At 34.5% G+C, this 72,089-nt stretch overlaps 5 protein-coding genes across 10 annotated transcripts; 2 read left to right on the forward strand and 3 right to left on the reverse strand.

The window, feature by feature from the left end:
• Nucleotides 1–3,054: 3,054 nt before the first annotated feature.
• LOC107891107 (interactor of constitutive active ROPs 2, chloroplastic) lies at nucleotides 3,055–7,828 on the forward strand. Of its 6 annotated transcripts, none has more exons than XM_016815760.2 (4): nucleotides 3,055–3,501; nucleotides 4,944–5,097; nucleotides 5,622–5,805; nucleotides 5,983–7,828. In XM_016815760.2, exons 2-4 carry the CDS (start codon nucleotides 5,078–5,080, stop codon nucleotides 7,639–7,641), a joined length of 1,863 nt encoding a protein of 620 aa, XP_016671249.1. In that variant the 5' UTR covers nucleotides 3,055–3,501; nucleotides 4,944–5,077; the 3' UTR covers nucleotides 7,642–7,828. The 6 variants fall into 6 exon arrangements, with proteins under 6 accessions (XP_016671249.1, XP_016671247.1, XP_040956847.1 ...); XM_016815758.2 differs by having other exon boundaries at nucleotides 3,097–3,501; nucleotides 4,917–5,097; XM_041100913.1 differs by having other exon boundaries at nucleotides 3,185–3,501; nucleotides 4,917–5,097; nucleotides 5,625–5,805.
• A 3,465-nt stretch (nucleotides 7,829–11,293) lies between these two features.
• LOC107891106 (40S ribosomal protein S23) lies at nucleotides 11,294–12,771 on the forward strand. The gene is made up of 4 exons (XM_016815757.2): nucleotides 11,294–11,479; nucleotides 12,001–12,156; nucleotides 12,255–12,381; nucleotides 12,466–12,771. Exons 1-4 carry the CDS (start codon nucleotides 11,475–11,477, stop codon nucleotides 12,604–12,606), a joined length of 429 nt encoding a protein of 142 aa, XP_016671246.1. The 5' UTR covers nucleotides 11,294–11,474; the 3' UTR covers nucleotides 12,607–12,771.
• A 1,304-nt stretch (nucleotides 12,772–14,075) lies between these two features.
• On the reverse strand, nucleotides 14,076–18,987 carry LOC107892505 (uncharacterized). Its single transcript, XM_041100915.1, has 8 exons — nucleotides 18,305–18,987; nucleotides 17,630–17,824; nucleotides 17,276–17,542; nucleotides 16,923–16,957; nucleotides 16,768–16,836; nucleotides 16,304–16,454; nucleotides 15,529–16,202; nucleotides 14,076–15,337 (listed from the first exon to the last, which is right to left on the reverse strand). Exons 1-7 carry the CDS (start codon nucleotides 18,384–18,386, stop codon nucleotides 16,042–16,044), a joined length of 960 nt encoding a protein of 319 aa, XP_040956849.1. The 5' UTR covers nucleotides 18,387–18,987; the 3' UTR covers nucleotides 14,076–15,337; nucleotides 15,529–16,041.
• A 350-nt stretch (nucleotides 18,988–19,337) lies between these two features.
• Nucleotides 19,338–21,832, reverse strand: LOC107891105 (pentatricopeptide repeat-containing protein At3g09650, chloroplastic). The gene is given in 2 exon segments (XM_016815756.2): nucleotides 19,338–20,755; nucleotides 20,758–21,832. Coding segments are annotated over 2 exon segments (2,256 nt in total). The 3' UTR covers nucleotides 19,338–19,574.
• On the reverse strand, nucleotides 19,338–30,229 carry LOC107891103 (probable LRR receptor-like serine/threonine-protein kinase At1g67720). The gene is made up of 15 exons (XM_016815755.2): nucleotides 29,669–30,229; nucleotides 27,922–28,453; nucleotides 27,245–27,750; nucleotides 26,930–27,062; nucleotides 26,744–26,815; nucleotides 26,569–26,637; nucleotides 26,421–26,492; nucleotides 26,157–26,225; nucleotides 25,438–25,592; nucleotides 25,102–25,349; nucleotides 24,280–24,406; nucleotides 24,142–24,210; nucleotides 23,857–24,043; nucleotides 23,552–23,687; nucleotides 19,338–23,332 (listed from the first exon to the last, which is right to left on the reverse strand). The coding sequence occupies exons 1-15, from the start codon at nucleotides 29,751–29,753 to the stop codon at nucleotides 22,997–22,999; spliced, it is 2,796 nt and encodes a 931-aa protein (XP_016671244.1). The 5' UTR covers nucleotides 29,754–30,229; the 3' UTR covers nucleotides 19,338–22,996.
• Nucleotides 30,230–72,089: the final 41,860 nt, after the last annotated feature.

Here is a 72,089-nt window from a genome sequence, read left to right on the forward strand (position 1 = left end):
CAATCATTAAATTTTCCTTATAACACATTATGTGAATCTAAATTATTAATTAACTTTTTTGTTTTATCTTTTTTATTAGGATCATCTTTAAAAAGTTACTTTTAGGACCCTCTTCCAATAAGAATATTATGCTGCTTCACATTCTTTTGAAAATTTCTTAATTAATATAATTTTGTAACTTAATTATTTTTATTTTTTATGTAATGTAATTAAATAATTAATTATAAAGCAAAAGTTAAAAATTTGAGATTTAGAATTATATAGCTTACAGGTGTGATACATTATTCCAAATAACATGATTTGAGGTCTACGAAATTAGTGCCAAGCATACCATGTATAAGAGATTGAATTATGGTTCCAGTATTAGGAGAGGAGAAAACACTAGATTCACCCTGGTTAATAGATATAGCCTGTTAGAATTACTAAGCACATTGAGGAAACCTTTGCAATTTATTCTCACTTGCAATGAGAAGTCAACCATCTATGAATATTACGTGACTGATCATGGGGCATAGCAGACTAAGTTTAAAACCTCGAATATTTCCTTTTCAATTAAAATTGAAAGGACATTAACTTCTTGGACAGATAGAAAAGAATAGAGAATTTCCTTGTTGAAGGCTATACTTAGTGGATTAAAGGAGCCAATGTCACCCGACAATACAGAACCTTGGTAAAGATACATATCCCATGATCCAAGAGATCCATTGTCGGTAAAAATCCATTTTCAACACAAGTTTCTCCAAAAATATTCACTCAACCTTAATCGAGTTTGTAGAAACAAGGAGATCCTTGCTTTAGCAAACATAAATTGTGGCTAAAATAGCGCTTGGAACTGTGGCCATAGTTTCAACTACGAAATCAAAAGTGCATAAATGTAAAGATGAACACCGAGATTGTTTACCCAGTTCAACCTCAGTCTACGCTTGTAGGGCCTTACCCAGAGCAATGATCCACTATCCTTCTCACAGTACAACCAATGATTTAAGTCCTAACAATGGGCTAACTCTCACCAATTTAGCGACCTCACCGTTTTACAAAGACTAGATCACTCTCCCACTAAGCTTCCTCATCGAAAGCTTAGTTTTGCAACACAAGAGACTCTCTTGATTACTTACAAAATAATGCACACATAAAACATTCCTAACTTGAACAAATTTGTGCTCTTTCTATCTCTCGGTCAATCTTTAACCTAGACAAAACTTAAGTTTATATACTACTTAAGTTTTACTTACATAAGAGTCATAGAGAAATCACTTTTCTAAAAATAAAGTTAAAAATCAGTATAGAATAATCTTGACATAATTTCATAAGAACCTCGGTGTAGCCCAATGTCTTCAAATGTAGATAGTGACTTTACTTAATCCACAAGTAACCAAACTTCAAGTCTTCAACTTTAACTCAATTGGCCTTCATGGTTTAGGTTCTAACTTGTCCAAATATCTCCAAAACAAACAACATAATACTTTTGTTCTAAAATATGCCAACTCTGAAAAATAAGCAAATACGACAATGAAACAATACCTCAAGTTGTGGCCACTGTTTCAACCACAGCCTTCAAATATGTCAACAAAGTTTGATAGCCTTGGTACCTTTGGAGCCTTATTTTTGCTTCTTTTATCACATGAAAGGCTTCATGTGTGATAAGGATATTAATTATCTTGAATTTGACAATCCACTAAGAAAGCTTATTGTGCTTGAAGGATGATACTTGGAAGGAAGGCTTTCATTCGTGAAGTTAGGATCTTGAATATTATATTGTAAGATTAGTTGCAATATACAATGGGTTTGTTGTGAGAGATTTCATACGTTATTTCCCCATGAATGAGAACAATACTTGTATGATTAATTTGATGCAGGACCTTTTCACCGTACTACAAACATCAGTGTTCCAAAAGTGTTGATTAAAAATGCTCAAAAAGCCATTTGATTCGAAAGATTTAGAGGATCTCGTCCCAAATACCGCTGTTTATTTGATTTGATCATCTATCACCTTATTATATAAATTTTTTTGCTAAGTAGGGGTGTAACAGAAGAAAATTCCAGAGAATCACCCATCCTGATATTACTTATAGTATAGTTGAGGTGTTTTAAACTCATGAGAACCACGTGAATCCCTCTCTGTTATTTGCTTTCATCTCAACAAAATAAACCCCTAAACATATGAAAACATGCTTGTATTTATCATTTTCTTTTAAAAAAGAAAGGTTTTATTACAATGCAAGACAAGGCAATCTAATAATTGGAACCCCACAAAGAATATTTATTGCTCCTTGTTAATGAAGGAATTAATTAGGCACAAATCCAAGTCATTGATTTTATATTTATGATATTTATTAAATTGTCCCCAAAGCCTGGAGAAAAGTATAATTATTGGCTGTGGCTTTCAACTCCTTAATGCCAGAACAACTTGATTTATAGTTCATACGACTAACAAAATGTTAGTGGCCAGTTTTGCTTCAATTTTGACAGGAAAATAACGAAATGAAATAAGGGGAATTAAAACATAAATAGAAAATGGTCCACAAATGGGTATTATTTCGAGGGACCCATCAAACCCAAAAATACCCTAAATTATAAGCCTTTGCACATGTCAAGGTATGACCTAAACCAGCAACGACACCCACACTTTAATTTCCAAGTTTTAATATACAGCAGTTGAATTGGCTTATTAGGAAGTCGCACCACTGTCAATGCAAAGGAAAGTTCCGAAGGAAAATTTGGGATTTTCCAGGAAAAGGTGCAAGTAAACTAATATGATCCCTTTGCATGAAATACCTCAGTTATTGCAAAATTTATGGCAACACACTTTTTTTTTTCTTTCTTTCTTTCTTATGGTTAATGAAGAAGAAACAATGAGAAAAAGAAAATAGCTAGAAAAAGTAACGCAAATGTAATCAAGTGTTTATAAATAATATCAAAATAATAATAATTTAATTTAAGTATTTTTTAAGTGATTGTAAATAACTATTCAATTTAGCATTTTCTTTTAATTAATGAAAACATTGCATTTTAAGCTATTTTAAAAAACTCCCTAAAATTTTATAATTTTATCACAAACTCCCTAAAAATTTAAAGTGACTAGTTTTGAGAAGAAGAAACAAGAAGCAGATGGTGAAATGCACACTGACATGGAGGAAACTAAAAAAAATTTAAAAAGCTTAGGTGAGGAGAGTGAAAGAGCGCGTGAGAAATGAGCGTGGTACTTTTAATCAATCATAATCTCTCCTGCATAGTAAATCGTCCCAAGAAGGCAGCGCCTTTTGCTTACTCTCTCCACTGACATTTAACAAAAACAGCGAAAGAAAGAAAGAATACATACATAGAAGAAAGAGAAACACTCGGCTTTGGCCTTAGGGAACTGAGCATTGAGATAGCAGCTGCTGCATTATCCTTGGCTCATAAAAGAAGCTTGGGAATTTTAGGGTTCTTTGTTTGCAACCTTTTTTTTCTTATCTAACCATTAAAAATATCAACCAAAGCTAGCTAGTTAGTCTCTTTCAGGTAAAACCCCATTTCTATGTTTTTTTCTCCTTACTGCTAGACATTTGTGTTTTCAGCTTCATTTTTCACCAATGTAGTTTTTTCTTCTCTTTTACTCTTTCTTTTTATTTCAATGTGTGTAAGAGTGGGTGAGGAGTTGTCAATTTGTTTCTGGGTTTTGCTTACTTTTATGTTAGTAATAATGTCTCCTTTTGTGCTTTTCTTTCATTATTATTTTTAAGAAAAATCCCATTTTCTCTGTTGATTTTCTTCTGGGAAAAGAAAATGTGACTTCATCCTTGAACTCCAAAAGCTTGTTTATAACTATCTCTCACTTCCTTTCCACCTTTTACTCAGTAAATGAAGAAGAATCGAGTTTCCATCCCTTCTTTCTCAAATTTTTAGCTGCTCATGTTCTTGGGACTTAACTTGGAACACTGTTTTCAACTCTGTGTTTTAAGCTTACTTCTCTTTTATAACTTGCTTTTCATTTGAACAGCTTTTTTCCATCTCAGCTTAGATTACACAAGGGTGAACAATGCCTACCCAGTTTTTAGTTTTCTCTAAGAAAACATTATATATGTGTGTGTATGTAAATACATATTAAGTGAGATATTTCCTTGAAACCGTGCATGTCTTCTAGTTCATTTGACTCCCTATATTCCTAGTTTTGCCTTGTTAAGTTAAGTTTGCTTTCCATTTTTACTTTCTAAGTTCACAAGCATATTTGAAGTAAAAATACTAGATTTTTTATGGAGTCAAAAAGGGCCTTGGTCATAAATTTGTTGTAAAATAAGGAAAATGTTGGAAAAATTGTTTCTTTGATTGGAAGGAGAGTTAAAACACTATTCCATGCGCATACTGGCGCAAATTTTCATTAAGACAGAATGATTCAGTTTTTCATCCAAAAATATTGCAGAACATGGGCTATATTTTATATACATTAACTTCATTTTTTTCAAAAAAAAAAAAACTTCATTCATTTCTAGCAGGTTCCTTGTGGTTTCAATGATGTGTGTTCTGTTTTTTTTTTTTTTTGGGGGGGGGTGGGGGTGGAGTGGGGAGGGGTTATAGTATATTTTTCAGTACTGGGGTGAAAAAGGAAGGATCTCCCCCCCCCCCCCAAAGAAAAAAGGAGAGAGAGAGTAAAAAACATGAGAAAAAAAAGAGTTGGAAAAAATGGGTTTGTTTGTAATGATATTTAATGAATTAATTTGATGGCAACCTTATTTATTTTAGTCTTCCTCCTTTTTTTTATCTTTCCTTTTAAATCTTGTCATTTGGTTATGGTTGGTGATAGTGGAAGTAGTTTCTATGGAGTTTCTTTTAAGGCATTGTGATTGTATTGTTTGTTTGTTAGGTCCTTTGCATACTGATAAGATATTGAAAGCAGCTTTCATGAACTATTTGTTATTTTCTCTATATTTATGTATCAGATTCACCCTTTCAACTTCGCTTCTCAGCCCGCAGTTTTAAACTAGTTGGAGGTGGTGTGGGTCAGACGGTCAGTGATTGGGTGTTTGAACGTTGAACTTTGAAGCAGAGTACAAATATTTTGCCCTTTCATCTCTTCAACTCAAGGGAAAATATCGAAATCATGCAGACACCTAAAGGAAGGTAAGCTCTTCGTTAGTCAATAATGTGTTTATAGCATTCTAATAATTCTTTTGTCCCCTTAAAGTAGACTATGTCCTTGGAATCCTTCATTGCTCTTCTTAATGTTTCCTTGAAAGGAAAAAAAAAGGGTCCATTTCTTGAGGATTGTCTACTAATTTTAGATGTTAAATTACCTTTTATGAGGCTGGATTCCGCCAAATTTTCATGTGAACCTATCCTATATTGGTTCCAGATGAGGTGTGTATATTGGGTTGTTTTACTTGTGCTTGTGAAAATGGTGGGACATCAGCTTCATGGTGGTGGTTGGCTGCAGAATTTTGAAGTTGTTGGTAGTCAATCAAGGGTTGTCCCACCAGGTTTGAAATATATGATTTAGCCGATGGACAAGTTCCGAGATTAGTTCGGTCATCTTGGAATAACTGATCAGATGGTACATGGTTTTGTTTAGCCGTAGCTATTGGTTGTTGACTATAAGCTTCAATTGATGTTCTTGATATTTACTGCTATTATTTTCCATTTGACAGTAGAACAAGCTCTGCAGAAGTGCCTCAGAGAAAATCTCCAGCAACACCTCGGACTGCTCGTCAACTGAAGATACCTGGATCTGATTCTGAGGCTGTGTCTTCTCCAAATCCTGCAAGTAAGACACCCAAAGACAGAAGTCCAAAGGTTACTGAGCGAAAAGTGTTGAGAAGCCCAGTAGCTGAGGTATTCTTCTGTCAATTACACCTAAACTAGGTTGTTTTTAAGTGTCGGATGATACAACTGCAATGAAGATATTTCGACATGCTGTTAATTTGGTCATTACGGGACATTTGTGTGTTTGCTTATGTACTTTGTTATTCATACTTACATTAATGTCCACTCTTGTCTTGTGAGCTTCAGAAGAAGCGTCCGAGCAGAGTGACTGAACTGGAATCACAGCTCACTCAACTTCAAGATGATCTAAAAAAGACGAAAGACCAACTGACTGCATCAGAGTCCTGGAAGAGGCGAGCAATGCAAGAGGCTGAGGAGGCCAAGAAGCAGCTATCAGCAATGTCAGCTAAGCTTGAAGAATCCGAACAGCAATTGATGGAAATTTCTGCCTCCGAGGATGACCGTGTGCAAGAACTTCGTAAGCTTTCTCAAGACCGAGATCGAGCATGGCAGTCTGAACTTGAGGCAGTCCAGAAACAGCACTCAATGGATTCTGCAGCCTTGGCATCTGCCATGAATGAAATTCAAAAGCTTAAAGTTCAGCTGGAAAAAGCACATGAATCTGAGGCCCTTCAAACTAAGCACGCTGAATCCGCGCATACTGAGATTCAGAACTTGAGAATTGAACTAACCGAAACTCTCTCCTTGGTTCAAAAACTTAAGTCTGAGCTCACTGATTGCAGAGAATCTGAATCGCAGGCTCTTGAAGTTGTTCACAAAACCCAAACACAACTGGAAGCAGCAAATAAAACCATAGAAATGCTGGGTTCTGATGCGACCAAAGAAACCAAAGCTTACAAAACATTGACGTTGGAATTGGAGCAATCAAAAGCTAGAGTTAAGTCACTGGAGGGACTTGTGAGCAAGCTCCAGGCTGAACTGATTGGTAATAGCAGCAAAACTGTCGAGCATCTCAAAGACAATAAACTACCCCAACAGGATGGAGAAAACGAGGGCATACAGCAGCTTAACGTGGAGCTTAATTTTGCAAAACTTGAAGTGAGTCAATTGAGATCAGCACTGGATGCAGCTGAGGTCAGGTACCAAGAAGAATATATTCGGAGTACGCTGCAAATTAGAGGTGCGTATGAACAAGTGGAGCGCATAAAAGCACAGTCATGCCAGAGGGAAGCTGAACTGGAGGAAGAATTAAAGAAAACAAAAGCTGATGCTGACGAATTGAGAGCAAATTTGATGGATAAGGAGACTGAAAAGCAGAGTATTTCCAAGGAAATTGAGGCACTGAATTTGAAGATTGAGAAAAAAGGGTCTAACGAAAGAGAATCTGAACTTTCAATAGAGTTGAAGAAGTTAGAGGCAGATTTGACAGAGTTGAAAGCAAATTTGACAGCAAAGGAAACGGAATTGCAGAGCATAAGAGAGCAAAACGAAATGCTCAAAACAGAAATTAAGAACATGGAAACGGGTAGCAACAAAGTTGGTGAAGAATCGGTTGCATTGTTGGAAGCAGCAAGGGCTGCAGAGCGTGAGGCGCTGATGAAAGTTGGTTATTTAACGGAAGAAGCAGATAAGAGTAGCCGAAGAGCAGCACGAGCAACCGAGCAGCTGGATGCAGCACAAGAAGCAAACACCGAAATGGAGGCAGAGTTGCGGAGACTGAAGGTGCAGCTGGATCAGTGGAGAAAGGCAGCTGAGGCAGCTACTGCCATGCTTTCATCCGGGAACAAAGGGAAACATTCAGACAAGACAAAATCTGTTGACAACAACTATAACCCTGGAAATGGCTCGCCGAACTCGGAAGACATGGATGATGATTCACCAAAGAAGAAGAATGGAAACATGTTAAAAAAGATTAGTGTGTTATGGAAGAAAGGTCAGAAGTAGCAGCAAATGCATCAGAGGTTGCAATGCATATATAATATAATATATATTTCTGCTCTAAAAGTAAAACTTGAAATGGCTGTGGATGGTTTCAGTTTATGAAAAGTTACCTTCCTTTTGTCTGGTCAGAGGATCCGAGTTTCAGTTTGTTAAAATCCTAATTCCTTTAAGAAGACAAATATTTATTCCACCATTTCTTAAATTTATGCTTCAACTAACATCTCTCATCCAGTTTTATCAAAATTGCTTACAGGTAGAATAGATTCCAAGTATTAAAATGTTATTCATATCAAGTTGGACCCCGTTTAGAATATTGACTGTTTGTTCCATTTTCATGTTAGAACAACAATCGGGATAGTCAAAGCTTGTGACATTTGACTGTGTTTAATTTTATTGTAGCAAATGAGTAGGTGATTCATGGTAAGGGAAACCAAATTCGTGTGAAAACTTTTAGTTCATTTGAATGGTTTTCCTAAAAGGAGAAGAGTTTGTGTTTTTTAAGTATTCTATCCTTATTCTAATCAAAGTATTTGAAGCCGTTTTTATCGGAGATAATTCAGGTGATAAATCTAACTTTTAAATCAGAGTTTAAAGTCTATTAAAGCATCGTGAAGGGACTTTTGAGGGAATTTATAAATAGGTAGCATTGTTGACATGCAAAACATAGTCTTTGGATTGTCTATTTCGACTACTACCTTGTGTTTTTATTGATAATTTTGTTTGACACTCTATAAGTTTTATTTGAGAGAATTTTTTTGACTTTTATGTTAGGATATGTTGAGGTGAGTAATTGTAACAACTAGATTTATTATTGGATTATACTTTAGACTTAAGTCAATAAGTGATACAGAACAATTGTAATATTTTTCATTATTAAACGAAGTTAGGAGAACAAATTAATTGTGGAAATGTTGGACATAAAAAATGTGTTTAGCATTACTTGTAAATGTCTAAAAACACTTTTTAACCATAAAAACAAGGTTAAACAAAAAGACTTTTGCAGTTCAAATTTGAAATCACTAAAAAAACCTAATTGTGCTATTAAATTGAAACAATAGTAACTAGTCAAACTCTTAAACAAATTAAGCAGGGACTACTCCATCAAAATAATAATAAATAAAGTTAACTAAAACTTATTGAGGGTTCTTTGAATTTGTACGTCTGTTGTACGTTTAGTCGCAATAGAAATAACAACCGGGAGAATAAAAATAGATATGAATATGGAAATTGATTGCGTATTTTGGACTCGGTACAAGATATAATTTAAGTTCAATTCACTCACTAAATTATAACCTCACTCTTATATATTAACTAGATCACTCCTTCTTATACGTCTTTCTCATTTAAATGTTAGAGGCTTGTAAAACTTCAATCAGTGTGAATTCCATTCTCGTTGAAACTGCGCTTGAGTAGGTCTTAAAGGAAATCAAATATCCAAAGATTTTCTAGGAATAGACCTCTTCTAGAAACATAATCTTTTTATTTAAGGAAATCCAATCACACCAAAAATCTTCAAAGAAGTCCTTGCTTGACCGATTATTTTGATGATAAAAGTCATTAATATTTGCTTAAAATTGTGAAGGTGATGTAAGGAGAAGTCCAAGATATTTTAGTAAGAAAGATACCCTTAAAATATGACAAGCTGAATGACAAACTAGTTGCAAGAGGAGTAGCAACCGGCATTGCATTTGGGACGTGCAACCGACACTAATAATTCCCCTCGAGTATTTTGACCAAAAACATAACAACAAACTTAAGAAAGGGTAAAAACAATCTTTTACACAATGCTCCCCCTTAATCAATCCACTATGAAGTCAATAATTAATGTAATAAGAAACATAGCATTGATAAAATAAAATTCATATAAATCATCCGTACTTAAGTACATGACTCAAAACAATAATTTCGTCAAGAAAATATATCTCTACTCCTGACTCCATACTCCATTCTCGCCCTATTTTGTTCAAGAATGCAAAAGCTTGATCAAGTGTCATGAGCAAGAAGATTAGCCTTGTTTTGCAGGACTCGAGCCTTTTGTTTGTTAAGGAGCTTTATTTGGCTCTCCAAATGATGTAGTTGCTTATCTGCATCGGTTAAACAATCTTGCCATATCTGCATTGGTTGGTTTGCCAGATGTAGATGCAGTTGCAACTAGGGCATCATCTTGCACTGAATCCTCATCAGCTTCATCAGCTCCAACATCAGAATCAACAACTCTATGTTTCCCTTTATTCTACTAGTAAGAATATTCCAATTTAGGCGGTGGAGGCTCAGTAACTTCATCCTCTTGCACCAAGTCTTTCTTTTTGTTGTAGCATGATCTAATAGATGAGTGAGGGAAAAGATAACATCTGCCTAGTGTTCTTGGTTTTTGTGTGTTTGGTAACCTCATTAAATAATAGTTTGCCAAGAAGAACAGGAATAAATGAAACTACCTTATATGGTTATATTGCCATCTTTTAATTGACAACCATGTTTTGCTTGGAGGGCAGCCAATTTCTTATAGCAATGGCATATAATGCAGCATAGGTAGGCTCATGCTCTGAAGTTATGAAATCTTGGCCTTTTGACCAAGTGGAACAGATTTTGTTTGAGTTGGGAGGCAAGTTGATCGCGGTCAGTAATGAAATTATCATCATCTTCACTACGACTTGTTGATCACTGCAAGACTGAATGTAAAGAAGTATCGTTGCAAATTAGCCTGCCTGTAGTGCACATCATCCTTATTTGTAATAGTCTTCTGAAGATTGACATAAAATTCAAGCACCAAGTTCTTTACACAGGGCTTGACATAGGACACAAAAAACAAGATTTCATTTTCCTCTAAAAAGATGTCAATGTCATGCTCTACAAAACCCATCTTCTTGAATATTTCATTCATTGATGAAGCCTTTCTCAACCATAAACTTCATCCTCTTTGCACAGAATGGGGTAAGGAATCGAGATTTTCTCTGTTCAGGCAAATGGCCTAGCAGCATCAGCAGTTTCCTCAAGGATGTTTGGAACGTCAACATCTTTCAATTTCTTGTTTCTTTTCTTGGTTGAAGAGGGGGCACTAACTCTCTTGAAGTAGTGTTTTGTAACTTGTGGTGCCAAATTAGCCAACGGCACATGTTTTCATCGTTAGTATCTTTAGTAGCAACGATTTTTCTGATTCTTTCTGCTCTATTTTTCTTTGTAACCGGAGGGATAAAAGGTTCCTTCCATTTTCCAACAACCTTCATCTTTCTATACTTAGTTTTGATCTCCTTGGTTATAAATGCCCTGGTATGTCTTTGAGTTGCAAGACCAGTTGCAACTGAGGAACATCTGATTGCTGTCGTTGAACATTTTGCTCCTGATATGACAAATGGATATATATATCCGAATATGACAAGGTCTTCCAATGCTTTTTTTAATGGAACTCTAACATTGTAAACAAAATCTATGATTTTGGAAGAAAATCCCTTCTACTTATTGAAAATCAACAAAGTTGCTACAGTTCCAGTTGCTGTTACTGTTACTGTTAGTTTTTAAGGAATGTTATTAGTAGATTAAAATTAGAGATTAAAAATAGTTCTTCTTTGTGATAAATAAATAATTCACTAGATTATTGTGATTGTTATTATTATTGGACTAGTTTTAAAAGATATATGAAATGGCGTAGATATGAGGCCCAATTTGTAAGGCGAATACCATAGCCCACTTTATTTGCCGCATTGTTTCCTAGGGTTAGGATCGTTTGGGTTTAAAATTCGCTCAGTGCGATAGCTGTTGTTTCCCTCTTGTCTACGCCTCCAAATCTCTCAAAACCTTCATTACATTCCACTCACTCCGAACAACCTCCCTCCACCAACATGGGGTATGTGTTCTTCTTCTCCTTACTTCTTTTAGCTCTAATCGACATCTTCTCGCAACTTGTTTATTTTCCTTTTTTTTTTGAAGTGTTTAAGCTACTCTTGTTTATTCAGTGAAAGGGATGACTTTTCATGAAAACTGTTGGTTTTTAAAATCTGGGTATTGGATCTTGAAGTCTTTTGTTGATTCCATTCTTTGTTTAAGGCGAGTGTTGAATAAGTTGGGAGAAGAACAAAGAAAGGAAATTTTTTTACAGCCCCGGGTTCTGGTTTTAGATACTCCGAAAGTTTGAATTTTGGTTGCTGTTTTAGATTTCTAGAACTAATTCTGGACTACTGAATTCGAATATGAATTTGGGTTAATGATTTCTTGTTTGACTAGTAGTAACAAAATGTCTGTTTCGTTTTGGGTTTTAAGATTTAGGAGGAATTACTCTTGAACGAAGCTTGTTTGAAACCATATCTTAAATGACAATTAGAATATAGAAATATTAAGTAATGGCTTAAAAATATAAAAATGTTATAGGAAAACACGTGGTATGGGAGCTGGGCGCAAGCTGAGGACCCACCGCAGGAGGCAGAGGTGGGCTGATAAGGCATACAAGAAGTCTAACCTTGGAAATGAATGGAAGAAGCCATTTGCCGGTTCTTCCCATGCTAAAGGAATTGTCCTTGAGAAGATGTAACTCTCATTTCCTTTTCTTTTTAAATTTGTTTGGTTCTAATGTTTTCATTCAACTCTTATTTCAAACAAGTTCACTGAGGCATTGGTACATGCAGAGGTATCGAGGCTAAGCAGCCAAACTCTGCCATCCGAAAGTGTGCTAGAGTTCAATTGATCAAAAACGGCAAGAAGATTGCTGCTTTTGTTCCAAATGATGGTTGCTTAAACTACATTGAAGAGAATGTGAGTGTTACTGAACTGAAAATAGTTAAAGCCTAAGGTATGGTTTTTGCTGCTACACTTCTGATGATTAATATGTTAATGTAGGATGAGGTGTTGATTGCTGGATTTGGACGAAAGGGTCATGCGGTTGGTGATATTCCTGGTGTTAGATTCAAGGTTGTGAAGGTGTCTGGTGTTTCACTCTTGGCACTCTTCAAAGAGAAAAAAGAGAAGCCTAGATCTTAAGTTTGCAATGAGGAAAAGATGGCTTTCATGATCTTTCTATAGTTTTTCTTAAAACTGAGAGCGTTCTGTTGCCTGGTAGCTTTTCTGGACTTTTGTTTATTTTCTGGCTATTATTGTATTGAATTTTTGGTGTCATCGTTTGATCAAAAAGATTTTGGTGCTTTAGATCTGTTCCAAAATATTCATTCTTCCGCTTGCTATGATTTTGATGCGTTGACTTATGCAACTGCGTAAATAAAATGACTTCATCAAAACATTTGAGTTATAATTAATTGCTTAATTATCGATAAAAGGAAGAACAATATAAAACAAAATAACAGTTGGTAATTTTAGTTATTCAGGATTACTTGTCCTCTAACCATTAGGGTTGAGTTATAATGAATGTTAAATAAAATGCTAAAAACAATTTTGGTTGTTGATTTAATCAAATTAGTGCATAAGAGGTAGGACTGAATTATAAATAATAAAAGAACAAAACAGATTAAATAGGTTCTTGGTAATTCTAAGTCTATTGCGAAAATTCAGGTCGAATGGTTGACTAACTGAAAAAGAAATTTAGTAATTCTAGTGCTTCTAAACCACATTTCGCAATGTATCGTATAATAGTAAGAAGGGGCAATTAATTTCATAATGCCATGTATTTCAATAATGAGATTCTTAGTTTTTAGTTATGCAAAGAATTAGAGGTGAGAATTGGGTTGATTCTTAGTTTTTAATGATGATCAAATATGGATTGAATTGGGTCATACTAATTTTTGGTTTTAAAACTTTAGCTTTATTTTGACAAAATGAGATTTGTTTTATGGCTTTTAAATATTATTTGATAAATTTTTAATTTTTTTTATAAATATTTCTAAAAAAACAATTTTTCAACAACTTTTAAATTGTTTTTACTATTATTGTATAATAAAAACTAAAAAAATTACTATATATTAAATAAAAAATAGAATTCTATTTGGTTTCGAGTATTGCAGTTTTTAAAATTACCCTTGCTCAACCCTAGTTCACACGTACCAATAGTAGACCTCCATCCTGTCAATTTGTTTGTCTTCTGTTCAATGTGAGTACAAACTTGGAGCCTGAGATGATTTATGAATGAAGATTGTCAATATACATGAAAGCTGTTTATTGGATTTAAGGGTTTTAAAGTATGCAAATGCATCGGAAAAGATAAAATTGTATTTATGGGATTGAAAATTCATACATTGTTTAATAGTCCTATAGCTGCTAAGAATTTGCCCCGACTTGCTGGGTCTGTCTACTTCTTGGTACTAAAAACAATCCACAGATTCTATAAGTAAATATCTTCTTGTTGGTATGACACTGACAGTTTAAAAAAACTAAGAACAAGTAATCTCGTAAAAATCCCATCCCAAGAACAAGTACTGCAACTTTCAATTACAAGCCTGGCAGAAACTTGCATAGTCAAGAAGGCAGATTTGTTTGGCACAGAACTATATAAAATCATGTCATGCAAACTGGGCATAAAATTATACTATGAAATAAAGAGTTGTTTGTAAGTACATTTTCATGATGTGGGCACAATCTATTTGAGACAACCTTCTCTTTCTTCTTCCTTAATAAAGCTTGTTCTCATTGCATAATAAATATGTCTGGACACAAATGGTAATATGATGGCAAATCCAATCCATGACTTCATCTTTAAGTTCTTACTTCATAACTGAAAACCTATAAAACGCGCTCCATAAGACACTATCTACTCAAGATCAGGATCAGATCCCAACTTTGGTGGTATTCGAATCTGGAACCCTCATTGCTGGAAAAGAGTACAAAATGCTACCAGAGTGCATTATATACTCTACAAGGCTTTTTACCTAGATCCACACCAAGGTACCTTGAGAAAACCGAACAAGATTTTTCCACTTATCTTAGCTGTTCTTTGGTAAGATGCTCTCTGGAATCGATAATATGGTCCTCTTGTCTACTGCCACTGCTGTTCCTGGTGAACTTTTTAGTGGTGCATCAATATTGTAAAATGAATCCTTGACCGAGAAAGGTTTCCTTGACCCAGAAGTAATTTCAGAAGTCACTGAGGAATGAGTGGGGTTTGACAAAATGTTTACAAACTCCTTTCAGCCATGAGCCAAATGATAATCAGAAATGGCTTCTTTACGAGTGCCTGAACTTATATCCACTTCCACTGGGCCTCCGTTTGCAACAAAACCAGTAATTTGGTCTTCAAGAGGAGCATCTTCCTTGGTGGTGTTATAAAGGGAAAGTGTATTAGTCTTAAAGTATGGTTGACTGTATGTCTCTTTTTCAGCAGCTTCTTTCAATGTGACAATGTGTTGGACATCAGACTCGGAAGTTAAATTATCAGCAGTTTGGGGTACTCCATCAAGAGGAACAATCTTGGCATCCTTTGTGCGAGCACCATCCTTGCCTCCCACACCCACTATTTGGCTTACTACTGTTTCAACAGAACCAATTCCCTGAGCCTTTGAGTAACTTTCTCTACCAGTTCTAGGAGAGGATTTATTCTGAAGTTTTGGAGATGTGCCAGGGCTGCTTTTGAGGTTTCTTGAAGCACTTGGTACCTTTGTTGCAGCATTTGAAGGTTTTTGAATTGACGAGGAAGATCTAGATCTTACAAGGGAGGAGTTTGCTTAACATCAACTTTGGGGCCCTTGACTGCAGTCAGGATTCTAACAGGTTGAAACTTTCCAATCATTGCACTGTTTGAGCTTCCACTACGACCTGATGATCTTACCTGCGTTCATGATCAAAACAGAATTGAGCTAAAAAGAATACAAGCAGGCAATTTGTCCATTTGGATTTCGTCAAAGAATAAACACAGACAGGTTCTATCTCCTTTCCTGCTGAAGATTCTGATATGAAAATCTCTGTTTGCTTATTCTTAACCACAGTTAAAGATGGAAATTTTAAGAAATAAGAACTAACCCCATCAAAGAAGCCAATTTTTGGTGATGGCAATCGAAGGCTGGAGGGTTTCACTGAAGCAGGATGAAGAAGCCCACTAGTTTCTTCTGAAACTTTATTTACTCTTTCATCAAGTGCACCAGTAACCTCAGCACCAGCTTCCAGTAAGCACTGACCAGTAGGATGGTTCGGAGAATCCAGATCTTGGTGGACATCCCAATTTGTAGTGAGTCCCTTGTGGTAGCCAATACCAAGCCTATCTCTTACAATGTTAGGCCTTTGATTAGCAGCAGAGGTTGATGATAGTGACTCTGAGGACTGTACACTGATAGAGCTAGCAGGAGATATACTGGAAGAGAGCTTGGTTGAAGACTTCAAAAAAGTGGAAAGCTTCGAATTTCCTGCTTGATTTTTACCTTTTGCTACAATTTTGGATGGGTTACTGATAGTATAACCAGAGGAAGAACGGATAACTTTTCTGGAGTCGTTTTTTTGTTTAGTCAAATTCAAGGAAGACTTTTCCATTCCCTCAGATTAAACACTGGCACTACTTTCAAGCAAGGTACAATAGTTTATCAGCTCTGCTTTGCTAGAGGCTGGGAAGCAGGAAGAAGATTTGGTAGATAGGGTAGACTGAGGCACAATATGTCTTGAACCACCCAAACCACGAGTCTTTAATACAGTGGTGCCTCTACCTAACCATTAAAACAAATCGAGAGTGAACTAAATAGAATACATGAGCAAGAACACTTCTAATTTGATGAAGCTAATCTCAAGAGATAGTATTTTAATTTACCAGCCACACTTTTTGGATTCTTTTCCATTTTAACAATCTTAGCATCCAAGGAGAGCCTTCTGGTTGACGTTGTGGAAATGGGAGCAAACTGGCTTAGTCCCATTGGCAGGTTATGAAGAGAAGAAGTTGATTCTCCACTTTTAGAAAGAGGCTGTACAGGCCAGTTAGACAAAAAACAAATAAGAGTTACAGTGGTAGTAAATAGCCGTTATGCAGGTCTATAATCAGCAGTCACAATAATTAACTTACCACAGCTTTATAGTATTGTTTTCTATGAATCTCTAGAACAAGAAAATCCAATTAATTTCACCTAACCTCTTAGATTTGGAAGTTTAAAACTTACTTAGAACACATTGTTCAATAAAATTATTTCTATCTCAACAAAAGAAGATACAAGTTGCAGTTTCAGTCATTTGCATGACACAGCTAATAAATGCATGAGATATGTGCGATCAGAAAGAAACCTGCTTCATTGTTTTCCCAGTATCTTTCACACCAATGTTTGGCCTCTTTGGAGCTGCTTTCTGCTTCATCTGAAATAGCAGAAAAATAAATGTTAGCGGGGACACACAAGAAAGTTACAAATAATGAAATTTTGCATTGGCAGATCTTGATGTACCTTATCTTGAGTGATAAATGCTACCTTCTTTGAAGCTGGAAGTAAAAGGAAAACAGGTATTGTCAGTTTGAGAATATTTGTGCAAAGAATAAGCATGCCTAGAATGCTATTTTAAGCCCTATATCTGATGTGATATTATTTAAAATAAGACAGCAAACAACCTCAGCATACGAATAAAGGATCATAAGGTAAGTACAAACCGTAAGAATACAGGTTATGTTGGCCTAATTATTACATTTCCCTCAATGGATGAAAGGAAATCCTTTGAAGTTGTATTTGTGGCATCGAAGAAAAACTATTGGGTGCAACAGCAGAAAAAGATGCAGATTCAGAAAGAAACAAACTATACGTACATGATACACTTTCAGAATCTGTTGTTTCCAATTCCTTTTTGGCAATGGAATTTGCTGTGTTGGAAATTTTGTTAAATTTCTGGATTGAAGCTCTTATATCCTCAAACAAATCAGCATCAGAATTTTCCAAAGTCAAAATTTCAGTATCCAACATCGTTAATGAATCAAAAGATCTGTTTACATCCTCTTGGATCCCGGGAAATATACTTATTTCACCTTTCTCACTGACTCCCAACATGCTAGACAACTCCTCCGGTTCGAGAAAACCTAAAATAATATTACAAATATATCAAAACAAGTAATTTAAAACCATAACTTGCTAAGTGTATATAAAAAAAAAAGATCAAATTGTACCTGCACTAGCAAAGAAAGCATTATCCCATGTTAAACTTTTGCGTAAATTATATTTTCCATTTTTTCTCAACTCGTCTTGTTCCAAAGAACCTGGTGGTTGCTCTAACTCTCCAGCTTCTTCAAGAAAGCCTGATGAGATTTCTACATTGTCGAGATCCAAAGAAAACCAAACAGTTCTGGTTTTAATCCCTTTCTCTGCACAACACACAATTTCCAATTTGTCAGGAGAGATATATAGTTTTGCAACATTAAAATGAGATTTAAGTTTCAAATTTAATAAGAAAAAAGAAACGAGGATCAGTGGATCATCATCTTATATTTTTCGAAAAAGCATCCCCAAATTACCTAATGTTAACAAGAAATTGCTTTCAAAAGGCCAAACTGAATCCGTTATAGTGAAAAAACAGCAAATGCCGATAGAACTGCTTTCAGGGAAAAAAATCAATCAGTTTCATTTGAAGGTTTAGTCAAACATAAAAAATCAATAAAACATAAAAAATCAGCTTAACATCAATGATTTTCTGGAGCTAATTATTCGTAATAAACAGATTAAGAAATTGGAAAAAGGAACATTTCACCGTAAGTCTAAAACATGATTATCAGAAAAATGAAAAATAAAGTTATGTTTCGATGAAATGTAGATGAGGAAATCATATGATTATAATAAAGAAAGACCTGAGGATTGAGAGAGGAGGCAATCGTCTTCGGACGAAACATCGATGAGGCTTAGCCCTTCGATATCAAAATCGGTTTGCATCCCGGAATCACCCCAATGAGGCCAAATGCGTTAATTATTTAAATATTGAATTGAGATAAAAAAAAAAAAAGAATTGAAGAAAAGGTAAAGATTTTGAAATATGTGGAAATAACAAATGCTTTACTAAGAAAGCAAATGCGTTAATTATTTAGTGAATGTTCTTTTTTGAATTTGGGAAGCGGTTCAAAACACAAATAAATTTGAAGCCGAAAAAAAGTGAGGAGCGGTTGATGATGTATATAAACACTTGCACCGAGGTTGAGGTAGGAAGCCCTTCACAGAGGATGTGGGAGCGACAAGTATAGTGCGGTGATCAGGTGATTTATGACGTTGGATCTTCCATTTTTGTTTTCATGTATTTTTTTAGGATTTCAGTTTGTTACCCGGACTATTAACTTTCCCACCACATCCAACGCTTCTACAGATTTGATTTGCCGTGACAACCTTGTATGGAGGTTCAGATCGTTTTACGTTGTGCGTTATAGATTCTGCTATTACTCTCTATACTTTGTAAAAGTTATAGATGTGTCCTTGAACTTTAATTTGATCAATTAAAGTCTTTGGTGCTTTTCATTTTTTTTATATTTTAGTCATGACTCAAGAAATAGTAGTTAAATTCATTTGTTTAATTTAATTACTAGTGTTGTACTATGCGTACAATTGTAGAGTTAATCCATATTCTCCAACTGAATTATTCTCGGTTTTACGGTTTTCGAATTTTAAAATTTCAATCTTAACACAAATGGTAACCATTAATCTATTAATTAGATTTTTAGTAAGTAATAGTGAAAATAACAAGCTAACATAACATTATATTTACACATGATAATATATTTGCATATCAGATTTTAAAAATAGCAAAACTTAATAAATTTTCTAGAATAGGAACTAAAAAAACCAAACTAAAATACATGGATTAAGCTATCTTTTTGAAAGGGTGACGTATACACATTGAAGAAAGTATTCAATTCATTACATGAAACATCAATGGACTGATTATGTTGCATTTGCAATATATAGTAGCATTAAACTTGTTACAAAGCATTCAATTCATTACATGAAGCACCACGAGACTCTATTTTGCTTTTGCAATTTATAGTTACACTAACCTTGTTACAATTTGCTATATAAGTATAGATCAATGTTGGTGTTGTTTTTATAGACCCTGAGCCAGAGGCATAAATATAATCATCTTTGAGGAGGTTCATATTCCCACTCACTCCCGTAATAAGAATTGGGCAAACCCAACCAGAACTTGAATGCCTCAGCCGCTCTCTTCTTTTCAATCCTCCTATCCTGCCTCGCTTGTGAAGCATGTTTGCTAGTAAACATCCTTGAATGCATCTCTACATAGATTTTCTTGTACTTTGTCTTATTTGGTGGTATGCCATTCTCTTCCATGCAAGCCACTATCTCTAATGCCTTCTTGAAGAAAGCAGCCCTAACACATATATCTGCCAAACTATCTAACAGACCTTCATCTGGTTTCAATGGCGGAGGGGAATCGGAGTATGAGTTCTTGCCTTCCTCCTTCATCTCACACCTTTCCTTTATCTCTTTCCAAAGCAACAGTGCTTCCCCTGGTTTTCTAGCCACTGCAATCCCATTTACTAGACTACCATAAGTAGCAACGTTAGGGTAAAACCCGTTTTCCTTCATTCTCTGGATGACTTTCTTTGCTTCTTCAACCAGTCCCAATCTACAATATCCCTCCACCAACATATTCCAAGCAACCAAATCAACTTTTACCCGTGGATCTCTAAGCATCTCATCGAAAACCTTGTTAGCTAACTTTGGTTGACCTGACAAAGCAAAAGCTTTCATCAATGTAGTGTAACTGATCTTCGTGGGAGTGATTCCTTGCTCTCGCATCTTATTGAAGAACACAAGTGCTCCAGCACTGTCGTCGATCAATATGCACCCATCAATCAATATATTATATGAAACCACATCAGGCTTAATCCCTGCATCATCAGCCATCTCCCTTAGCAGCTCCTTTGCCTTGTCTATTTGCAACTGCTGGCAGTAACCCTTGAGAAGAATATTGTAAGTAATCCGATTCGCAGGCACACGAATTCTTGTCATTTCAGCTAGCACTTCTCGCGCTCTATCCATCAATCCAGCCTTAACAAATGCAGAAACAACTGTTGTGTATGTAACATGGTCAGGATGACTAGCCTTATCATCTTGATGCCTCATCGCCTCTAAAGTTCTCACCGTGTCAGTAACTCTACCTGCCTTCATATAACCTTTCATTAGTGTCGTATAAATCCTAGAATTCGGAGCATACACTTTCGGCAATAAAAGCGGTTCGCTGCTCGGCTCAATCAAATTAGGGAGCAACTTCTCAAATACTACATCATCTATCTTTTTTTACTCAAATCTTCCATATCTTCCTCCTTTTCATCCTCCAGGTCGTAGTCGTCATAGTCATCATCTTCCTTGGCTTGTTTTAAATCTTCCAAATTTGCATCTCGGAGAATCTTACAAAGATCATTCCTTCCTTCCCTCATAGCTTGAACAATTTTCTCAGCCGTTTCAAGATCATCAAATCCAACATAAGCAGCAACGAGGGAATGCAGAGTAGTCATACAAAAACGTATTCCTCTCTCAATAATCCTCTCCAGCACAAACACAAGCAAATCTTTCCTATCAGCTCTAGCACACAACTTTATCATGACATTATAAGTTAAAACATCAGGTTCGCAGCCCCATTCATGCATTTCATCGAACAGTTTCAAAAACTTACTTTTGTCCCCCAAATTAGCACAAGCGTTAAGCACAGCATTATAGGCAGCCGTGTCAGGTTTGGAATCAGCAACAATTGAAGGATCCGCGAAACGCCTAACGCGGCGAGTCACGGAGTCAAAAAGGCTTATCGACTCAGAGGGTGACTCGGTAGAGAGCCGCGAAACGACAGCGCTCCATGCTTTGACGTGGGGCAGGTAACCAGAGCGAAGCATGGACTTGATGAGCGAAGAGGCATAAAGGGTATGGCCGGATTTCGCGGAGGCCGATGCGAGGAGGCCGAGGGAGTTGGCGTCGAGACGGTGCAGCTGGCGTTCATTGCGAAGGCGGGTGATGATAGTACGAGCGCGTGCGAGAGATTGAGGAGTGGCTTGGTAAGAGAGTTGAGCAACTAAGCGGCTTAAGCAAGTAGGGGTGGGGAGGTGAGGGGATTGAGAGTAAAGGGTCCAAGCTTGTTCGGTTTTCCTTTGGCGGAGGAGTGAAAGAAGTGTCTGATCATCGTTGGTCTTTTTATCACTAGGGAGAGATAAATCGGTAGCGGTGGGTTGAGCTCGCAAAGAAAAGGGACGCGCGGGCTTAGAGGAAGTAGTGGAGGTGGAGGGTGAAGGCGGTAGAGGAAGGAGAGAGAGCCAGGGGAGAGCGGAGGGAAATGAGGAGGAAGAAGAACAAGGGGAAGGAGAAGCAATATTCATAGACATGGCTGGTCCATTTGGGGGGGGGGTGGGAAGGGACAAGGTAAACAAGTATTAGAAGGATGTGGTTGAGGAAGAAGAAAGGTATGGTTTGAATGGAGAAGGGAAGTACTACGTCGACTGGATTATGTCCTTTTTTCTTTATCCACACCTCGCTGCTCCTTCACACTCAAACTCTATTTCTTCCTTCAAACTTTACACCGCTCTATCATTTCTTTTTATTCGGATATATATTAAAAACACGATCAACCCCTCTAAAAGCTATAAATACCTTATCTCATTTAGTTTTCTTAAAAAAATATGTAAATACAATCTTATTGTAATGTTTAGAACAAGTGGTTTCAAATTAAGATCGCGTGGTACATCATCTTCAAGTTCCTCTGCTCAGTATATTAATTTCGCCAGTTCCCCTTAATTATTGGTCGATGAATTTAATCTGTAGTAATGTTTAACTCAACTTCAATTTGAATGTTTTATTTATTGGTTGAGAAGAAATTTTAAATAATTTTAGAGATTATGTTTTCTTAAAAATAATAATGTTCCATTACACCTCAACGTTTTTCTTTACAATTCAACAAATAATATAATTTTTGTATTTTTTTTATCCATGTAAGATAATTGTCGAAAAACACAAATTCAAGGTACTCATCACTTAATCAACCTACAAAACACGAAAAAGAAAAATTAATCACTACACTCGCTCTAATGAATATCTTGAAAAGAAAAAATTCTTTCAGAATTTGACCACGTTTATTTCATAACCATGTTGAACATCTGTTTATCCTTTTGATGGTGCCAAAACTTTAAATCTTACATTTACCATGCATGATGAAAGCCAAATCATGCATGTCCCACGCAATCTAAGCACGACGAAAACCATGTCATATCTTTTCTTTTCCCTTTTCCGTTCACATAAAATGAACATTAATTCCATGCAAGGAAGGCAATAAAACTATACTACGCAACAACCTCAAAAATAACCAGCTCATGGTATCATCTTCCCATCTTTTTTCTTTTCTTTTCTTTTTTATCTTCCCTGGCTATTTAGGGTGGATTGCAGAAGAAATTTCCTACAGGCTAGAGCATGATTGAAGATTCTGGCAACATAACAAAGAATTTAAGAAGAGAAAACATAAGGAATTGCCTCTTTGTACATGGACAAACAACGGACTATCGTGCAACCGGCCGTGCAATGGACTCATCCAATGACAGGTAATTATCAGTTCCAATCATATCCAAGGAACCAGGGTTATACGAAGAATTGGCAGAGTTCCTAGACATTTCATCCGAGTTACCTTCTCTAACCATCATACCTTCCTTTTCAATTAGGATGGCATCTTGGATCTCCTTGAGAACTTCCGATATCGATGGCCTCATATGTCCGTGAGGTTGCACGCAATTTAAAGCTTTCTCAGCTATCTTCCACATTGATTGAATGTCATAGTCATTGCGAAGGTAAGGATCAATGATTCCTTGAATGTCCCCACTCTCGATATGCAACTTTGCCTGCAATATTATTTATTGGAAGAAATCAACAAATGAATATCTCAATTCATTTTCCAAACCATAAGCAGCAGTAGGAAAGTATATAGAGAAACAAAGTAACATTTTGAACAATGCCATTGCTTTTGTATACTATTAGTTACTGTTAAAAGTGAATTAGAGGTTCAGAAGTTATGAAAAACTATATCTTTATATGATAGTTGTGAAACTATACGAAATTACCCATTGGACAATGTTTCGGCAATTAACGCCAAAGCTTTCATTAGATATGGCTTCTTGACCAGACATCAGTTCTAGAAGAATCACACCAAAGCTGTAAACATCGCTTTTATCCGTTAATTGCTGGGAGATATAATACCTGCGCACCAAAAGCATTCAGCAACAGTAGATTTGGTGTCTTATGCATGATAACACTTATCTAAAAGACAAATCCCTCTACTTTGTTTCTTATTTATAAATCAGTGCAAATAGTCATTTAAAATGATTTCAACAAAAGAAAGAAGGATTTAGTAGAAGCAAGGCCTTACTCAGGATCCAAGTACCCCACAGTTCCCCGAACTATGCTTGACACATGTGATGCTCCATCTACGGCAAGCTTTGAAAGCCCAAAATCTGAAACCTTTGCCCTCATGTGCTTGTCGAGAAGAATATTGCTAGTTTTTAGATCCCTATGGATAATGGCGGGAATACAGCCTGTGTGAAGGTATTCAATCCCTGAATAAAGGAATTGAAAGAATCAAACTTTCAATACTTGAACAAAGCAAGAAACTTCTGCACAGAGAAACTACAATTTAGTCCCTTAGCTTGAATACCTTTTGCAGCATCTTCTGCAATCTCAAGGCGTTTTATCCAACCGATACCACGTTCCCGTGTTAAAGGGCCTACAAATATTTACACATTGGTGAGCACTCAATCAATATCAGGTTTAACCTAAGAATTATTGAACTTACCATAAAGATGTTCTTTAAGAGTTCCATTGTGCATGAACTCGTAAACAAGCATACTTCTCCCATCTTCTTGACAATATCCAAGAAACTGTACCAGGTTCCTATGATGTATCCTTGAAAGAAGACTCACCTAAACCATAAGTCAATTTCACATGATCTTAGCTTCAAATGGCCAATTAGAAATAAATAAATCGATGCAGCATAAATTATTTAAAAGCCTCAGTACCCTCTCTCAAGAAAAGAAAAGGTCATATTACAGCGAAACATTCCTTTTAAGAAAAGTTTCCACCTGAAAGCAGACTTGCATACTGCCAATTCACTTGAGGTTTATCAGTAAAACTCATCGAATGGATCTAAGTTCTAACAAATTCATAATTTGTATGAAAATTTATATTTTTATCCTGTCAGCTCGTTTCAGAACCCATACATGATAAAGCATTGAAGGCATCCTAGTCAAATAAAGTCACTTCAAATCTGACTATCATTACCGAATTGCCCGGCTTCAAGGCCTAGAATCTGGTGTGATGTTCTTTACCTAAATAGCCCTTAAAAATGGATGAAATTCCCTTTAAAACATCAAGGAGATAGAAACCTAATACACTGACTACTACAGGTTTATATATGAGAAGCCTCAAATGAATAAACTTAGCTATTATTCTTTCAAGTTCAATGGTCAAACAACTCTCATGTCACTATTTTGAATTTGATCTTTATCACAAGGGAAAGATTAAACAACTGTCAGAAAAGTTCCAAAATAACAAAACTCATGAACACCACAGACAAGCAGCAAAACTCCATAATGAGGAACAAGGGTTTGAAACTTACCTCATTTGTAAATTCCCTCTTTCCTTGGAAGGAATTACTAGTGAGAACTTTTACCGCAATTTCCTTCCCATCTTTCATTTTCCCATAGTATACAACTCCAAAGCCTCCAGAACCAATTTTTTTCTCAAAATTGTTTGTAGCATCTTCTATCTCCGGTAATGTAAAGCAATTAGCAGCTTCAGTGGGAGCGTTACTTAATGAAGAAGCAATTCTTTGACCTTGAATAGGCAAAGGATGATGAAATTGTTCTGACATAAATTTGAAGATATTAAGCATGTCAAGCCAGATATGCAATAGATTAGCCAAAGCCAAACTTTCAAAAACCTGGTTCCATACCTTGTTCATGTTTTTTCTTCCCCTTGCGCAAAATAATGCAAGACAAAATCGTAGATATAAGCAGAAAAGCAGCTCCAACGGAAGAACCAACAATAATAGTACTAAGGTGCTTTGCTCTTCCACCCCCCTCATGAAGGTTAATATTTCCAGCATAGCTGTGGGAAAGTAGTAGTTAGTAAATATTTTGGGCTAAACTAACAAAGAAGCATATATTAGTATGAAAGGAGAAAAAATGTTAACAGGGAAGCCAAAATATATGTATATTTTTGCCTACCAACTAGCAGATAGAACATATTTGCAGTTTGTGTAGGATTCCTTGACGGGCTACTATTGAGGAACTTTTGTTATTCATTAGAAGATTAGCAGTAGGCCTTCGATAATATCATTAAAAGGGAAGAAAACCATAAAATAATAATAACTGCAAAGAGTGCAAATTCAAAACACTAATATTTACTTATCAGGGACTCTATAGCAACTTATATGGCAACTCATGAAGAAGTTTCAATAATAACACCTATCTGGGGATTTAGAACATTATAATCCTGTTAATGCACACACTATATTCAACTCTGTTCAAACAATGGTCTCACGTATCTCCAAAACTAGCGTGTAATGATATACCATTTCCAAAAAAAGAGTTGTATACATCTAAGATGAACCTATGATACACCAATTATTAAGCATGTTAACGAATTTCAATTACATTTTATGATACTCACTTCAAAGCCAAGTTTTTACTCAGAAGGCCTGATGGCACCCTTCCAGTTAACATATTATTCTGCACATACCTGCATCATGAGAGCATCAATTATATAAGACTTTCATTTTTCCTAGAAAGCAACATGGAAAACAATGACACATAACTAAAGCAATAGAAAATGAGCAGTAACTAATGCATGAAATACATCTTAGAATATCACTAGTAAACTGTGGAAACTTCTATCAGGCAAAATCAAAACAACAGACAAGTTGGAGTGACTTACAGTTCCCTCAAGTTTGGTAGGTTCATCAAAGATGAAGGTAGCTCACCCGTCAAGTGATTGTTTTCAAGATGACTACATGAGACAGATTCTTAGTCAGCAAATTCTTTACAAAAATATCACAATTAAGAAAAGAGCACTCAGTATTTACATGATCCTTAGGTCCACACATCCGGTAAAATCTGGTATTGGACCAGTCAAGGAATTCCCATCAAGCCATCTGTAAGGAATAGATAAGAAATAAGAATTTTTTAGGGGGTAAAACGGGTGTCTCAACCAATTGAATTAAATAGCCAGCTATGGAAAGAATGCAGTTTGAAACTTACAACTCGACCAAACCGCTCAATTTTGTAAATTCTGAAGGTATGTTCCCCGTTAAATTCTGGCTGGATAAAAGGCTGCCAAGCACCACATAAATAAAAGTCATAATGTATTCGTATTTGTTTCAGATATTACTGAAACAAACAATTTAACAGAAGTGGACAAGAATCTCCAGAGGCATAAATCTTTACATTGACACTATCTTTGGCTGTCTATCTGAATTACACCGCACCCATGACCATGGAACAGGCAAGCAAGGGTCACCACCTTCCTGTGCCCAATCAGCTGATGGGTAGAGTGCGACCACATTAGCAATCACCATTCCTGCAACTCATGAGAACCTATTTTCAGAGGCACTGTGATTATAATTTGCATAATGAATCGAAATGAGACAGCAAAGTCTAATTAATAATCTAGACGAAAAACCAAGTCATAATCCCAAGAATCAAATCAAAGAGTGCATTCCACTAATCCATATTTATTGAATGAAACTTAACCTTACTTACCATCCACAGAACCATCATTTTTCTCCAGATACCTGTTTATCTCAATAGCATTCAACAGTGGCCCCTTGGAAGAATCAGATGTCTTCCCAAATCTAAATGATAATACAAAGGGAAGGGATATGTTAGGATATCCTGGTTCATAGACACGGTATTTTCCTTGGGCATTTTCTTGGATATTAACAACAGCTTTGCTCAAATCAGGTTGGCCTGGTAGCACCAGCCTAAATTTTCTGGACTCATCTGGAGCCAAGTCTTCAATTTCAGCAAAGTACGTGAACGCCCAGCCAAAACCGGGAAAACCATCTAAGTTCAAGCGGTAAGTTAATGATCCATTTGTACCAACTACAGCAGTCTGCATCACTTTTTCAGGAGGCATTTCACTACTGCTAATGTAAATTGACTTGTTCGTAGAGACTTTAACAGTGCCAGCAGCAACATCGACAAGGTAGTTTGCTCTCTTCAAAGAATCTGATTCCCATATTCTATCAAAAGGATCATCAGGATACCTGAAAAATAATTATACTTTATTTTATCTTCTGTAAAACAAATCTTTATGGAACGAAAACAATTCACATAATTCCCATAAATGTATATATCAATTTTCTTCGTGTCACTTTAAATGCTGGTCATTGATGGTTCATTATCTAACAGCAATTTAAAAATGTGCCCAAGCATACCTAACAGGAGCTTCACTGTCTGCACCAAAGTTGATTCTAGCAGAGACACCAAGGTAAAAGTTCTCTTCAAATGGCGTGTAGTAGATTGAACCATTGAACTGTCGAAGCTCTAATGTAGATATGAATGGCTGTCCAGTTGTAGCATTGGATAAACAGACACTAATAGTAGGACTGGTAGCCAGGAATATAAGTTCTGCCTTCTCTATAGTATTTGCATCCGATATAACAATTGTAGACCAGTGAGTAGCCCCAAGGGAAATGTCAAATTTTGGATAAACATTGTTGTTGTCAAAATTACCGTACAAGAAAGTTGCCCTTACAAGATACCTAGTCCTGCTTACAACGTTAAGCTTGTAGCAGTACTTCTTCGAATCAGCAGGGAAATGCCTGAGTGACATATACTGCTGTCTTGTCTCATTCGAAACAGATATGCTAGCTGTTTCTCCATAATTAAGAAAATCATCGGAAGACCACAAGAGGCCAAGTTCATCAGTGAAATTTCCATCACCCCCGCAATTCAAACTCACAAAACCTGTTTCACATATTTAGATTTGTTAGAAATCACACAACTCCATTAGACCTCACCAGCCAAATCCTAGACCTAACGCACCATGGTCCAAACTAAGGGCGAATGAAGGTGGAAAAGAAAGGCCCCTGGCTTAAAGGATATCAAACGTAATTTTGAAAATGTACTTTACAGGTGAATTGCATTTTTTCTAACACCTCATGTGCAATTACTTGTAATAACTCCATAAATAAACCAAAACTTTGTGGTTTACAACTGTTTTGCTCTTAATGCGCTAAGTTTATGCTAATGTGATTTAGACATATCATGACGAGAAAATTTTTTTAACTTAATCAAACTTTCCTGGTTGCATCATACTTTTTTTTTTCTATCCTTTGTTGCAACGTTGCAAGCATGTTCCCCAGGTTATGGGATTATGCTTAAAATAGCTCAAACAGCAAATAACTCTCCATCAGATCATTAAAACCATGAAGTATGAAGGTCATCGAACAAAATACAGATTGTTGGAACTGTTTAAATCGTTGTACGAATGACTAAATTTTGCTATTTTCTCCTTGAGTTGGCTCATCAATAATGAAAACAAGACTCTATCAGTAAGGGAAGCAACACCGAAATCGGGTCAATAGGTTAGGATTCTAATTTCCTCTGACACACGTAAGCAGTCAACTATGCATCAGTTTTTTCACAAATTCAAAACCAGAAAGATTTTCTGCCTTCCTCTGGCCATAGCCGTTGCCTCTTTTGCTCATCTACAATGGTCAATATTTTCTAACATATAACATCTTAAAAAAAATTAAGAACAGAACAAAGAATTTTCTTTTCACAAAAAAGATAACTAGTTGTTAGCTTAGCTACACTAGATGAAGTTCAAATCACTAAAAATAAAACCACTCCTAATAGCTCACTATAGCAATCTTATAAAGATAAAATGACGACAGAAAACAAATATATCACTCAAAATATAACCCAAAGTTAAAATCCTGAAACAGAATGATCCCAAGATTGATACATTTTTCTAGAGGAATAGATGAGGTATTAATAAGGTTAAAACAGCCTAAAAAATACAAGAGATTATATGAGATAGCCCATAAAATCGATGCCCTTAAACCACATATCACAAGAAAAGCATAAATTTCACAAAACATGGAGAAAGTTGCAAACAAAGAACAAAGAGAACCCATTTTGTTAAATAACTACACAAATATAAATAAAAGGAAATACCTTGCATCTGAGCTGAAGAGGAATCCAAAAGAAGAAGCAGGGAGAATAAAAGAAGTGAAAAGAGAAGCCTTTTCTCCATCTCCATGGTGAAGGCAACAAATGGTAAAATGAGAGACCATGAAAAAGAAAAGAAATGGTGGCAAAAAGAAAGAAACAACAGCTAAAAAAAAGAGAGCTCTTTGTGACTGTATATATATTAAAATACAAAACCCAGAAAAGAAAAATAATAAAAAATGAAAATCTGGTTTTGATGCTCTTTTAGAAATAGTAAATTTCAAAATTCACAAGTACCCATATTATGCAATTATACTTCGAAGTCAGCTAACAGAGAGAAAGAAAGAGTAAGTAAATATGAATCATTTGGAGAGCGAATCAGTGGTGTTCAAGAAAAAAAGATGATTCTTTTTCTTTTTCTTTTCCTTTCTTTTTTTTATTTATTTTTTTGGGGTTTTCTTAGAGGTTTTGTATGTTTTTTGTTTGCTGGCTGGCTGCTGTTCCTATGCTAATCGACTCAAGCATGAAACTTTATCTTTTTTATATATATTTATTTTTATTTTATTTCTGATATCTTTATGGAAAGGGAGAGAGAGTGATGAGAAAATTGTGGGTACCAATGGAAGTGGACTCTTTAAGAGGCTTTGATCAGATCAGATCAGATCAATTCAGGGGTCGATGGTAAACAAAGTAAGCAAAATGAAGGGAACAGATTTGTTGATCTTAATCACCAATTTTTCAAGGGCTTGATTAAGGATAAAAGATCCATTCCACCATTAGTTTTATAGTATACAGCTTGTCATCATCAACTAATCTTCCTTTGTTTTTTACTAAAAAGGATCATTTGTAATTTTTGTATTTCATAAGAATTGCTCTAACCAGTTAAAGAAATCCCTACATTTTTGGTCATTTTTATTATAATATTACATTCCATGTCTTGGTTCAAAAAAATTCTAATTAATTTTTCATTTAATTGGATATTTATTGATGAAGTTCTTTTCTTCACTTTTTAAGGATAATTTTTTAGAAAAAGGAATGAAAAATAAAGAAGTGATAATATATAGGGATAAGATAAAGGAAGCAAAGTCATATATCCCCTCTTTTAATGAGATAATAATGATTTATGAGATGAAGTTTACATGAAAATTGATACATATCAACTCATTAACATCATTCTAATTATGTTGGTATTGTGGAGGGGCCTTTTCTAATTTATACGGTAGAGTTTTTAGATTTTGTAAAATAGGGTTAAAATAACGAATATGAGGTAAATTGTGAAACTTTAAAAACCGAGGGGTCATAAAGCAAACTATATGGGGGATTTTGGGCACAATAAATTTATGGGTTCTTATCTTTTCGATAAATGATTGTTTTTAGTGCATTAAAATTGATAAAGAGAGTAATTAATTGCTGCATTCAACAGTTGTAAAAATATAAGTGTGATTGTAAAATTTAATTTTGTTAATGTGAAAGAGTAATTTTCCCATGAAAACAAAGTTGTAATTTGAAGATTATGTAATGAATTGAACGGAATATATGTATATGGGTCGAAATCATAGCTTATTCTTCCATGTTAAGAAAAGTATGCTGAAACATACACCGTTGATGTAAGTATAGGGAATGGGATGTGGATCCGTTGATCATTTTACCTGTTGCCGATTTTTTTCTTTTCTAACCAGGTCTATCATAATATTATTTCTTAACAATAGAAATCATTTATTAATTGTCAATGAAATAACAAACTTCAGCAAAAACCAATATAGTGTCAACCTTCATTCAAAAGTAAAATGATGAATTTAATTAACTGCCAGTATTGATTATTAGAAGTTGAAACTATACCATATTTATCTATTCTTTTTCTTTTTTCTTTTTTTTTTTTAAAATACAATGACTTTAGAAATGTGATTCAAAGATAAGGACTAAGGAGCTGGCAGAACAGACTTGGATACCAACCATTAACCTGTCTTCAAGTGGGGGAAATTGGAAGTGCATGATATTTTAGAATATTAACAGTTTAAAAAAGATTGATAAATATTCAAAGTATTAATTAGTAGAAGGAAGATTCAAGTAGTTGTTTTATGTGTGTATTGACTAAAACGAGTACGAGGGATAGAAGAGTAAGGAAACCCCCACTTTCCATTTTCCACTAGAATGTCACTTAATCATTGACCATAAACTCATTTCAAAGTTGACCCCCAAAAATAAATTATAAAACACAATTTGTCCTTTTCAACACCATTCCAGTCCAATATAATTAATTATCGGATATGGAAAAATCTAGGACATATTATTGGTCACTCATGCCTTGTGGGTTTGGGACAATAGACCCAAGGAAGGGAAGGAGACTGTGTAAGCGGATGGCTCATCCCTTTGAAATGGCATTGGTTTCGTATTATTTATTTAGAAGAAATGTGGGGTTGAGTTGATTTCCTTTTATCAAAGGTAGCTTTGTCCAAACTTTTCAAAAAGATATCTCTCATGATCCGCACTTGTCCTCGGCTTTTGTTTTTTCACTTTACTCGTTGGACTTCCCACCATATATATTACTTGCTCCATCCTCCATTCTTTTCCTTTGTTTAATTTTGGTCTCTTTATTATCGCTTTTCCAAAGATATCTCATCTCATCTCCCTATTCTTTTTTCTTTCTTCACTTCCAATTTCGTTTGCAAGCCTGTTTATTTTTCAATGAAGTGGGTTTGGGCTTCATTATTTCAATTCAAGTGGCAAGATTTTTTTTGAAATATGGAAATGTTATCGATAAAAGTACTATAGATACTTCCAGGTGTGTTTCTTCGGTTAAGCGACCCGAAATTGTTATAACCGAATTAACCGACCTTCCAAAATTTTTAACCGTTAACCGAATCAAATTTTTTTAAAAAAAATTTAACCGAACCGGAAATTTTTCGGTTAATAAGGTCGGTTAACCAAATTAACCGAAAATTATGTGTTATTCATTTTTGGCTAAAAATTACCCGAATTGAATCACTACATAATTAAAAACATTACATAAGTCTTAAAATTAACATATAATTGAAATGGAAGTTAATATTCTCCATTTATATCCATTTCTTATCTCCAAAAAATCTCCATTTGCATTAAACCTACAAAAAAAATATGTGCAAAAATTTAGCATATAATAGAAATATACGCATTTTAAAAAAATTAAATAATATAAACAAACGAATAGATTATAAATTAACAAGAATAAGATAGTAAGCATACCCTTCAACTCACGAAAGCTCATGAATTTAGGGTAGGCTCTGATGCATTCCAAGAAAAGTCTAAACATTGAATCAATTAAATAAGTAGGAGTGATATGGTAAAAAAATTGAAACTATTAAAATAAAACAATAAATATACCATTTTCGATCTTGTCAATATCTTGGATTTGTTCTTCAATCTTTTTGATGTCTTCTTGTGATGATAATTTTCGAATCCAATCTTGAGTACACACAAGAGCTTGTACAATTTTAGGAGTTAAAGAACTCCTATATTGATCAAGCACACCTCCCCTGGTGCTAAATACAGACTCTGAAGCAACCGTAGAAACCTGTATAGCTAACACATCTCTGGCCATTTTTGAAACAGTGGGAAATCTAGGGCTGTTCATTTTCCACCACAATAAAATATCAAAATCTTCAACAAATTCCTCATTAGCCTCAGCTAAATATTTATCCAACTCAGATGTTTTATCCTCGCCACAAATTTCCAACTCACGCTTTTTATACAAAGCTTGCATTCGCCTTTTCATTTTTTGTTGTGGTTCACCAAGAGAAACATGTGTTGGCACACTCAATTGCCTACAAGTACTATGAAGTGGAGGTTTATACTCTTCAAACAATTCATACAAATATTCCTTCAATTTTTGCATCATTTCACAAGCTTTTCAGAACTAGACATTTCACTAAGTGCAAATTCAAGATACTTTAGATTTTGCCTAGGATCTAAAATACAAGCAACAAACATAAGAAAATTCATCTTATCAATATCACCCCAATACTTATCATACTTCTCTTTCATCTTGATGGCCATAACTGTAACAGCCCGATTCTGGGCCTAGTCGGAATAGTGGTTTCGGGACCACAAATCCGACGAGGGAAAATATGGTTATTATTATATTTTTATGATCTAAAATTTCACGGAAAGTTTTCGTAAAAATTTCGTTCGAAAATTTCGACGTTTGGGCACTCAATTTAGTCAAAAGGACTAAATTGTAAATAGTGCAAAAGTTGAGTTCTATATGTAGAAGTATCTAATTGATATGAAATTTTAAATTGGAGGTCTTTATGTGGTAATTAGACCATTAGTTAGTTGATGGACAAAAATAGACATAAGAAATGAGAGGAATAGATTTTTTTAAGTGGGGGCATATTAGTCATTTGGTAATAAAAAAATAAAATGGGAAAAAGATGACAAAAATCATCATCTTCCTCATTAGTTGCTGCCGAAATTTGAAGGAAGCCATAGCTAAGGTTTCTTTGCTTTCTCAAGCTCATAGTAAGTGCATCCTAGCCCCGTTTTTAATGTTCTTCGCATTTTTGGAATCCTCGTAACTCGGTTTAGCTTATTCTAGCAATAATTCGTGTTAGGGCTCATATTTGGAAAAATACCCATAGGTGAAATGTGTTTATTTTGCTGTTTTATGGTGGAATATGAAGCTATAAATTATGTTAAACAACTTTTGCTAAGCAATTTTAAGCGAAAACGGGTAAATAGACATAATCGGTAAAAATAATTAATATTCAAAAGTATGTGTTGGAGTGGGAATTTGATGTTTCCATAGAAGGGAAAAATGTTCAGCATGTTATAAAACTTAAGAATAAGTGATGAAGTTTAATTTCCGAGCTTGGGGACAAAAGTGTAATTACGCAAAAGTTTGGGGGCAAAATTGTAATTTTTCAAAAAGTTGGGTGGTGGATTATTTTAATGAGTGTGAACATTAAATGAGTTAAATTTGCTATTATAGATCAAGAAAGACGTGAAGAGTATATCAAACGGGGAAAAGAAAAGATAGGGGAGTAAAGTGCAAAATTACAATATTTTGCACCGAGGTAAGTAAACACGTGACTTAATGTATTATTTTGATATTATTTGATATATGTTGAGATTTATTTGGAATTAAAATAAATGTTTGGCCATATCCTAAAAATGTTGTTAAATCGGGAAAGGTGGTAAAGGGTTGCAATATATGGTTTATGGGTTGAACACTCGGAATAAGCCGGAGTATGTTGTATATAAAGGGGTTGCTGTGTGCTGATTCCCCGATTCATTGGTGGTGCTATGTGCGTGATCCACCATATCTTTGAAATGTGAAAAGGGGGTTGCTATGTGCTGATTCCCCCGAGGGGTTGCTAAGTGCTGATTCCCCGGTTCATTGGTGGTGCTAAGTGCGATATCCACCATATCTTTGAAATGTGAAAGGGGGTTGCTATGTGCTGATTCCCCGAGGGGTTGCTAAGTGCTGATTCCCCGATTCAGCGGTGGTGCTAAGTGCGAGATCCACCAATAACGGTTAACATTCCAAGTGTTCAACGAAAAAGTGTGGAAGATGAATATTTCCATATGGTGGAAAATTTTATGGGGTAAATATTGAGTTGAATACTAAATCGACCCATGTATGAGATGGGAGAAAATATCAAAAACGCAAAAGGAACGATTTAATTATAAACTGTGTTGAACAACAGTAGTTGGGTAACTTTGAAAAATCACCATAAATGGTGGAAAATGAATGGGAAGCTGAATAATATATGAAATTGAAGCTGAATGTGTCTATTTTCATATGAAAGAAATAGAATAAGCAAAAGAGTTGTATTTTTGGAGATATCTGAATTTTACTGAAACAGGGCTGGATTGATTTCGAGATCCCCTGTTCTAATTTTGGAAAATTACCAAAAATTGTAAAAAAATAATTATGGCATGAAATTTATATCCCTGGAATCCTTATTGAGTCTATTTTTATTAGAAACAAGAAAAACCATTTTTCAAATTTTGTACAGAGAGTTAAGTAAATTTTAGTGAGGAAGGGTCAGAACCGTTGGGCAGTGAAACAGGGGAAGGTTTAATGGATAAACTGTACTAATTGGCTGGGTTAAAAATTCTGAAATTTTTATGGTGAAATGGTATATGAGTCTAGTTTCAGGGAAAATTTACGAAACTCAATTTGGAGCCCTGTAGCTCCAGATAAAAATAAATTAGCGACTATGACGCAGAAAAACAACTTGCTGGAAATTGCCTAAACAATAAAGTTATTCATGAATAAGTTTATATTTTGGTGTAGTTATGGGAGTAATTACTTATTTATCATGTGTTTACTTACTAAGCTATATGCTTACTCGATTTTATTTTTCTCTTGGTTATAGTGACTTCCAACAACTCGGAAATTGGAACGAAGTCAGACAATCATCTACACTATCCTTCACATTTGGGGTATTTTACTACTAGTGTTCCGAAATTTTATGGCATGTATAGACACTTTATGTAATGTGGGATCATCATGTAAATATATGTTATGGTTCCCTTTTAAATGTAGTGTTTATTAATAGTTAAACTATATGTGTGTTTATACAAATGAAATTGGTTGGTATATTGGAATGTGTTCTAAATTTGCAGGAGGTTTAAGCAAAAATAAGTAGGAATGCTGTCGAAAATTTTTAAAAATTTAGTAATACCTCATACTCTGTTCCGGTAAGGAATACGGGTAAGGGGTGTTACATTTTAGTGGTATCAGAGCTACGGTTTAGTCGGTTCTCGGACCAATAAAATACGTGTGGAAGTCAGTCTATACATGCCATAAAATTATTGTGATAGTGTGATGATTTCTGACAATTTAAAATTTTGTTTTATATAGTAAATGGATCCTAATCGAAGTATGGCAGATGATGTTGAAAGTAACTCGCCGGTTCCCGCACAAGGGACCGCGCATGAAGAGAGTAGACATGAGACACATGGACAGGATGAGGCTCGAGAAGCCTTCCTCCGAATGATGAGTGATTGGTATACAGAATATGTCCGTGTAAATCCGAATGTTCCTCCTCCTCCACCCCCTCCTATTCCTCAACCGGTCCCCGTAGCTCCACGGAGTGCCGAATTGGTGAGATCAAGTAAGCCACCTGTTGATAGAATTCGAAAGCATGGGGCTGAAGATTTTAGGGCCAATGTTGATGATGATCCGGAAAAAGCCGAGTTTTGGCTTGAAAATACTATTCGGGTATTTGATGAATTATCTTGCACCCCTGAGGAATGTTTGAAATGTGCTGTGTCTTTATTGAAGGATTCGGCATACCGTTGGTGGAAAACATTAATAACGGTGGTTCCAAAAGAAAGAGTTACTTGGGACTTCTTTCAGGAAGAATTCAGAAAGAAATATGTAAGCCAACGGTTTATTGATCAGAAGCGCAAAGAGTTTCTCGGATTGAAACAGGGCCGAATGTCAGTAGCAGAATATGAACGGGAGTTTGTCCGGCTTAGTAAATATGCCCAGGAATGTGTGCCTACGGAGGCTATTATGTGTAAAAGATTTGAAGAGGGGCTAAATGAAGACATCAGATTACATGTTGGAATTTTAGAGTTAAAAGAATTTGTGGTATTAGTTGATCGGGCCTGTAAAGCTGAAGAACTGAGTAGAGAAAAGAGAAGGGCAGAGATGGAATCTCGAGATGTAAGGAAGAGGACAATGGGCAGAACATTTCAATCTCATTCGAAGAAGTTTAAAGGGATGGATCCACGACCAACTGGTTCAGTTGGGTATTCACGCAGAGACCGAGGGAGGTCGTATTCTGGAGCTACAACTCGAGCTACCTCTGTAGCAAGTGTGGGCAATGTAGGAAACACCCGGCCTGAATGTCAACAGTGTGGCAGGCGACATATTGGTGAGTGTTGGGGATTTAAACGAGCTTGTTTCAGGTGTGGTTCCCAAGAGCATTACGTAAGAGATTGCCCTGAGAGAAGAGAGGAAGAAAATTTGCCAAGAGCTAGATCGGGTGATATTGTTAGTAGAGGGAGACCGCCGAGAAATGTGGGAAGCAAAGTCAGTGGTAAAAGTGTGATGAAAGATGCAGCTGGAGGATCAGAAATTAGAGCGCCTGCCAGGACTTATGCCATACGTGCTCGAGAGGATGCCTCATCTCCCGATGTGATTACTGGTACATTTTCTCTTCATGATATAGATGTTATTGCTTTGATTGATCCCGGCTCTACTCATTCATATGTATGCATGAAATTGGTATCTAGTAAGAAATTGCCTGTTGAAAACACTGAATATGTAGTTAAAGTATCAAATCCATTAGGCAAGTATGTCTTAGTTGATAAGATTTGCAAGAATTGCCCCCTGATGATTCAAGGTTACTGTTTCCTGGCTAATTTGATGTTGTTACCATTTGATGAGTTCGATGTTATTTTGGGGATGGATTGGTTGATATTGCATGATGCCAAGGTGAATTGTAGACAGAAAATTCTTGAATTAAAGTGTGAAAATGGTGAAATTCTCCGGATTGAAACAGAGGAGCCGAATAAGTTGCCTATGGTGATTTCGCACATGTCTGCTCAGAATTACTTGAGAAAGGGATGTGAAGTTTATCTTGCTTATGTGTTGAATACTGATATAACTGGGTCGAAGCTTGAATCAGTGCCGGTAGTCTGTGAATTTCCAGATGTATTTCCAGAGGAATTGCCTGGGTTACCTCCGATTAGAGAAGTTGAGTTTTCTATTGATCTGTTACCTGGTACTGCACCGATTTCTATTGCACCGTATCGAATGGCTCCGACTGAGTTGAAGGAATTAAAAGCTCAGTTACAAGAGTTGACAGATAAAGGATTTGTGAGACCGAGTTTTTCTCCTTGGGGTGCTCCTGTGTTATTTGTGAAAAAAAAGGACGGCTCTGTGAGACTTTGTATTGACTATCGTCAGCTCAATAAGGTGACCATAAAGAACAAGTATCCTTTGCCGAGAATTGATGATTTGTTTGATCAATTAAAAGGGGCAACAGTGTTCTCCAAGATCGATCTGAGGTCTGGTTACTATCAGTTGAGAGTTAAAGAGTCTGATGTGCCGAAAACCGCCTTCAGAACGAGGTATGGACACTATGAATTTCTGGTAATACCTTTTGGGTTGACTAATGCTCCAGCTATTTTTATGGACTTGATGAACCGAATTTTTCGGCTGTACTTAGACAAGTTCGTGGTGGTGTTCATAGATGATATTTTAATCTATTCTCGGGATGAATCGGAACATGCAGAACATTTGAGAACTGTGTTGCAGATTCTGAGAGAAAAGAAATTGTATGCTAAATTCAGCAAAAGTGAGTTTTGGCTTCGTGAGGTTGGATTCTTGGGACATATAGTTTCAAGTGAAGGTATTCGGGTTGATCCAAGCAAAATTTCAGCAATTGTTGATTGGGAGCCACCAAAGAATGTGACTGAAGTTAGAAGCTTCCTGGGCTTAGCTGGGTATTACAGACGGTTTGTCAAGGGATTTTCGATGATTGCTTCTCCTATGACTAAGTTACTGCAGAAGAATGTCAAGTTTGAATGGACCGATAAATGTCAACAGAGTTTTGAAAAGTTGAAGGCATTATTGACTGAGGCGCCAGTGTTGGTGCAACCTGAGTCCGGGAAGGAGTTTGTAATTTACAGTGATGCATCGTTGAATGGCCTTGGGTGTGTGTTAATGCAAGAGGGCAAAGTAATAGCTTATGCTTCGAGACAGTTGAAACCGCATGAGAAGAATTATCCGACGCATGATTTAGAATTGGCTGCCATTGTTTTTGCTTTAAAAATTTGGCGTCATTATTTGTATGGTGAAAAGTGCCGAATCTTCACTGATCATAAGAGTTTGAAATATTTGATGAGTCAAAAAGACTTGAATTTGCGGCAACGAAGATGGCTCGAGCTAATCAAAGACTATGAGCTAGTGATTGATTATCACCCCGGGAAAGCTAATGTGGTTGCTGATGCCTTGAGCAGAAAATCTTTATTTGCTTTGAGAGCTATGGGTACGATGTTAACTTTATCTGATGATGGCTCAATGTTGGTTGAATTGAGAGCTAGACCATTATTTCTTCAGCAAATTCGGGAATCTCAAAAGAATGACAGTAAATTGCAAGCCAAGAGAGCTCAGTGTGAAGCAGGTGTTGACTCAGATTTTCAAATTGGTTCAGATGATTGCTTGATGTTCCGGGATAGAGTATGTGTACCAAGAAATGATGAGTTAATTCAGACCATTTTATGTGAGGCACATAGTGGTGACTTGTCAGTTCATCCGGGTAGTGTGAAAATGTATAATAATTTGAAGAAGTTGTATTGGTGGCCAGGCATGAAAAAGGATATCTCGGAATTTGTATCAAAGTGTTTAATCTGTCAACAAGTGAAGGCTGAGCATCAAGTGCCATCGGGTTTACTTCAACCGATAACGATTCCAGAATGGAAGTGGGACAGTATCACGATGGATTTCGTGACAGGATTGCCTTTAACTCCAAAGAAGAAAGATGCTATTTGGGTAATTGTGGATAGATTGACAAAGTCAGCCCATTTTATTCCGATACGCATTGATTATTCACTTGACAGGTTGGCTGAATTATATGTTGCTGAAATAGTGAGACTACATGGGGTGCCTAAATCTATTATATCGGATAAAGATCCGAGATTTACTTCGAGGTTTTGGATAAAGTTACAGGAAGCTTTGGGTACGAAATTGAATTTCAGTACTGCATTTCATCCGTAAACTGACGGGCAATCAGAAAGGGTGATTCAAGTTCTTGAAGACATGCTCCGGTGTTGTATTTTAGAAATGAAGGACAGTTGGGAGAAATATCTACCACTGGTTGAATTTGCTTATAATAATAGTTATCAGTCAAGTATACAAATGGCACCGTATGAAGCATTATATGGGCGTAAATGTAGAACCCCTTTATATTGGACTGAACTCGATGAGAATCGGATTCATGGAGTCGACCTGGTGAAAGAAACTGAAGAAAAGGTGAAAATAATCCGTGATTGCCTAAAAGCTGCCTCAGATCGGCAAAAGTCGTATGCGGATTTAAAGAGAAAAGAAATTGAGTTTCAAGTGGGTGATAAAGTGTTCTTGAAAGTATCCCCATGGAAGAAGATTCTGAGATTTGATCGTAAAGGCAAACTAAGTCCACGTTTTATTGGACCATATGAAGTTACCGAGAGAGTTGGCCCTGTAGCATATCGGTTAGCTTTACCGCCAGAGTTGGAAAAGATACATAATGTATTTCATGTGTCGATGTTGCGACGTTATCGTTCGGATCCTTCACATATAGTTTCCCCTACAGAGATTGAGGTTCGACCAGATATGACTTATGAAGAAGAACCCATAAAGATTTTGGCTCGGGAGGTCAAACAGTTAAGAAATAAAAGTGTAGCCTTAGTGAAAGTGTTGTGGAAAAAACATGGAATGGAAGAGGCTACGTGGGAACCGGAGGAAATTATGAGGAAACAGTACCCAAACCTCTTTTCCGGTAAGATTTTCGGGGACGAAAATCCCTAAGGGGGGGAGAGTTGTAACAGCCCGATTCTGGGCCTAGTCGGAATAGTGGTTTCGGGACCACAAATCCGACGAGGGAAAATATGGTTATTATTATATTTTTATGATCTAAAATTTCACGGAAAGTTTTCGTAAAAATTTCGTTCGAAAATTTCAACGTTTGGGCACTCAATTTAGTCAAAAGGACTAAATTGTAAATAGTGCAAAAGTTGAGTTCTATATGTAGAAGTATCTAATTGATATGAAATTTTAAATTGGAGGTCTTTATGTGGTAATTAGACCATTAGTTAGTTGATGGACAAAAATAGACATAAGAAATGAGAGGAATAGATTTTTTTTAAGTGGGGGCATATTAGTCATTTGGTAATAAAAAAAATAAAATGGGAAAAAGATGACAAAAATCATCATCTTCCTCATTAGTTGCTGCCGAAATTTGAAGGAAGCCATAGCTAAGGTTTCTTTGCTTTCTCAAGCTCATAGTAAGTGCATCCTAGCCCCGTTTTTAATGTTCTTCGCATTTTTGGAATCCTCGTAACTCGGTTTAGCTTATTCTAGCAATAATTCGTGTTAGGGCTCATATTTGGAAAAATACCCATAGGTGAAATGTGTTTATTTTGCTGTTTTATGGTGGAATATGAAGCTATAAATTATGTTAAACAACTTTTGCTAAGCAATTTTAAGCGAAAACGGGTAAATAGACATAATCGGTAAAAATAATTAATATTCAAAAGTATGTGTTGGAGTGGGAATTTGATGTTTCCATAGAAGGGAAAAATGTTCAGCATGTTATAAAACTTAAGAATAAGTGATGAAGTTTAATTTCCGAGCTTGGGGACAAAAGTGTAATTACGCAAAAGTTTGGGGGCAAAATTGTAATTTTTCAAAAAGTTGGGTGGTGGATTATTTTAATGAGTGTGAACATTAAATGAGTTAAATTTGCTATTATAGATCAAGAAAGACGTGAAGAGTATATCAAACGGGGAAAAGAAAAGATAGGGGAGTAAAGTGCAAAATTACGATATTTTGCACCGAGGTAAGTAAACACGTGACTTAATGTATTATTTTGATATTATTTGATATATGTTGAGATTTATTTGGAATTAAAATAAATGTTTGGCCATATCCTAAAAATGTTGTTAAATCGGGAAAGGTGGTAAAGGGTTGCAATATATGGTTTATGGGTTGAACACTCGGAATAAGCCGGAGTATGTTGTATATAAAGGGGTTGCTGTGTGCTGATTCCCCGATTCATTGGTGGTGCTATGTGCGTGATCCACCATATCTTTGAAATGTGAAAAGGGGGTTGCTATGTGCTGATTCCCCCGAGGGGTTGCTAAGTGCTGATTCCCCGGTTCATTGGTGGTGCTAAGTGCGATATCCACCATATCTTTGAAATGTGAAAGGGGGTTGCTATGTGCTGATTCCCCCGAGGGGTTGCTAAGTGCTGATTCCCCGATTCAGCGGTGGTGCTAAGTGCGAGATCCACCAATAACGGTTAACATTCCAAGTGTTCAACGAAAAAGTGTGGAAGATGAATATTTCCATATGGTGGAAAATTTTATGGGGTAAATATTGAGTTGAATACTAAATCGACCCATGTATGAGATGGGAGAAAATATCAAAAACGCAAAAGGAACGATTTAATTATAAACTGTGTTGAACAACAGTAGTTGGGTAACTTTGAAAAATCACCATAAATGGTGGAAAATGAATGGGAAGCTGAATAATATATGAAATTGAAGCTGAATGTGTCTATTTTCATATGAAAGAAATAGAATAAGCAAAAGAGTTGTATTTTTGGAGATATCTGAATTTTACTGAAACAGGGCTGGATTGATTTCGAGATCCCCTGTTCTAATTTTGGAAAATTACCAAAAATTGTAAAAAAATAATTATGGCATGAAATTTATATCCCTGGAATCCTTATTGAGTCTATTTTTATTAGAAACAAGAAAAACCATTTTTCAAATTTTGTACAGAGAGTTAAGTAAATTTTAGTGAGGAAGGGTCAGAACCGTTGGGCAGTGAAACAGGGGAAGGTTTAATGGATAAACTGTACTAATTGGCTGGGTTAAAAATTCTGAAATTTTTATGGTGAAATGGTATATGAGTCTAGTTTCAGGGAAAATTTACGAAACTCAATTTGGAGCCCTGTAGCTCCAGATAAAAATAAATTAGCGACTATGACGCAGAAAAACAGCTTGCTGGAAATTGCCTAAACAATAAAGTTATTCATGAATAAGTTTATATTTTGGTGTAGTTATGGGAGTAATTACTTATTTATCATGTGTTTACTTACTAAGCTATATGCTTACTCGATTTTATTTTTCTCTTGGTTATAGTGACTTCCAACAACTCGGAAATTGGAACGAAGTCAGACAATCATCTACACTATCCTTCACATTTGGGGTATTTTACTACTAGTGTTCCGAAATTTTATGGCATGTATAGACACTTTATGTAATGTGGGATCATCATGTAAATATATGTTATGGTTCCCTTTTAAATGTAGTGTTTATTAATAGTTAAACTATATGTGTGTTTATACAAATGAAATTGGTTGGTATATTGGAATGTGTTCTAAATTTGCAGGAGGTTTAAGCAAAAATAAGTAGGAATGCTGTCGAAAATTTTTAAAAATTTAGTAATACCTCATACTCTGTTCCGGTAAGGAATACGGGTAAGGGGTGTTACAATAACACTGAAATCAACATTACTTTTTAACTGAGCATCTCGTAAAAGAATATCAATTTCAGAAAGCTCATCAAAAAAATTATTGGACATGGCATATGAAGTGCCAGATATACGCAAAGTGACTTCATAAAAGTGTTCCAAGAAATCCCTCAAGTTTCTAACATTATCCCAATCATCCACACTAGGCCAACCCTCTCCCCTTTCAAGTTCAGCCCTAAAGTTTGTATCTTGCTCCTCAAATCTCTCAAAAGTTCTCTCAAAGTTCTGAGCAGTGTCTAACATTAAGTAGGTCGAATTCCACCTAGTACAAACATCAAGACACAACATCTTCTTGCACTCTATCTTTTCCACCACAACACATTCCTTAAACTTTTGTATTCTAGCTGGAGGTTGTCTCACATATCTAACAGTCCCCCTAACACGTTCAACAGATTTATTCATTTCCTTTAAGCATTCAACAATAATCAAATTCACAATGTGTGCCATACATCTCATATAAAGATATTTACCATTTTGAACTAAACCTCCTCGAGGGTTAAATTTCTTTCTCAAATAACCAATAGCAACATCATTTGAACTTGCATTATCAATAGTAACAGTAAACAACTTATCAATCCCCTAATTCAACAAGCATTTCTCAATCACCATCCCAATAGACTCACCCTTATGACTAGAAATCTTTTTATTCAATTTCCAATCATTTTCAATAAAGTGAGCAATGATGCACAAATAATTAACTCTTTGTAAAGAAGTCCATGTGTCAGTAGTTAAGCAAACTCTAGAACAAGAACTTCTCAAAAGTTGTTTTATCTTGATCCTTTCATCTAAATACAATTGATAAACATCCCTAGTCATAGTAGTTCGTGAAGGAATATGAAACCTAGGACATGCCACAAACATAAATTTCTTAAAACCTTCACTTTCAACAAACTTGAAAGGTAATTCATCAATCACAATCATTTGTGCTAATCCTTTCCTACATGGTTCTTGATCAAATCTCCAAGTTGAAAGATTCCCATCCCCCTCTTCAACTCCTTTTCTAGGTAAAAGTAGTTGTCCTTGAGTATTTTCAACAACATTACTAGGATTTTTCTTACATAAACCAATATGATATTTCAATGACCTGTACCATTTTTTTCATATCACAACAAAATTCTTTTTGACAATAATTATATTTAGCCTTACTTGCACCCTGACTATTAATAATCTTAGTGAAGTGAGACCAAACTTCTGACCTTTGAGGAGCGGCTTTTCTTTTCCCGGTAGTCCCCATTGTTTGGCTTGAAGCTCCAACTCCCGAATTTTCAGAATCTATCGAAGTAGGAGGTATAACACTACCCTCAATAGATGTTGGTTCGGTTGACATTCTGCAAGAAAAAAAATATAATAAATTAAAATAATATCGAGTCATCAATTCGGAGAGACAAAGGTTGAAATTGGTTAGCAAAAACACAAGCATTAGAAGAGTCAACAACGCAAATTGAGGCATTAGCCACTAGATTAGGAGTCATTTTACTGGTGCATTGACTCTCGCAAACAAAACCATGCTCTCCTCAACAAACCATCGAACTCCAATATAAAAAAGTAGAGGGAAGATCGGAGAGAGGAAGGACGGATGGCGCTCAACAATCCAAATAGAAGTTGGTTGCACGATGGCTATAGCAGAGATTAGGGGTTTTAAGGTTTCTTTAAAATTTGAGAGAGAAATAGTGTAACACCCCTTACCCGAGACCATGGTCGGAGTCGAGCATGAGGCGTTACTTGACTTAACTTAAAAGTTCGGGGCATAAAAAGTTACTTTCAAATTTAATTTCATCATTCATAATAAAGCTGTCCTCCTGTACAGCAGTCACTAAAATAATTATAATTCAAGCTACAAAACTCGAAATTTAGATCCGTAAATTTTCCATAAAACTAGACTCATATATCTATTCATCATAAATTTTCAGAATTTTTTCTTTAGCCAATTAGTACAGTTTATTAGTTGAAGTCTCCCCTGTTTCACTAATCGACTATCCTAACCACTCATCACTAAAATTTAATTATCTCTTATTAAAGGCTTCATATGGTGATTAAACTTATTTCTACTGAAAATAGACTCATTAAGGAGTCTATACATATAAATTATAACTCAAAATTCCTTCTGTACAATTTTTAATGAATTTCTAAAGTCAGAACAGGGGACTTCAAAAACATTCTTGCCCTGTTTCACTAAAATTCAAATATCTAAAAGTATATAATTCTTTTGCTTACTCCACTTCTTTTATATGAAAGTAGACTCTTTCAGCTTTAATTTCATATCTCACTCAACTTCTAATTATATTTCCACTATTTTTGGTGATTTTTAAAAGTTACATCAATGCTGCTGTCCAAGAACTGCTCCATTGCAATTTTTAAAAAAAAATTCAATATAACCCCTTTATAATTGTCTAACCTTCCCTGCAAATTTCAAATCACAACCAATTCCAGTATTTCATCTACTTCATTTAAATACTAATGAAGTTCAACCAATCAACCATTTCAAACTAAAAACATGTATATATTTCGATATCTAACGCAACCATAACATTCAAATTTACTTTTCACTTCAATTCCCTATACATGCCATATAAATCCAAAAAGTTGCTTAACATAAACTACCGGAGTATATCTGGATAGTGTGATTCTTGATGTAGATCCGATCCTCCGAATGTATAAATACGTTAATCTACAAAAACAATAAACACACACATGTAAGCTTATAGAAAAGCTTAGTAAGTTCATAGGCATAAAACATAAATCTTACCAAACACTTGTACACTTATACAATATACACCATTACTAAATTTACCTGTCAACCACAATCTTTGGTGAGTTCCTTGGTATAAACTCACTACTACTTATTCTTTTACCATAATTCCTTTGGGCCCATTTGTCACTTACCATCCTTGATCAAAATTAAGGAACGGTTACGGAAAATTGAGTACTTCACTTTCACTTTGACATATGACCTCTTATCACTTGTCCTTGATCAGATAAGTGTAGCTAGGCTACCACTTATCACTTTGCCACTTGATCAGATAAGTGTAGCTGAAGCTACCACTTATCACTTTATCACTTGATCAGATAAGTGTAGCCACTTATCACTTTGTCTCTTGATCAGATAAGTGTAACCACTTATCATTTGTTTTTGATCAGATAAGTGTAACCACTTATCACTTTGTTTCTTGATCAGATAAGTGTAACCACTTATCACTTTTTTCTTGATCAGATAAGTGTAGCCACTTATCATTTGTCTCTTGATCAGATAAGTGTAACACTTATCACTTTGTTTCTTGATCAGAAGTACTCAAATCCGGTGTTCCACTTAATTTGATCATTTATTCGATTTTCACATTTTTATTTTATTCTCATTTCAACAATAAATACATTTCATCATACATTGTATAATTCATGAAATTAACATTTAATCATTAAATTTCAGCCATATGAACTTACCTGGATCGATTTGCAGAATTTGTAAAAGTTCAGGGACTAATCGGCTACTTTTTCTTTTCCTCGACTTGTTTCAGGTTCTCGATCTAAAATGCAAATTTATTCATTCATCAGCATTTAATTCAATTCTAATTCATTTCACAATTTATGCCCTTTAATTTTCGAAGTTACACTTTTACCCCAAACTTTACAGTTTTTACAATTTGATCCCTACTCAATTAACCCCTCAATTGATCTAATTTTTCTCAATTAACACCTTTTTCCAACTATTTTAGACTACTACATAGCCTTTCATACTCAAAACCGCAACACCAAACCTTAATTCCCAACTTTTTCACAATTAGGTCCCTAAAATCAATTTCTATCAAAATTACTTAATAAAATCATCATATAACAAAATTAAAGCTTCAATTTCATGTTTATTCATCATAAAAATCCAACACTAATCAATGGTAACTTTCAAAATCAGCCATGGAATCAAAAACTAATGAAATAATTAGTTGGACCTAATTGTAAAAGTATCAAAATCACAAAAATTAGAAGAAATAATCAAGAATTAAACTTACATGATTCAAAAATATGAAAAACCAGCTTATTCCAGACCTCCTATGGCGTTTTTGCTGATAAATTGTGAAGAGATCTCTAGATTTTTCACTTTTGTCTTTGTTTTAAATGTTTAATTTGTTAAGTTTCCAATTTTGCCCCTGTTTCTCCTTACATTCTGCTGATTTTTCTTACCCAACCGTCCAGCCCATATAATTTGGGTCTAATAGCCTTTTAAATCCCTCCACTTTAGTCACTTAAGCTATTTAATCACAATTTAACAAATTTTACACTATTCCCAATTTAGTCCTTTTTAGTTAATTAACTATCCAAACGTTAAAATTTTCTAACGAAACTTTAATACCAACTCAATGACACTCTATAAATATTTCTAAAAATATTTATGGCTCGGTTTAAAATCTTCGAGGTCTCGATACCTCGTTTTTTTTATTTTAATTATTTTAATATTTATTCCTAGTACACTATTCACTATTTCAAAAATTTTCCTAACTTCACATTTAACTTATACTTACTAAATTTATAATATTTTCTACTCGTTTGTCAGATTTAGTGATCTCGAATCACCATTCCGACACCACTAAAAATTCAGGCTATTACAACTCTCCCCCCATTTTAGGAAATTTCGTCCCCGAAATTTCGTACCTGGAAATAAATTCGGATACTGAAATCTCATCAATTCCTCCGTTTCCCAGGTTGCCTCCTCAGATCCATGTCGATTCCATAACACCTTAACTAGTGGTACACGTTTATTCCTCAACTCTTTAACCTCCCGAGCTAAAATTTTCACCGGTTCCTCTGAATAAGTCATGTCAGGTTGGAGCTCTATTTCCGTATGAGGAATTACATGTGATGGATCTGATCTATACCGTCTCAACATAGACACATGAAACACATTATGAATATTTTCAAATTCCCGGGGCAAAGCCAATCTATAAGCTACCGGACCGATTCTTTCAATGATTTCATACGGCCCGATAAATCGTGGGCTGAGTTTTCCCTTTCTGCCGAACCGCAAAACTTTCTTCCACGGTGACACTTTCAAAATACACGATCACCCACACTAAACTCTATATCCCTTCTCTTCAAATCTGCATATGATTTTTGCCGATCGGAGGCAGCTTTTAAACAATCTCGAATAATACGAACTTTTTCTTCAGTTTCCCGAATCAAGTCCACTCCCACCAGTTTCGATTCACTTAATTCAGTCCAATATAATGGAGTTCTACACTTTTTTCCATACAGAGCTTCAAACGGTGCCATTTTAATACTAGTTTGATAACTATTATTATAAGCAAATTCGGCTAAAGGTAAATACCTTTCCCAGCTGCCGCCGAACTCAAGTATACAACACCTTAACATATCTTCTAAAATCTGAATCACTCGCTCTGACTGCCCATCTGTCTGGGGATGAAAAGCTGTGCTGAAATTTAATTTGGTGCCCAGAGCCTCCTGTAATTTACTCCAAAATCTCGAGGTAAATCTCGGATCTCGATCCGAAATAATAGATATCGGTACCCCATGTAACCTCACTATCTCAGACACATATAACTCCGCTAACTTTTCAAGCTGATAATCTGTTCTGACTGGAATAAAATGTGCCGACTTAGTTAACCGATCAACAATCACCCATATCGAATCTTTCTTCTTCGGAGTTACTGGTAATCCAGATACAAAATCCATCGTGACATGTTCCCATTTCCACTCTGGAATCATAATGGGCTGTAACAACCCTGTCGGCACTTGATGCTCAGCTTTCACCTGTTGACAAATCAAACATCTTGCTACATATTCACAGATTTCTCGTTTCATTCCAGGCCACCAATACATTTTCTTCAAATCACAATACATTTTTGTACTCCCCGGGTGAATAGAACACATACTACTGTGAGCCTCTGATAAAATATCATTTTTCAAGTCTAAATTATTTGGAACACATATTCTATTACGATAATATAACATACCATTTTCATCAATGGAGTATTCTAAGCTTAACTCATTTTGAACCATCTGTCGTTTTAGCATCAATTTTGGGTCTTCATCTTGTAATTCCCGAATCCGTTGAAAGAACACAGGTTTAGCTTTTAATTCCGCTAGTACAGAACCATCCTCATTAATAGATAAATGAGCACTCAATGCCCGTAATGCAAATAATGATGATTTCCGACTAAGTGCATCTGCTACGACATTTGCTTTCCCTGGGTGATAGTCAATGACAAGATCATAATCTTTCAGCAACTCTAACCATCGTCTCTGTCTCAAATTTAACTCTTTCTGAGTCATTAAATACTTCAAGCTTTTATGATCAGTATACACATAACATTTCTCACCATATAAGTAGTGTCTCCATATCTTCAAAGCAAACACGATCGCTGCCAATTCCAAATCATGTGTAGGATAATTCTTCTCGTGCGGTTTCAGTTGTCGGGAAGCATATGCCACCACTTTTCCTGACTGCATAAGTACACAACCCAAACCACTCAGAGACGCATCACTATATACTACAAACGGTACGCCCGATTCTGGTTGAGTCAACACTGGAGCCTCTGTCAACATCTTTTTCAACTGATCGAAACTCTGCTGACATTCGTCTGACCATATAAATTCAACATTCTTTTGTAGTAATCGAGTCAACGGTAAGGTAATCATTGAGAAATCTTTGACAAATCAGCGATAATAACCTGCCAATCCTAGAAAGCTCCGTACTTCAGTAACATTCTTTGGAACTTTCCAATTTACATGTAACACCCCTTACCCCACCCGAGACCATGGTCGGAGTCGAGCATGAGGCGTTACTTGACTTAACTTAAAAGTTCGGGGCATAAAAATTTACTTTCAAATTTAATTTCATCATTCATAATAAAGCTGTCCTCCTGTACAGCAGTCACTAAAATAATTATAATTCAAGCTACAAAACTCGAAATTTAGATCCGTAAATTTTCCATAAAACTAGACTCATATATCTATTCATCATAAATTTTTCAGAATTTTTTCTTTAGCCAATTAGTACAGTTTATTAGTTGAAGTCTCCCCTGTTTCACTAATCGACTATCCTAACCACTCATCACTAAAATTTAATTATCTCTTATTAAAGGCTTCATATGGTGATTAAACTTATTTCTACTGAAAATAGACTCATTAAGGAGTCTATACATATAAATTATAACTCAAAATTCCTTCTGTACAATTTTTAATGAATTTCTAAAGTCAGAACAGGGGACTTCAAAAACATTCTTGCCCTGTTTCACTAAAATTCAAATATCTAAAAGTATATAATTCTTTTGCTTACTCCACTTCTTTTATATGAAAGTAGACTCTTTCAGCTTTAATTTCATATCTCACTCAACTTCTAATTATATTTCCACTATTTTTGGTGATTTTTAAAAGTTACATCAATGCTGCTGTCCAAGAACTGCTCCATTGCAATTTTTAAAAAAAATTCAATATAACCCCTTTATAATTGTCTAACCTTCCCTGCAAATTTCAAATCACAACCAATTCCAGTATTTCATCTACTTCATTTAAATACTAATGAAGTTCAACCAATCAACCATTTCAAACTAAAAACATGTATATATTTCGATATCTAACGCAACCATAACATTCAAATTTACTTTTCACTTCAATTCCCTATACATGCCATATAAATCCAAAAAGTTGCTTAACATAAACTACCGGAGTATATCTGGATAGTGTGATTCTTGATGTAGATCCGATCCTCCGAATGTATAAATACGTTAATCTACAAAAACAATAAACACACACATGTAAGCTTATAGAAAAGCTTAGTAAGTTCATAGGCATAAAACATAAATCTTACCAAACACTTGTACACTTATACAATATACACCATTACTAAATTTACCTGTCAACCACAATCTTTGGTGAGTTCCTTGGTATAAACTCACTACTACTTATTCTTTTACCATAATTCCTTTGGGCCCATTTGTCACTTACCATCCTTGATCAAAATTAAGGAACGGTTACGGAAAATTGAGTACTTCACTTTCACTTTGACATATGACCTCTTATCACTTGTCCTTGATCAGATAAGTGTAGCTAGGCTACCACTTATCACTTTGCCACTTGATCAGATAAGTGTAGCTGAAGCTACCACTTATCACTTTATCACTTGATCAGATAAGTGTAGCCACTTATCACTTTGTCTCTTGATCAGATAAGTGTAACCACTTATCACTTTGTTTCTTGATCAGATAAGTGTAACCACTTATCACTTTGTTTCTTGATCAGATAAGTGTAGCCACTTATCACTTTGTTTCTTGATCAGAAGTACTCAAATCCGGTGTTCCACTTAATTTGATCATTTATTCGATTTTCACATTTTTATTTTATTCTCATTTCAACAATAAATACATTTCATCATACATTGTATAATTCATGAAATTAACATTTAATCATTAAATTTCAGCCATATGAACTTACCTGGATCGATTTGCAGAATTTGTAAAAGTTCAGGGACTAATCGGCTACTTTTTCTTTTCCTCGACTTGTTTCAGGTTCTCGATCTAAAATGCAAATTTATTCATTCATCAGCATTTAATTCAATTCTAATTCATTTCACAATTTATGCCCTTTAATTTTCGAAGTTACACTTTTACCCCAAACTTTACAGTTTTTACAATTTGATCCCTACTCAATTAACCCCTCAATTGATCTAATTTTTCTCAATTAACACCTTTTTCCAACTATTTTAGACTACTACATAGCCTTTCATACTCAAAACCGCAACACCAAACCTTAATTCCCAACTTTTTCACAATTAGGTCCCTAAAATCAATTTCTATCAAAATTACTTAATAAAATCATCATATAACAAAATTAAAGCTTCAATTTCATGTTTATTCATCATAAAAATCCAACACTAATCAATGGTAACTTTCAAAATCAGCCATGGAATCAAAAACTAATGAAATAATTAGTTGGACCTAATTGTAAAAGTATCAAAATCACAAAAATTAGAAGAAATAATCAAGAATTAAACTTACATGATTCAAAAATATGAAAAACCAGCTTATTCCAGACCTCCTATGGCGTTTTTGCTGATAAATTGTGAAGAGATCTCTAGATTTTTCACTTTTGTCTTTGTTTTAAATGTTTAATTTGTTAAGTTTCCAATTTTGCCCCTGTTTCTCCTTACATTCTGCTGATTTTTCTTACCCAACCGTCCAGCCCATATAATTTGGGTCTAATAGCCTTTTAAATCCCTCCACTTTAGTCACTTAAGCTATTTAATCACAATTTAACAAATTTTACACTATTCCCAATTTAGTCCTTTTTAGTTAATTAACTATCCAAACGTTAAAATTTTCTAACGAAACTTTAATACCAACTCAATGACACTCTATAAATATTTCTAAAAATATTTATGGCTCGGTTTAAAATCTTCGAGGTCTCGATACCTCGTTTTTTTTATTTTAATTATTTTAATATTTATTCCTAGTACACTATTCACTATTTCAAAAATTTTCCTAACTTCACATTTAACTTATACTTACTAAATTTATAATATTTTCTACTCGTTTGTCAGATTTAGTGATCTCGAATCACCATTCCGACACCACTAAAAATTCAGGCTATTACAACTCTCCCCCCATTTTAGGAAATTTCGTCCCCGAAATTTCGTACCTGGAAATAAATTCGGATACTGAAATCTCATCAATTCCTCCGTTTCCCAGGTTGCCTCCTCAGATCCATGTCGATTCCATAACACCTTAACTAGTGGTACACGTTTATTCCTCAACTCTTTAACCTCCCGAGCTAAAATTTTCACCGGTTCCTCTGAATAAGTCATGTCAGGTTGGAGCTCTATTTCCGTATGAGGAATTACATGTGATGGATCTGATCTATACCGTCTCAACATAGACACATGAAACACATTATGAATATTTTCAAATTCCCGGGGCAAAGCCAATCTATAAGCTACCGGACCGATTCTTTCAATGATTTCATACGGCCCGATAAATCGTGGGCTGAGTTTTCCCTTTCTGCCGAACCGCAAAACTTTCTTCCACGGTGACACTTTCAAAAATACACGATCACCCACACTAAACTCTATATCCCTTCTCTTCAAATCTGCATATGATTTTTGCCGATCGGAGGCAGCTTTTAAACAATCTCGAATAATACGAACTTTTTCTTCAGTTTCCCGAATCAAGTCCACTCCCACCAGTTTCGATTCACTTAATTCAGTCCAATATAATGGAGTTCTACACTTTTTCCATACAGAGCTTCAAACGGTGCCATTTTAATACTAGTTTGATAACTATTATTATAAGCAAATTCGGCTAAAGGTAAATACCTTTCCCAGCTGCCGCCGAACTCAAGTATACAACACCTTAACATATCTTCTAAAATCTGAATCACTCGCTCTGACTGCCCATCTGTCTGGGGATGAAAAGCTGTGCTGAAATTTAATTTGGTGCCCAGAGCCTCCTGTAATTTACTCCAAAATCTCGAGGTAAATCTCGGATCTCGATCCGAAATAATAGATATCGGTACCCCATGTAACCTCACTATCTCAGACACATATAACTCCGCTAACTTTTCAAGCTGATAATCTGTTCTGACTGGAATAAAATGTGCCGACTTAGTTAACCGATCAACAATCACCCATATCGAATCTTTCTTCTTCGGAGTTACTGGTAATCCAGATACAAAATCCATCGTGACATGTTCCCATTTCCACTCTGGAATCATAATGGGCTGTAACAACCCTGTCGGCACTTGATGCTCAGCTTTCACCTGTTGACAAATCAAACATCTTGCTACATATTCACAGATTTCTCGTTTCATTCCAGGCCACCAATACATTTTCTTCAAATCACAATACATTTTTGTACTCCCCGGGTGAATAGAACACATACTACTGTGAGCCTCTGATAAAATATCATTTTCAAGTCTAAATTATTTGGAACACATATTCTATTACGATAATATAACATACCATTTTCATCAATGGAGTATTCTAAGCTTAACTCATTTTGAACCATCTGTCGTTTTAGCATCAATTTTGGGTCTTCATCTTGTAATTCCCGAATCCGTTGAAAGAACACAGGTTTAGCTTTTAATTCCGCTAGTACAGAACCATCCTCATTAATAGATAAATGAGCACTCAATGCCCGTAATGCAAATAATGATGATTTCCGACTAAGTGCATCTGCTACGACATTTGCTTTCCCTGGGTGATAGTCAATGACAAGATCATAATCTTTCAGCAACTCTAACCATCGTCTCTGTCTCAAATTTAACTCTTTCTGAGTCATTAAATACTTCAAGCTTTTATGATCAGTATACACATAACATTTCTCACCATATAAGTAGTGTCTCCATATCTTCAAAGCAAACACGATCGCTGCCAATTCCAAATCATGTGTAGGATAATTCTTCTCGTGCGGTTTCAGTTGTCGGGAAGCATATGCCACCACTTTTCCTGACTGCATAAGTACACAACCCAAACCACTCAGAGACGCATCACTATATACTACAAACGGTACGCCCGATTCTGGTTGAGTCAACACTGGAGCCTCTGTCAACATCTTTTTCAACTGATCGAAACTCTGCTGACATTCGTCTGACCATATAAATTCAACATTCTTTTGTAGTAATCGAGTCAACGGTAAGGTAATCATTGAGAAATCTTTGACAAATCAGCGATAATAACCTGCCAATCCTAGAAAGCTCCGTACTTCAGTAACATTCTTTGGAACTTTCCAATTTACCACTGCCGCTATCTTACTTGGATCCACTCTTATTCCATCAGCTGATACAATATGACCCAAAAACACAACTTCCTGAAGCCAAAATTCACATTTGCTGAATTTCGCATATAACTGTTTCTACCGCAAAGTCTGTAATACAATCCTTAGATGTTGTGCATGTTCGGACTCTGTCTTTGAATAAATCAATATATCGTCAATGAACACAACCACAAATCTATCCAAATATGACTGAAAAATTCTATTCATCAAATCCATAAAAGCAGCAGGAGCATTGGTTAAACCAAATGGCATCACAAAAAATTCATAATGACCATATCGAGTTCGGAAGGCAGTTTTCGGCACATCACACTCTTTAACTTTCAACTGATAATACCCAGATCGAAGGTCTATCTTGGAAAATACTGCAGCACCTTTCAACTGATCAAACAGATCATCAATACGAGGCAAAGGATATTTATTCTTTACCGTTACCTTATTCAACTGCCTGTAATCTATACACAGTCTTAAAGAACCGTCCTTCTTTTTCACAAACAAGACAGGTGCACCCCAGGGCGACATACTCGGTCTGATGAACCCTTTATCTAATAACTCCTGCAACTGCGCCTTCAACTCTTTTAATTCCGCTGGAGCCATTCTGTACGGTGTCATTGATATAGGAGTTGTTCCGGGGATCACATCAATTACAAATTCAACTTCTCTATCAGGTGGTAGACCGGGTAACTCTTCAGGGAACACATCAGGAAATTCATTCACCACTGGCACTTGTTCGAGCTTTAAATCAGAACCCCGAGTATCAAGGATATAAGCCAAGAATGCTTCATTGCCTTTGCGTAATAATCTCTGAGCAGAGAGAGCTGAAATAATTCTGACTGTATCGCCCATGTTTTCTGACCCAACTGAGATTACATCTCCTGTGTGACATTTCAAACTGATTTGCTTATCACGACAATTCACCACCGCATCATGTCTCATTAACCAGTCCATCCCCAGAATAATGTCAAATTCCCGAAAGGGTAACAACATCAAATCAGCGGGGAATTCATAGCCTTTCACTTTCAGTGGACAATTACGACATATCAAATTAACCATCACACTATGACCTAATGGATTTGTAACTTGTATATCAAATTCAATGGACTCAACAAATAAATTCTTTTCAGATGCTAACATAGTGCAAATATATGAATGAGTAGATCCAGGGTCTATCAATGCATAAACAATAACATCATAAAGATAGAAAGTACCAGCAATTACATCAGGAGCCGTAGCTTCTTCCCTTGCTCGAATGGCGTAGGTACGTGCTGGTGCTCTATTCTCTGATCGACCAACTGATTCCCTCGTACCCGAACGGGTAGTCCCTGTAGCACTGCTCTGGCCCGAACGTCTACTTCTTTGAGGAATGGTTCTCTGTATCTCTTTCTGTTCCACTTCATCTTTTTGCAGCCGGGGACAATCTCGAATAAGATGATCAGTAGCCCCACATTTATAACAAGCCCCCATCTTAGTCCTGCATTCTCCGAAATGATATCTTCCACAATATTGACACTTAGGTCGTGAAGCATTCTGAACACTGCTCACACTTGCTACAGGTCTATCGAATACCCTGAAATCAGATTGTCTTGGTCTATCTCTGCCCGATCTCCCCGACACTGATGTAGTTCGATTAATTTCTTCTCTAGATTTCTTCACTGGAAAATCTGAAAATGACTTAGAAGCACCTCTTTTGAATGGCTCTTTACTTTTTCGATCCCGCTGCATTTTTCTATTGTATACTTCTTCAAGCTTTTGAGCACGGTCTGACAGAACAACGAACTCTCGTATTTCATTACCCCCAATCATCATTCTAATTTCATCATTTAACCCTTCTTCAAACCGGATACACATTTCTTCTTCAGTAGATACAATGTCTCGGGCATATTTGCTGAGGTAGACAAATTCTCTTTCATATTCAACTACTGATTTATTTCCCTGTCGTAGGTCGAGGAATTCCCTTTTCTTTTTATCCAAATATCGTCTGCCCACATATTTCTTCTTAAATTCATTTTGGAAAAATTCCCAAGAAATTTTCTCTGCCGGAACCACAGCCTCGATCGTCTCCCACCAACTATAAGCTTCTTCTTTCAACAGAGACACAGCACATCTCAAATAGTCATCTGGTGAGCAAGCCATTTCTTTAAAAATTCTTATCAAACTCTGTAACCAATATTCAGCTTTGACGGGATCATCATCAGTCCTTCCCCGAAATTCTTCGGCTCCAAGTTTTCTAAGCCTTTCCAATGGAGGACGCTTACTAGATTCAGTCGTTGTAAAAGGTGGAGGAGCAACCGGGGGTACCATCGATGGAGCAGTAGGGGGAGGAGGTGGTTCAGCCTGATTTCTTTCTTGCCTCATTTCAGTATACCACTGATTCATAATCCCATAAATCATATTCTTTAATTCATGCTCTCGCATTTGGGAAATCGGAACATCACTGCTTGCTCTTTATTCAGAATTCTGTGCTCTACTGTTAACTTCTTCTTGATCAGTACGTTCAGGTAAATTTGACATCTTTATAATCGGAGAGTATCTATAAAAATAACAAAGATTAGATCGGATCATACACATCACACTATCACAGATTTATATGGCATGTATTTCTAAACACTTTACACTTCACACATATTCCGAGGACCGGCTAAACCGGGCTCTGATACCACTAAAATGTAACACCCCTTACCCGAGACCATGGTCGGAGTCGAGCATGAGGCGTTACTTGACTTAACTTAAAAGTTCGGGGCATAAAAATTTACTTTCAAATTTAATTTCATCATTCATAATAAAGCTGTCCTCCTGTACAGCAGTCACTAAAATAATTATAATTCAAGCTACAAAACTCGAAATTTAGATCCGTAAATTTTCCATAAAACTAGACTCATATATCTATTCATCATAAATTTTCAGAATTTTTTCTTTAGCCAATTAGTACAGTTTATTAGTTGAAGTCTCCCCTGTTTCACTAATCGACTATCCTAACCACTCATCACTAAAATTTAATTATCTCTTATTAAAGGCTTCATATGGTGATTAAACTTATTTCTACTGAAAATAGACTCATTAAGGAGTCTATACATATAAATTATAACTCAAAATTCCTTCTGTACAATTTTTAATGAATTTCTAAAGTCAGAACAGGGACTTCAAAAACATTCTTGCCCTGTTTCACTAAAATTCAAATATCTAAAAGTATATAATTCTTTTGCTTACTCCACTTCTTTTATATGAAAGTAGACTCTTTCAGCTTTAATTTCATATCTCACTCAACTTCTAATTATATTTCCACTATTTTTGGTGATTTTTAAAAGTTACATCAATGCTGCTGTCCAAGAACTGCTCCATTGCAATTTTTAAAAAAAATTCAATATAACCCCTTTATAATTGTCTAACCTTCCCTGCAAATTTCAAATCACAACCAATTCCAGTATTTCATCTACTTCATTTAAATACTAATGAAGTTCAACCAATCAACCATTTCAAACTAAAAACATGTATATATTTCGATATCTAACGCAACCATAACATTCAAATTTACTTTTCACTTCAATTCCCTATACATGCCATATAAATCCAAAAAGTTGCTTAACATAAACTACCGGAGTATATCTGGATAGTGTGATTCTTGATGTAGATCCGATCCTCCGAATGTATAAATACGTTAATCTACAAAAACAATAAACACACACATGTAAGCTTATAGAAAAGCTTAGTAAGTTCATAGGCATAAAACATAAATCTTACCAAACACTTGTACACTTATACAATATACACCATTACTAAATTTACCTGTCAACCACAATCTTTGGTGAGTTCCTTGGTATAAACTCACTACTACTTATTCTTTTACCATAATTCCTTTGGGCCCATTTGTCACTTACCATCCTTGATCAAAATTAAGGAACGGTTACGGAAAATTGAGTACTTCACTTTCACTTTGACATATGACCTCTTATCACTTGTCCTTGATCAGATAAGTGTAGCTAGGCTACCACTTATCACTTTGCCACTTGATCAGATAAGTGTAGCTGAAGCTACCACTTATCACTTTATCACTTGATCAGATAAGTGTAGCCACTTATCACTTTGTCTCTTGATCAGATAAGTGTAACCACTTATCACTTTGTTTCTTGATCAGATAAGTGTAACCACTTATCACTTTGTTTCTTGATCAGATAAGTGTAACCACTTATCACTTTGTTTCTTGATCAGATAAGTGTAGCCACTTATCACTTTGTCTCTTGATCAGATAAGTGTAACCACTTATCACTTTGTTTCTTGATCAGAAGTACTCAAATCCGGTGTTCCACTTAATTTGATCATTTATTCGATTTTCACATTTTTATTTTATTCTCATTTCAACAATAAATACATTTCATCATACATTGTATAATTCATGAAATTAACATTTAATCATTAAATTTCAGCCATATGAACTTACCTGGATCGATTTGCAGAATTTGTAAAAGTTCAGGGACTAATCGGCTACTTTTTCTTTTCCTCGACTTGTTTCAGGTTCTCGATCTAAAATGCAAATTTATTCATTCATCAGCATTTAATTCAATTCTAATTCATTTCACAATTTATGCCCTTTAATTTTCGAAGTTACACTTTTACCCCAAACTTTACAGTTTTTACAATTTGATCCCTACTCAATTAACCCCTCAATTGATCTAATTTTTCTCAATTAACACCTTTTTCCAACTATTTTAGACTACTACATAGCCTTTCATACTCAAAACCGCAACACCAAACCTTAATTCCCAACTTTTTCACAATTAGGTCCCTAAAATCAATTTCTATCAAAATTACTTAATAAAATCATCATATAACAAAATTAAAGCTTCAATTTCATGTTTATTCATCATAAAAATCCAACACTAATCAATGGTAACTTTCAAAATCAGCCATGGAATCAAAAACTAATGAAATAATTAGTTGGACCTAATTGTAAAAGTATCAAAATCACAAAAATTAGAAGAAATAATCAAGAATTAAACTTACATGATTCAAAAATATGAAAAACCAGCTTATTCCAGACCTCCTATGGCGTTTTTGCTGATAAATTGTGAAGAGATCTCTAGATTTTTCACTTTTGTCTTTGTTTTAAATGTTTAATTTGTTAAGTTTCCAATTTTGCCCCTGTTTCTCCTTACATTCTGCTGATTTTTCTTACCCAACCGTCCAGCCCATATAATTTGGGTCTAATAGCCTTTTAAATCCCTCCACTTTAGTCACTTAAGCTATTTAATCACAATTTAACAAATTTTACACTATTCCCAATTTAGTCCTTTTTAGTTAATTAACTATCCAAACGTTAAAATTTTCTAACGAAACTTTAATACCAACTCAATGACACTCTATAAATATTTCTAAAAATATTTATGGCTCGGTTTAAAATCTTCGAGGTCTCGATACCTCGTTTTTTTTATTTTAATTATTTTAATATTTATTCCTAGTACACTATTCACTATTTCAAAAATTTTCCTAACTTCACATTTAACTTATACTTACTAAATTTATAATATTTTCTACTCGTTTGTCAGATTTAGTGATCTCGAATCACCATTCCGACACCACTAAAAATTCAGGCTATTACAAATAGAATAAATTTTGAACTGTTAAAGTTATTAGAAACTTGTCTGATAGCGCCAATTTTAAATAGATATTAAAATTTAAATAGATATTAAAAAATCTATGTAAGAGAATTTAAAAAAAATGCATTTTTTTCATCTTATTTTGAAAATGTAGAGATTAAAATCTTTTATCAATAGAATGAAAATTGAAAATTGAAAGGCTGCAGTGAGACAACTATTTTTCTCTTCTTTTAAGTTCAATAATCTTTTTGCTATTTTTATAGTTGCTATAATATGTTTATTAATGTAAATAGAAAAACAAAGTGAGTTATTAAATAGATGTTAAAAAAATTAAAAACAAGAGCAAGTTGTGTTAATTATATATTACTTTCATGTTTATTGGATTTATGATTTGGTTTTTAAACTGTTGAATTTCTAAAAAGAAATACTATATTGTATTTAATATGTATTAAATAATTTGTTTTATAGCATTATAAAATAAATTTATCATTTATCTTTTGTATTTCAATAATTTTTAAGAAAAATAAAAATTAAACGAAATAGAATATGCAAATTAGGAGCATGAGCAGCAAGCAAAGCAAGAGTGATGAAGTAATTGAAACAATTATATTTTAATATAATGCTAGTGTCTTTGAAAATTGAAATGGAAACAATTTTCAAAACAAATTCAGTATCTTTCAAATTGAAGGCACATTCAAAGACAGTACTACTAACGAAAAATTTCAAGTTTTTCCATAGAAATTCCAAATTCACAAAGGAAAAATCCTCCTACATTTTCTCAGCCACCAAACAGAACATAACGTCAGGGAAAAAAAATCTTGCAGATTACTCCCTTTTGAAGCAGGATGTACTACTAACCAGGGATTTAAATAGCGGTCCGTTACCGAAATAGCGGCCGTTACCGAAATAGCGGCCGTTATATAGCGGTAACGGCACTGTCCGAAACCGTTACTGCCGAAACCCGCTATACCCGCAATACACAATAAGTAATGTAAAATTCACGACCGCGATACCTGCAATGACCCCAATAGCATCCGTTATGTCCGCAACCACGATAAACGCAATGCGACCGAAAACGCGACCGCGACCGCAATTTAAATCCCTGCTACTAATGAAAAACAGCAAGTGGGAGTTTGCAGTGATTCGGAACTTAAAAAGATAAAAGAAGAACTGAAGAAGAAGAAAAGTTAAATCAGAAAAAGGTAGACGACGAAGAAGAATCAGAAAAAGGTAGACAAACTAAACAAAAGAAAACCCTAAAATATATCTGCCATTGAAGAAATTGAAAAAAAAACGAAAGGGAAATTAGAAGAAAGCAAACCTGGCCTCTGGGTATTGCTGTGCTGGAAGAGAAATGGACAGCAAAAATGGTGGATTTTCCCGATTCGACTGAAAATCTGAGATTAAGATTGAGAAATGAGAACCTGATTTGTGACTTTGTGTTGCTGTTACCACTTACCTGCTGAGTGCTCTTGAGAAAAGGTTTGGTTCTTGGGCTTGGAGCCTAGAGGAGAGAAAATAAATTGGGCTGGCCGGCTGGGTTTAATTTAAGGCTCATTACCCTGCAAAATTCGGTTAAATTGAAAAAATTTGGTTAACCGACCGGTTTCAAACCGATTTAACCGTTAACTGAAAAATAAAAAAAATTCTTAACCAACCCTCGACCGAAAAAAATTCGGTCGGTTAACCGAATTTTTTCGATTTTACCTGAATTTTGCACACCCCTAGATACTTCCAAGAAGGCACTCGGAATTTTCAGATTTTTGAATTTTATATATAAATTATCATGTATTTTAGATTTGGTGTCCGCATTGTATAAAATTCACCCTTTGGGCAAATTGTATTTCATATAATTCGCCTCTTTAAGTCATAAGGTTATACTTTATATTAACAAAGTATTTTCAATTTTTAATTATATAATTTTAATAATAATCAAATATTAATATATGATGGACCTTGAAAGACAAAATTTAAAGGCCCAATATGGACTTTAAAGCCAAATTCTAGAATTAATTGATTTAGCCTATACTCGTACATATTAGGTTAATGACTTTCTTGTGTTTTGATTTATATCTCTTGCTAAGGAATTATCTTTCTCTGGTAAGGTGTCGACATTGCTCAGAGAAAAAGAAAGGAGTTTGATGCCGAGACTAAGAGCACAGAGTAAAAAAATACAATTATCTTCCTCTCAACTCCATATGAAAAAGACCTCTCTGTAAATATTTTTGCATAAATTATGTTCTTTTTTCCTAATATATTGTTGTTTAATATATTATTATAGTATTCAGGTTTTCCGATTAAATTATGATCAACAAAAAGATTGAAACTTTTTTTCAAAAAAAGGGTGTCAAAAAGCAATAATGATCAATCGATTCTTCAACCTTCTATTACTAGTGGAGAAAAATCAAATATCAGATCTTCCTAAGCTCCTGAATGCGAAATCGAGTATTCTCAATCTGAAGATCTTGAACAAGATATCGAGTCTTCCCAAACTCTTGAACGAGATATCAGGTCTTCTCAAGTTCTTGAACGTCCTTGTAAGGTGTTGAGAGTCGAAACAAACGAGTTTGATGCTTCTTCTTTAAAGCGTGATCTAGGGCTTCAAAAATCTATTTGAGATTACCCGAGATTACCCTCTAGGTCGAGAGAAAGCCAGAAAAAGAGAAATTTCAAAAGGTTTTATCATTGATGAGTTTAATTTTATCGAAAAACAAAGGGTGCAATTTAGGATGCCTAGTATTGAGAAATAGGACTAAGGCTAAGTTTTTTTAAATTTAATTTTTGGAATTATAATGATACTATGAAATTTTTAGTATATTATTAGTTATTCTTTTTTGCAAATTGGAAAGAAATATTTAATTTTATATAGTGTGATTTTTTTCTTTTAATTTTTTATAGTTAAATTGTTCATACTTTTTAAAAAACATTAAATTGATTTGTTTGATGAGAAAAAAAATATCCAAGAAGAATTGATACTTTTTTACGTTAAAAAAGGTCGTTCAAAAATTTCACCTCCCTTAGAGTAAAATCTGGATACTTCTATATTAGGAGTTTGATTACATTTTGTTTCTACTAAAAAAAGGAGTAAATTAATTTTTATACGTTAGATAAAGCAGTAAACCGATCATTCCATTAAAAATTCCATATATTTCTACCGTTAAATGGGTATGTGATTGATGGAGCAAATAAGTAGTGACACGTGGTGTGACATGTGTATCTCATGTCATATCAACATGATGGAGCAAATAATTGTTTAAATATTTTGAATTTGTAGTTTGGTGAGAGTTATTTTAATTTTGGCTATTTATTTTAAATACTTTTTATTATTTTTAATAAATTTAATTTTTTAATAATTTTTTATATTGTTTAATAATTATTTAAAAAACCACATCTATGATGATTTTGAACAAACAATTGTCTAGGTGCTTTTTCAAATAACTATTAAAATTTTTATTTAATTTTAGGATTTTTCATTTTTTAAATATTTGATGATACAACCAAATGCTACATAAGCAAGATACACATGTGTAACGGTTTACTTCCTCTATCAATCATGTTGTCATTTAATGGTAGAAATGGATGTCATTTTTAATGAAAGGACCAACTTGTTTTTTTTATTTAATGTACAGAGGTTAAAAAGACAAAATACAATCTAACTCCTAATATAAAGAACAAAATACAATCTAACTCTTAATATAAAGACACATAATAGCCACTAACTTATCAAATTGTTACACTTTAAAAAAAATGGAAGTTAACAGTCGAGTGACAAAAATGTAACAATTTGATAACGTTAGTGACTATTATATAACTTTTAAAAATTTAGTGATCAAAATATAATTTTAAACAAAGTTTAGGGCCAGTTGACGTAGTTTACCCATAAATAAAAGATAAGAGTGAGAAGATAGTAATTAACTTATTAAAGAAAAGAAGAAAATAATAAATAATGGAAGGAATGTTTTAGTTTAAATTGGTATATTTAATGCGAGTGAAAGATAAGGGACAGTCTGCCTCCCTGGTGTAATAGTTCCAGGTTTCTTCAGCTCTACTGTTTAATAACAGCTATATTTAATATTTCTACATTTACTTTTGGCACCCAACTTTATTATTTAATGTAATATATGTATATTAAATCCTCCCAACTACTCTTTCCATGAAAGCTACGCCAGGCTTTTTCATGCTGCTCATAATTCAGGCTAACTATCCCCAGTTTTACACGTGCCTATCGTTCAGCACAAAATTGAATACCAGTAAAATAGTATCATCTATATATGCGACATTTCGCTTCAAACAAGCATTTTTCGGAGAATATGAATAGTGGAGGTTAAAATAACATAAAAGTCGGCAACACTACTAATCAAGCTAAGTTTATAGGATCTCAAATACTCAGCTTGAGTTCCATTTAATCAATAGCTTTGTTAGAAAAAGGATCCTCAACCAGCCAACTACTTACTGGACATATTCGATGAATACTCAGATGAAATCCCTCTTCTCACTCCCAATGCTCTCAGCCTTGCTATTAGCTTTAGGCTATGTTCCTTCCTTACTTCAATTACACCCTTTATTGACTTAAACATTGAAAACGTTTTGAAACATAAGTTTTCATATCCCTAATTCACTATGATCTTACAACTTCAAACCTCAAAACCCAATTCATCTACCTCAAGAGTTATATCTTCAAACCTCCCCCATCATTAGAAAAGACATCAACATGGTAGACTAACTTGTAAACTATTTAAACACCAATCAATTTTCAATTTCTCATTCAATACTTTCATATCATGCCAACAAACTTGCATGAAATACAAAGGTTTTGGTATTTTAGTTTCCTAATCACAAATAGGAGCTCGATTTTCAGATTAATCCGACATTAGTTCCCCCTCGTATGTGCTTAGCGACTTATACCATTCGTTTTGTTTAAAATATACATTATATTATATTTAGAAAGAGGGATGTGTATATAGGTAAGTAGAGGAAGAAGATGGATTAACCCCAGCAAACATGGTGATGATAAGAGCACAATAATTGGTTCACAAGGGACCAAACCTGAGTCGCATCACATTTGCTTTTTGCCCATTGTCACTGTCCTGCCTTGCTCTTTTTTTGTTTGTTTGCTTTGCTTACCTAAATGAATATTCTTTGAAGGGTTGATTTTCGTAGTTTGAAGGGTTTAGATTAGAATACAAACGATGCTCGCCCCAAAGGCTTAATATTTTAAGGAGGCAGCCCAAGTTTTGGTTCAATCACAATTTCTTAATGGTTCCATTCCACATGTTAGAGGTTCCACAATCTTATGATTTAAAACCTCTGAGTTATCTAAAATGGAAAGAGATAATAATTTAATTAAATCATTGAAAAAGTAAAATTTTAATATTTAATATTTTAGATGGGTTTGATAATTATATTAATATTTTGTTTAAATATAACTTTTTCTATAAATAAATGTTGAATAAGATAAGTAGATCCATAGCTACTAATCACTTAATAATGAAAATTAAGTTGATTTTATTTTATGTTTTTAAAAAATATTTAAAATAGTTTTTTTAATATTTATAACAGAGACATTCAAGTTATAATATTTTTTATTTTTTTCAAAATTATCCAAAATAAATTATTATATTGGTAATATTAAAATAAAAAATAAATATTTATCAGACAACATAATGATATACTTAATTTCTTACTAATATGAAAGTAAACTATGTTTAAACTCTATTGAGGAGTAAAAGTTGGTACCTAAGCATTTTATTTTGTCACAAATGGTACCTAAATTATTCATTTGTTACCTATTATGCATCGAAATATCATATCTGTTTAAAGAAAATCCAGCTAATAAAAGAGAAAATCCAACTAATAATAGAGAACTACATCATATGAACTTTAAAAAGTAATTTTTTTACATTATTTTCTATCTTTATTTTTCTTTTATATTTCTTCTTCTTTTATAATGTCTAACAATGCGAACAATCTCAAAATTCACCCTCCCGAGGTTAAGAAGTTGCCAATTAATTTTTTTTTTGAACTTTACAACTTGCTTGGTTGAACTGACAAGATCGAAAAAATCATCTCATTGATCAAAACTAGTGTTTTTAGGACTAGATCAGTCAGTCAAATCGAGAATCAACCAAGGTTCAAGTCCATAAATAAGGCTAAACTGATTGACCTACAAACTATTGAAAAAATTGGTTAAGAAAACAATTTTACAATTACAATGGAAGATTTAATTTATTTTCAAATTTGAGTCGGTTTGTGGTATTTATAGTAATAAACCCTAACCAAATAATACCTAGTGCTTTGTGTAAGACAGATTCAAGTCGATCTTGGCTTTCAACTAAATGACCTTCTCCATTATCATCATTTCACGAATTGCGCTACGTGTGGGCTCGAGCAACACAAACCAAATTACATAACGAATTAATTAATTTTAGTTGGAAAGTAATTCCTCTCTATAAAAACTGAAAAAAAATCGTAATTTCTAGAAAATAGAATCTATTCTAAGTAAATAGATTACCACTATTTTCTGGTAGAATAACAATAACTAAATATTCTATGAAGTGTGTTTTTAGGTCAACTAATCTTATCTATTTATAAATAGAGGAACAATAATCTTGATTGAATTTTGGGCTTCTTATGTATTTAGTTCAATTATATGTGCTTTTTGAACTTTTGGCCTATGATTTTATAATTTAATCCAACCCAATAATTATTTTTTATTTCTCAAAATAAATATTATTTATTTAATTATTTTAAATAATTAAATTAACTAAATTAATTTTTTAATTAAATAGTTTTCTCAATTCAATTCTAATTCCGTTAAAGTCATAACAACTTTATAGTAAAAGAATCTATGAGGAAAAATATTTAATTTCCTTATTCAACGGATTCATAACGACTAATTAATTTTATTTTATTTTCTAAATTTAATTATTTAATTATAATTAATTAAATACTAATTTGAAAAACCTTAAATTAATTCTTAAGTCATTTTTGTACTTAACGATAAAACAAATTCATTTGTGAATACGGCCATTTCTCTCACTTCATTATTTTCATCCATTTATGTTCATTTCTATTTATTTAGTTCTACATGCAATTCATCTCTGGTTTCAATGACCTAGCGGAGGGACCGATGAGACATATATAATTAGGGCACAAATTATTTATAATTAAGTTTCACATTTTCACTTATTAATTATAAAATTATTTAGTCACGAAGTCATTTCACTAAAGTATTGTGACTGAGCTCTCCCTAATTTTATACCATTATGAAAACTACTTAATAAATGTTCGTCCAATGACATTATCATAAGTGTGTTACCATCATAGGGTATCCTTAATCTCTTTGGGATAAATTTGTTCTCTCAATGTGACCCTATTTTATTTTATGGTAACCATTACATCTTCTTTCATGAAAAGTCAATTACTATCAAATAGCAATCAAGTCATTTATCACAAAGACAAATGACCCATGGTCACTTTTACTTTTCATCTATCATGCAATGCAGATGAGAGAATATCATCTACCTTTTAATTGGGCTATGAATTCCACTATCGTGGAATAATGCTACATACTGCAAAAAGTCGTATACCTAGTGCATCGGCTTTCAGTTCCTTATCTATTTGAACTCGAGTTTTTACTTACATCAAAGTATACGAGTCACACATACATAGTCCACCATCCACTCGAGGTTAATATATTCCATACCATGAAAATCACAAGTGAATAAATCCATAAGCGGATCTAAGATTTATTCTACTTGGGTTATGTCTGATGTATTGTCAACCAGTTAATTATATCTATTTCTCTATTTTTTTGCGAGCCATCCGCTTCGATGCTTAAGACAAACCATCTCTTTAATTAGACTTGATAGACAACATATTAGCCTTTCAACCAGTTTGCTCATTTCCGATTAGACTAATGACATGTTTAGATTATCCACTAATACAAATCTGTGAACCACAACCCTAATAGCTTTCTTTTTCGATCTCTGACACTGACCATCAAATCGATTTGAATCTAAAATATATTATTCTACTCATCAATGGGTATTAATCCACCATACTGATCGGGGAATCGTCGCTTAGAGCCGGCTAACCAAACTTTTTTTAAAAAAAATTAATAGCTCATTAACTTAAATAAAAACTTTAAAATAGTTTAGTGAAATAAATGAAAATTTTCGAATAATCCAATGATCATATTGTAACTTTTTAAAATTAAGTGACTAAAACATTTAATAATTTCATAACATTAAATATAATTTACCCTAAATATATTATAAGAAAAATGTATTCATAACTAATATTTAAAATTTTGGTGGAGATAATAATTTTAATGTCATAAATTATGAGAAAATAAAATGTGAACGTAGATACTTTGGAGCTGATAAATCCAAAAACAATAAATAAAGAAGAAAAAGAGTTTAAAGTAGGTTTAGGTAAAAGGACAAATTGGTTGACCCAGTCAATCAGATATGCTTTTTCTACACCTTATAAAAGAAGTAGGTTAGGTAGGGACTTTGATGGCGAAAGGAGAAGAAATAAATAAACAAATATTTCGTACATGACTTAAACACCACCCAATCAGATGAGGCTTAAATCTCAGGATCCAAGACTTTAATACCAAGTCAATTATTTATTATTGCTCTAATTATCAGTGTGTTCAGTTCCACCAAAATCATTGCGTTCACAATTTACAGCAGTGTCTGGTGGCTAAATTCCGCTTATTTTCCCCTTTACTTTACCACTTTTTCTTTTCCATCATCGTCAAAAATGTTGCACAAATAAATTTAAATTCTATTTTAAGATTTGTTTTAAAGGTAAATTCTACAATTCATCATCCAAATTCCATAAGCTTTCATTTTTGGCATAAAAAAAGTTTACCACAATCATTGTATGCTTTTATAATGTTAGTTACTCTTTGTTAATTTGTCATTACAAACAATTTTTTTTTGGGACAAAAGTGATTCGAACTTATATTATTTTTGTGAAAGATAAATACTCGATCAATATGCCTCAATTTTAAGATTTATTATGTGTATTCATTCTAATTATCCAATTTGAATAAATTTTTATATTGACCACTCATTTTATCTTTTTAATTTTCTTTATTTTTTTCTTTTTTAAATTTAATTTCATTATTTCCGAGTAAAAGAAAGAAACCCAGGATTTTTATAGAGAACTACCTAAGTTTTTATGGGAAAAACCAATTTTTTTTTCAAATTCCTTTTCCCCTTTTTTTTCTAGAATTAAATTTAGTTTTTTTTTCAATAAGAGAAAAAACTTAAGTCTTATATGGAAAAAACTTGGATTTTTGTAAGGAAAAGCATTTTACCTTTTAAATTTATTTTATTTTTTAGAATTAATTTTAATTTTTCTATAGTCATCCATATAGATTGTAAATAGTGAAGATGTTTCCTCTCTCGTCTAACAATTATGAGTTCCCTACTTCTCCTCTACCCCCGGAGGTTTAGTGAGCAACTAAAAAGGTGAATATAAGGATGGAGTTTCGAAGGTTGTATTTTAGCACATGGTAGAAGGTCTCGAGCCATCCAATACTTTATAATTTGATCTAACCCAATATTTATTTTTCTATTTTCCATAAATAAACTTCAATATATTTTCAATTAAATAACATTCTCAATCCAGTTCTAATTTTGTTAAAATCATGAAGACTTTACCGTAAACGAATCTATGAGAAAATATATTTAATAATTCTGCATTCAACAGTTCATTATGACCAAATGATTTATACCCCATAGTCGAGCTATGGTCTTACACATTATACCCCATGTTTAGTATCCTAACAGACTCTTTATGTTGCCATAACCAAGTTATGGTCTTACACTTTATACCCCATTGTTAATGTCCTAGCGGATTCTCTATGTTGTCATATCCGAGCTATGGTTTAATGTCCCGACGGATTCAAGTTATGGTCTTACTCATTATATCCCATTACAGCCCATCCATTCCACCTCACTTCTAACCTTGACACTGCAATGCCCATTCTACAAGGCTCGGAGCTTCACTCATCCCGGGTTGCACCCAATAATTTTGGATTGCGGTAAACGAAAACACCATCCGCCCAATCCTCCACATCACCGAATCCTAACTTTATCTAACACGTCAATCATCTAACTAGTGGTGCATGCAAAAACCATATAAGGGACAATCATACAAAGTATATTAATGTAATCAATAAATTTATTTTATTAATCAAATTGTTGAAAAAATTACAAGTTTACAAACAAATATACTGCACCCAGGGCACTAGATCTAGTAGTACTGTCATGTCAATCGATATTAATTCAATATAATTTGACCGTAGTTACTCCGACAACGAATGTGACACTTTGTATCTTAGATTCGACGATTGGGTCGGACATAGGTTGTTACACGACTGTCCATTAATATATCTTCAAATTAAATACATAAAAATTTCTATTCATGATTTCATTGACTTGGTTACAAAATTTGATTTCGAAATCGCATTTTCGACATCAGCTAAAAATTAAGTTGTTACAATGTTGGAGTAGACTATGATGGTGGTTCACACCAAGTGTGATGCATAGTGCCATTAAAAATAGAAGTTTAAGATTATATAAGGGAGTTGAGAGAGAGTTGTTGCAAGATGTTTGTATGACAAGTAGCTAAGTTTTTCTGCACCTCTTCTTTGGTGCTGAATGGTGGTATTTATAGAGAGAGGTTGGCTTGGCGTGAGTCTTGATCATCAACCACTCTACTCCATAGGTAGAGTGACAGGTTGTCAGTTAGAATCATTGTTGTAATTGGTGTGAAGTGATAGGCAAAGCAACGTAAGATTTGAGGAAGTG

Source organism: Gossypium hirsutum, chromosome D09, assembly GCF_007990345.1.
Source record: "Gossypium hirsutum isolate 1008001.06 chromosome D09, Gossypium_hirsutum_v2.1, whole genome shotgun sequence".
In the NCBI taxonomy this organism is placed as follows: Eukaryota; Viridiplantae; Streptophyta; class Magnoliopsida; order Malvales; family Malvaceae; genus Gossypium; species Gossypium hirsutum.

What these genes read in the sequence shown, in the direction of transcription:
- LOC107892505 (XM_041100915.1), bottom strand. Translation starts at nt 18,386, where the DNA reads ATGCAAACCGATTTTGATATCGAAGGGCTAAGCCTCATCGATGTTTCG. An exon ending in CTGGGAAAACAATGAAGCAG is followed by an intron (nt 16,455 to 16,767) that starts GTTTCTTTCTGA and finishes TGGCCTGTACAG; the next exon opens with CCTCTTTCTAAAAGTGGAGA. An exon ending in GAATCCAAAAAGTGTGGCTG is followed by an intron (nt 16,203 to 16,303) that starts GTAAATTAAAAT and finishes TTTAATGGTTAG; the next exon opens with GTAGAGGCACCACTGTATTA.
- LOC107891103 (XM_016815755.2), bottom strand. Translation starts at nt 29,753, where the DNA reads ATGGAGATGGAGAAAAGGCTTCTCTTTTCACTTCTTTTATTCTCCCTG. An exon ending in TTGAGCGGTTTGGTCGAGTT is followed by an intron (nt 26,638 to 26,743) that starts GTAAGTTTCAAA and finishes TATTCCTTACAG; the next exon opens with ATGGCTTGATGGGAATTCCT. An exon ending in AGAGGGAATTTACAAATGAG is followed by an intron (nt 24,407 to 25,101) that starts GTAAGTTTCAAA and finishes CTTATGGTTTAG; the next exon opens with GTGAGTCTTCTTTCAAGGAT.
- LOC107891107 (XM_016815760.2), top strand. Translation starts at nt 5,078, where the DNA reads ATGCAGACACCTAAAGGAAG. An exon ending in ATGCAGACACCTAAAGGAAG is followed by an intron (nt 5,098 to 5,621) that starts GTAAGCTCTTCG and finishes TCCATTTGACAG; the next exon opens with TAGAACAAGCTCTGCAGAAG. An exon ending in TGAGAAGCCCAGTAGCTGAG is followed by an intron (nt 5,806 to 5,982) that starts GTATTCTTCTGT and finishes TGTGAGCTTCAG; the next exon opens with AAGAAGCGTCCGAGCAGAGT.
- LOC107891106 (XM_016815757.2), top strand. An exon ending in GGAATTGTCCTTGAGAAGAT is followed by an intron (nt 12,157 to 12,254) that starts GTAACTCTCATT and finishes TGGTACATGCAG; the next exon opens with AGGTATCGAGGCTAAGCAGC. An exon ending in TAAACTACATTGAAGAGAAT is followed by an intron (nt 12,382 to 12,465) that starts GTGAGTGTTACT and finishes ATGTTAATGTAG; the next exon opens with GATGAGGTGTTGATTGCTGG.